This window comes from Pan troglodytes, chromosome 23 (genome assembly GCF_028858775.2).
Source record: "Pan troglodytes isolate AG18354 chromosome 23, NHGRI_mPanTro3-v2.0_pri, whole genome shotgun sequence".
Lineage (NCBI taxonomy): Eukaryota > Metazoa > Chordata > Mammalia > Primates > Hominidae > Pan > Pan troglodytes.
The window spans coordinates 18031757-18103845 of record NC_086016.1 but is presented as its reverse complement, the minus strand read 5'-3'; positions in this window follow the sequence as shown (position 1 = coordinate 18103845).

Sequence of the window (72089 nt, the reverse complement as noted above, 5' to 3'; positions counted from 1 at the left end):
TACACACTGCAGGTTTGAAACTGTCTTTTTCTGGAATTTGGAATTTGAGATTTCAAGCGATTTGAGGCCAATGTTAGAAAAGGAAATATCTTCGTTTAGAAACTAGACAGAATCATTCTCAGAAACTACTTTGTGATGTGTGCATTCAGCTCACAGAGTTTAAACTTTCTGTTCATAGAGCAATTTGGAAACACTCTGTTTGTAAAGTCTGCAAGGGGATATTTGGACCTTTTTGAGGACTTCGTTGGAAACGGGATTTCTTTATATAATGCTAGACAGAAGAATTTTGAGTAACTTCTTTGTGTTGTGTGTATTCAGCTCACAGAGTTGAACCTTTCTTTGGACAGAGCAGATTTGAAACTCTCTTTTTGTGGAAATTGCAATTGGAGATTTCAAGCGATTTGAGGCCAATGTTAGAAAAGGAAATATCTTGGTATAAAAACTAGACAGAATGATTCTCAGAAACTACTATGTGATGTGTGCATTCAGCTCACAGAGTTTAACCTTTCTGTTCGTACAGCAGTTTGGAAACACTCTGTTTGTAAAGTCTGCAAGGGGATATTTGGACCTGTTTGAGGACTTCGTTGGAAACGGGATTTCTTCATATAATGCTAGACAGAAGAATTTTGAGTAACTTCTTTGTGTTGTGTGTATTCAGCTCACAGAGTTGAACCTTTCTTTGGACAGAGCAGATTTGAAACTCTCTTTTTGTGGAAATTGCAATTGGAGATTTCAAGCGATTTTAGGCCAATGTTAGAAAAGGAAATATCTTCGTATAAAAACTAGACAGAATCATTCTCAGAAACTACTATGTGATGTGTGCATTCAGCTCACAGAGTTTAACCTTTCTGTTCATACAGCAGTTTGGAAACACTCTGTTTGTAAAGTCTGCAAGTGGATAGTTGGAAATCTTTGAGGACTTCGTTGGAAACGGGATATCTTCATATAATGCTAGACAGAAGAATTTTCAGTAACTTCTTTGTGTTGTGTGTATTCAGCTCACAGAGTTGAATCTTTCTTTGGACAGAGCAGATTTGAAACTCTCTTTTTGTGGAAATTGCAATTGGAGATTTCAAGCGATTTTAGGCCGATGTTAGAAAACGAAATATCTTGGTATAAAAACTAGACAGAATCATTCTCAGAAACGACTTTGTGATGTGTGCGTTCAGCTCACAGAGTTTAACTTTTCTGTTCATAGAGCAGTTTGGAAACACTCTGTTTCTAAAGTCTACAAGTGGATATTTGCTCCACTTTGAGGCCCTCGTTGGAAACGGGATTTCTTCATATAATGCTAGACAGAAGAATTCTCAGTAACTTCTTTGTGTTGTGTGTATTCAACTCACAGATTTGAACCTTTCCTTACACACTGCAGGTTTGAAACTGTCTTTTTCTGGAATTTGGAATTTGAGATTTCAAGCGATTTGTGGCCAATGTTAGAAAAGGAAATATCTTCGTATAGAAACTAGACAGAATCATTCTCAGAAACTACTATGTGATGTGTGCATTGAGCTCACAGAGTTTAACCTTTCTGTTCATAGAGCAGTTTGGAAACACTCTGTTTGTAAAGTCTGCAAGTGGATATTTGGACCTCTTTGAGGACTTCGTTGGAAACAGGATTTCTTTATATAATGCTAGACAGAAGAATTTTGAGTAACTTCTTTGTGTTGTGTGTATTCAGCTCACAGAGTTGAACCTTTCTTTGGACAGAGCAGATTTGAAACTCTCTTTTTGTGGAAATTGCAAGTGGAGATTTCAAGCGATTTTAGGCCAATGTTAGAAAAGGAAATATCTTCGTATAAAAACTAGACAGAATCATTCTCAGAAACTACTATGTGATGTGTGCATTCAGCTCACAGAGTTTAAACTTTCTGTTCGTACAGCAGTTTGGAAACACTCTGTTTGTAAAGTCTGCAAGGGGATATTTGGACCTGTTTGAGGACTTCGTTGGAAACGGGATTTCTTCATATAATGCTAGACAGAAGAATTTTGAGTAACTTCTTTGTGTTGTGTGTATTCAGCTCACAGAGTTGAACCTTTCTTTGGACAGAGCAGATTTGAAACTCTCTTTTTGGGGAAATTGCAATTGGAGATTTCAAGCGATTTTAGGCCAATGTTAGAAAAGGAAATATCTTCGTATAGAAACTAGACAGAATCATTCTCAGAAACTACTATGTGATGTGTGCATTCAGCTCACAGAGTTTAACCTTTCTGTTCATACAGCAGTTTGGAAACACTCTGTTTGTAAAGTCTGCAAGTGGATAGTTGGAACTCTTTGAGGACTTCGTTGGAAACGGGATATCTTCATATAATGCTAGACAGAAGAATTTTCAGTAACTTCTTTGTGTTGTGTGTATTCAGCTCACAGAGTTGAATCTTTCTTTGGACAGAGCAGATTTGAAACTCTCTTTTTGTGGAAATTGCAATTGGAGATATCAAGCGATTTTAGGCCGATGTTAGAAAACGAAATATCTTGGTATAAAAACTAGACAGAATCATTCTCAGAAACGACTTTGTGATGTGTGCGTTCAGCTCACAGAGTTTAACTTTTCTGTTCATAGAGCAGTTTGGAAACACTCTGTTTCTAAAGTCTACAAGTGGATATTTGCTCCACTTTGAGGCCTTCGTTGGAAACGGGATTTCTTCATATAATGCTAGACAGAAGAATTCTCAGTAACTTCTTTGTGTTGTGTGTATTCAACTCACAGATTTGAACCTTTCCTTACACACTGCAGGTTTGAAACTGTCTTTTTCTGGAATTTGGAATTTGACATTTCAAGGGATTTGAGGACAATGTTAGAAAAGGAAATATCTTCGTATAGAAACTAGACAGAATCATTCTCAGAAACTACTATGTGATGTGTGCATTGAGCTCACAGAGTTTAACCTTTCTGTTCATAGAGCAGTTTGGAAACACTCTGTTTGTAAAGTCTGCAAGGGGATATTTGGACCTCTTTGAGGATTTCGTTGGAAACGGGATTTCTTTATATAATGCTAGACAGAAGAATTTTGAGTAACTTCTTTGTGTTGTGTGTATTCAGCTCACAGAGTTGAACCTTTCTTTGGACAGAGCAGATTTGAAACTCTGTTTTTGTGGAAATTGCAATTGGAGATTTCAAGCGATTTGAGGCCAATGTGAGAAAAGGAAATATCTTGGTATAAAAACTAGACAGAATCATTCTCAGAAACTACCATGTGATGTGTGCATTCAGCTCACAGGGTTTAACCTTTCTGTTCATACAGCAGTTTGGAAACACTCTGTTTGTAAAGTCTGCAAGTGGATATTTGGAACTCTTTGAGGACTTCGTTGGAAACGGGATTTCTTTATATAATGCTAGACAGAAGAATTTTGAGTAACTTCTTTGTGTTGTGTGTATTCAGCTCACAGAGTTGAACCTTTCTTTGGACAGAGCAGATTTGAAACTCTCTTTTTGTGGAAATTGCAATTGGAGATTTCAAGCGATTTGAGGCCAATGTGAGAAAAGGAAATATCTTGGTATAAAAACTAGACAGAATCATTCTCAGAAACTACCATGTGATGTGTGCATTCAGCTCACAGGGTTTAACCTTTCTGTTCATACAGCAGTTTGGAAACACTCTGTTTGTAAAGTCTGCAAGTGGATATTTGGAACTCTTTGAGGCCTTCGTTTGAAACGGGATTTCTTCATATAATGCTAGACAGAAGAATTTTCAGTAACTTCTTTGTGTTGTGTGTATTCAGCTCACAGAGTTGAACTTTTCTTTGGACAGAGCAGATTTGAAACTCTCTTTTTGTGGAAATTGCAATTGGAGATTTCAAGCGATTTTAGGCCAATGTTAAAAAACGAAATATCTTGGTATAAAAACTAGACAGAATCATTCTCAGAAACAACTTTGTGATGTGTGCGTTCAGCTCACAGAGTTTAACTTTTATGTTCATAGAGCAGTTTGGAAACACTCTGTTTCTAAAGTCTACAAGTGGATATTTGCACCACTTTGAGGCCTTCGTTGGAAACGGGATTTCTTCATATAATGCTAGACAGAAGAATTCTCAGTAACTTCTTTGTGTTGTGTGTATTCAACTCACAGATTTGAACCGTTCCTTACACACTGCAGGTTTGAAACTCTCTTTTTCTGGAATTTGGAATTTGAGATTTCAAGCGATTTGAGGCCAATATTAGAAAAGGAAATATCTTCGTATAGAAACTAGACAGAATCATTCTCAGAAACTACTTTGTGATGTGTGCATTCAGCTCACAGAGTTTAACCTTTCTGTTCATAGAGCAGTTTGGAAACAATCTGTTTGTAAAGTCTGCAAGTGGATATTTGGACCTCTTTGAGGACTTCGTTGGAAACAGGATTTCTTTATATAATGCTAGACAGAAGAATTTTGAGTAACTCCTTTGTGTTGTGTGTATTCAGCTCACAGAGTTGAACCTTTCTTTGGACAGAGCAGATTTGAAACTCTCTTTTTGTGGAAATTGCAATTGGAGATTTCAAGCGATTTTAGGCCAATGTTAGAAAAGGAAATATCTTCGTATAGAAACTAGACAGAATCATTCTCAGAAACTACTATGTGATGTGTGCATTCAGCTCACAGAGTTTAACCTTTCTGTTCATACAGCAGTTTGGAAACACTCTGTTTGTAAAGTCTGCAAGGGGATATTTGGACCTCTTTGAGGATTTCGTTGGAAACGGGATTTCTTTATATAATGCTAGACAGAAGAATTTTGAGTAACTTCTTTGTGTTGTGTGTATTCAGCTCACAGAGTTGAACCTTTCTTTGGACAGAGCAGATTTGAAACTCTCTTTTTGTGGAAATTGCAATTGGAGATTTCAAGCGATTTGAGGCCAATGTGAGAAAAGGAAATATCTTGGTATAAAAACTAGACAGAATGATTCTCAGAAACTACTATGTGATGTGTGCATTCAGCTCACAGAGTTTAACCTTTCTGTTCGTACAGCAGTTTGGAAACACTCTGTTTGTAAAGTCTGCAAGTGGATATTTGGAACTCTCTGAGGCTTTCGTTGGAAACGGGATTTCTTCATATAATGCTAGACAGAAGAATTTTCAGTAACTTCTTTGTGTTGTGTGTATTCAGCTCACAGAGTTGAACCTTTCTTTGGACAGAGCAGATTTGAAACTCTCTTTTTGTGGAAATTGCAATTGGAGATTTCAAGCGATTTTAGGCCAATGTTAGAAAAGGAAATATCTTGGTATAAAAACTAGACAGAATCATTCTCAGAAACAACTTTGTGATGTGTGCGTTCAGCTCACAGAGTTTAACTTTTCTGTTCATAGAGCAGTTTGGAAACACTCTGTTTCTAAAGTCTACAAGTGGATATTTGCACCACTTTGAGGCCTTCGTTGGAAACGGGATTTCTTCATATAATGCTAGACAGAAGAATTCTCAGTAACTTCTTTGTGTTGTGTCTATTCAACTCACAGATTTGAACCTTTCCTTACACACTGCAGGTTTGAAACTGTCTTTTTCTGGAATTTGGAATTTGAGATTTCAAGCGATTTGAGGCCAATGTTAGAAAAGGAAATATCTTCGTATAGAAACTAGATAGAATCATTCTCAGAAACTACTATGTGATGTGTGCATTCAGCTCACAGAGTTTAACCTTTCTGTTCATACAGCAGTTTGGAAACACTCTGTTTGTCAAGTCTGCAAGTGGATATTTGGACCTCTTTGAGGACTTCGTTGGAAACGGGATTTCTTTATATAATGCTAGACAGAAGAATTTTGAGTAACTTCTTTGTGTTGTGTGTATTCAGCTCACAGAGTTGAACCTTTCTTTCGACAGAGCAGATTTGAAACTCTGTTTTTGTGGAAATTGCAATTGGAGATTTCAAGCGATTTGAGGCCAATGTGAGAAAAGGAAATATCTTGGTATAAAAACTAGACAGAATCATTCTCAGAAACTACCATGTGATGTGTGCATTCAGCTCACAGGGTTTAACCTTTCTGTTCATACAGCAGTTTGGAAACACTCTGTTTTTAAAGTCTGCAAGTGGATATTTGGAACTCTTTGAGGCCTTCGTTGGAAACGGGATTTCTTCATATAATGCTAGACAGAAGAATTTTCAGTAACTTCTTTGTGTTGTGTGTATTCAGCTCACAGAGTTGAACTTTTCTTTGGACAGAGCAGATTTGAAACTCTCTTTTTGTGGAAATTGCAATTGGAGATTTCAAGAGATTTTAGGCCAATGTTAGAAAACGAAATATCTTGGTATAAAAACTAGACGGAATCATTCTCAGAAACAACTTTGTGATGTGTGCGTTCAGCTCACAGAGTTTAACTTTTCTGTTCATAGAGCAGTTTGGAAACACTCGGTTTCTAAAGTCTACAAGTGGATATTTGCTCCACTTTGAGGCCTTCGTTTGAAACGGGATTTCTTCATATAATGCTAGACAGAAGAATTCTCAGTAACTTCTTTGTGTTGTGTGTATTCAACTCACAGATTTGAACCTTTCCTTACACACTGCAGGTTTGAAACTGTCTTTTTCTGGAATTTGGAATTTGAGATTTCAAGCGATTTGAGGCCAATGTTGGAAAAGGAAATATCTTCGTTTAGAAACTAGACAGAATCATTCTCAGAAACTACTTTGTGATGTGTGCATTCAGCTCACAGAGTTTAAACTTTCTGTTCATAGAGCAATTTGGAAACACTCTGTTTGTAAAGTCTGCAAGGGGATATTTGGACCTTTTTGAGGACTTCGTTGGAAACGGGATTTCTTTATATAATGCTAGACAGAAGAATTTTGAGTAACTTCTTTGTGTTGTGTGTATTCAGCTCACAGAGTTGAACCTTTCTTTGGACAGAGCAGATTTGAAACTCTCTTTTTGTGGAAATTGCAATTGGAGATTTCAAGCGATTTGAGGCCAATGTTAGAAAAGGAAATATCTTGGTATAAAAACTAGACAGAATGATTCTCAGAAACTACTATGTGATGTGTGCATTCAGCTCACAGAGTTTAACCTTTCTGTTCGTACAGCAGTTTGGAAACACTCTGTTTGTAAAGTCTGCAAGGGGATATTTGGACCTGTTTGAGGACTTCGTTGGAAACGGGATTTCTTCATATAATGCTAGACAGAAGAATTTTGAGTAACTTCTTTGTGTTGTGTGTATTCAGCTCACAGAGTTGAACCTTTCTTTGGACAGAGCAGATTTGAAACTCTCTTTTTGTGGAAATTGCAATTGGAGATTTCAAGCGATTTTAGGCCAATGTTAGAAAAGGAAATATCTTCGTATAAAAACTAGACAGAATCATTCTCAGAAACTACTATGTGATGTGTGCATTCAGCTCACAGAGTTTAACCTTTCTGTTCATACAGCAGTTTGGAAACACTCTGTTTGTAAAGTCTGCAAGTGGATAGTTGGAAATCTTTGAGGACTTCGTTGGAAACGGGATATCTTCATATAATGCTAGACAGAAGAATTTTCAGTAACTTCTTTGTGTTGTGTGTATTCAGCTCACAGAGTTGAATCTTTCTTTGGACAGAGCAGATTTGAAACTCTCTTTTTGTGGAAATTGCAATTGGAGATTTCAAGCGATTTTAGGCCGATGTTAGAAAACGAAATATCTTGGTATAAAAACTAGACAGAATCATTCTCAGAAACGACTTTGTGATGTGTGCGTTCAGGTCACAGAGTTTAACTTTTCTGTTCATAGAGCAGTTTGGAAACACTCTGTTTCTAAAGTCTACAAGTGGATATTTGCTCCACTTTGAGGCCCTCGTTGGAAACGGGATTTCTTCATATAATGCTAGACAGAAGAATTCTCAGTAACTTCTTTGTGTTGTGTGTATTCAACTCACAGATTTGAACCTTTCCTTACACACTGCAGGTTTGAAACTGTCTTTTTCTGGAATTTGGAATTTGAGATTTCAAGCGATTTGTGGCCAATGTTAGAAAAGGAAATATCTTCGTATAGAAACTAGACAGAATCATTCTCAGAAACTACTATGTGATGTGTGCATTGAGCTCACAGAGTTTAACCTTTCTGTTCATAGAGCAGTTTGGAAACACTCTGTTTGTAAAGTCTGCAAGTGGATATTTGGACCTCTTTGAGGACTTCGTTGGAAACAGGATTTCTTTATATAATGCTAGACAGAAGAATTTTGAGTAACTTCTTTGTGTTGTGTGTATTCAGCTCACAGAGTTGAACCTTTCTTTGGACAGAGCAGATTTGAAACTCTCTTTTTGTGGAAATTGCAATTGGAGATTTCAAGCGATTTGAGGCCAATGTTAGAAAAGGAAATATCTTGGTATAAAAACTAGACAGAATGATTCTGAGAAACTACTATGTGATGTGTGCATTCAGCTCACAGAGTTTAACCTTTCTGTTCGTACAGCAGTTTGGAAACACTCTGTTTGTAAAGTCTGCAAGGGGATATTTGGACCTGTTTGAGGACTTCGTTGGAAACGGGATTTCTTCATATAATGCTAGACAGAAGAATTTTGAGTAACTTCTTTGTGTTGTGTGTATTCAGCTCACAGAGTTGAACCTTTCTTTGGACAGAGCAGATTTGAAACTCTCTTTTTGGGGAAATTGCAATTGGAGATTTCAAGCGATTTTAGGCCAATGTTAGAAAAGGAAATATCTTCGTATAGAAACTAGACAGAATCATTCTCAGAAACTACTATGTGATGTGTGCATTCAGCTCACAGAGTTTAACCTTTCTGTTCATACAGCAGTTTGGAAACACTCTGTTTGTAAAGTCTGCAAGTGGATAGTTGGAACTCTTTGAGGACTTCGTTGGAAACGGGATATCTTCATATAATGCTAGACAGAAGAATTTTCAGTAACTTCTTTGTGTTGTGTGTATTCAGCTCACAGAGTTGAATCTTTCTTTGGACAGAGCAGATTTGAAACTCTCTTTTTGTGGAAATTGCAATTGGAGATATCAAGCGATTTTAGGCCGATGTTAGAAAACGAAATATCTTGGTATAAAAACTAGACAGAATCATTCTCAGAAACGACTTTGTGATGTGTGCGTTCAGCTCACAGAGTTTAACTTTTCTGTTCATAGAGCAGTTTGGAAACACTCTGTTTCTAAAGTCTACAAGTGGATATTTGCTCCACTTTGAGGCCTTCGTTGGAAACGGGATTTCTTCATATAATGCTAGACAGAAGAATTCTCAGTAACTTCTTTGTGTTGTGTGTATTCAACTCACAGATTTGAACCTTTCCTTACACACTGCAGGTTTGAAACTGTCTTTTTCTGGAATTTGGAATTTGACATTTCAAGGGATTTGAGGACAATGTTAGAAAAGGAAATATCTTCGTATAGAAACTAGACAGAATCATTCTCAGAAACTACTATGTGATGTGTGCATTGAGCTCACAGAGTTTAACCTTTCTGTTCATAGAGCAGTTTGGAAACACTCTGTTTGTAAAGTCTGCAAGGGGATATTTGGACCTCTTTGAGGATTTCGTTGGAAACGGGATTTCTTTATATAATGCTAGACAGAAGAATTTTGAGTAACTTCTTTGTGTTGTGTGTATTCAGCTCACAGAGTTGAACCTTTCTTTGGACAGAGCAGATTTGAAACTCTGTTTTTGTGGAAATTGCAATTGGAGATTTCAAGCGATTTGAGGCCAATGTGAGAAAAGGAAATATCTTGGTATAAAAACTAGACAGAATCATTCTCAGAAACTACCATGTGATGTGTGCATTCAGCTCACAGGGTTTAACCTTTCTGTTCATACAGCAGTTTGGAAACACTCTGTTTGTAAAGTCTGCAAGTGGATATTTGGAACTCTTTGAGGCCTTCGTTGGAAACGGGATTTCTTCATATAATGCTAGACAGAAGAATTTTCAGTAACTTCTTTGTGTTGTGTGTATTCAGCTCACAGAGTTGAACTTTTCTTTGGACAGAGCAGATTTGAAACTCTCTTTTTGTGGAAATTGCAATTGGAGATTTCAAGCGATTTTAGGCCAATGTTAGAAAACGAAATATCTTGGTATAAAAACTAGACAGAATCATTCTCAGAAACTACTTTGTAATGTGTGCGTTCAGCTCACAGAGTTTAACCTTTCTGTTCATAGAGCAGTTTGGAAACACACTGTTTGTAAAGTCTGCAAGTGGATATTTGCACCACTTTGAGGCCTTCGTTGGAAACGGGATTTCTTCATATAATGCTAGACAGAAGAATTCTCAGTAACTTCTTTGTGTTGTGTGTATTCAACTCACAGATTTGAACCTTTCCTTACACACTGCAGGTTTGAAACTGTCTTTTTCTGGAATTTGGAATTTGAGATTTCAAGCGATTTGAGGCCAATGTTAGAAAAGGAAATATCTTCGTATAGAAACTAGATAGAATCATTCTCAGAAACTACTATGTGATGTGTGCATTCAGCTCACAGAGTTTAACCTTTCTGTTCATACAGCAGTTTGGAAACACTCTGTTTGTAAAGTCTGCAAGTGGATATTTGGACCTCTTTGAGGACTTCGTTGGAAACGGGATTTCTTTATATAATGCTAGACAGAAGAATTTTGAGTAACTTCTTTGTGTTGTGTGTATTCAGCTCACAGAGTTGAACCTTTCTTTGGACAGAGCAGATTTGAAACTCTCTTTTTGTGGAAATTGCAATTGGAGATTTCAAGCGATTTGAGGCCAATGTGAGAAAAGGAAATATCTTGGTATAAAAACTAGACAGAATCATTCTCAGAAACTACCATGTGATGTGTGCATTCAGCTCACAGGGTTTAACCTTTCTGTTCATACAGCAGTTTGGAAACACTCTGTTTGTAAAGTCTGCAAGTGGATATTTGGAACTCTTTGAGGCCTTCGTTTGAAACGGGATTTCTTCATATAATGCTAGACAGAAGAATTTTCAGTAACTTCTTTGTGTTGTGTGTATTCAGCTCACAGAGTTGAACTTTTCTTTGGACAGAGCAGATTTGAAACTCTCTTTTTGTGGAAATTGCAATTGGAGATTTCAAGCGATTTTAGGCCAATGTTAAAAAACGAAATATCTTGGTATAAAAACTAGACAGAATCATTCTCAGAAACAACTTTGTGATGTGTGCGTTCAGCTCACAGAGTTTAACTTTTCTGTTCATAGAGCAGTTTGGAAACACTCTGTTTCTAAAGTCTACAAGTGGATATTTGCACCACTTTGAGGCCTTCGTTGGAAACGGGATTTCTTCATATAATGCTAGACAGAAGAATTCTCAGTAACTTCTTTGTGTTGTGTGTATTCAACTCACAGATTTGAACCGTTCCTTACACACTGCAGGTTTGAAACTCTCTTTTTCTGGAATTTGGAATTTGAGATTTCAAGCGATTTGAGGCCAATATTAGAAAAGGAAATATCTTCGTATAGAAACTAGACAGAATCATTCTCAGAAACTACTTTGTGATGTGTGCATTCAGCTCACAGAGTTTAACCTTTCTGTTCATAGAGCAGTTTGGAAACACTCTGTTTGTAAAGTCTGCAAGTGGATATTTGGACCTCTTTGAGGACTTCGTTGGAAACAGGATTTCTTTATATAATGCTAGACAGAAGAATTTTGAGTAACTCCTTTGTGTTGTGTGTATTCAGCTCACAGAGTTGAACCTTTCTTTGGACAGAGCAGATTTGAAACTCTCTTTTTGTGGAAATTGCAATTGGAGATTTCAAGCGATTTTAGGCCAATGTTAGAAAAGGAAATATCTTCGTATAGAAACTAGACAGAATCATTCTCAGAAACTACTATGTGATGTGTGCATTCAGCTCACAGAGTTTAACCTTTCTGTTCATACAGCAGTTTGGAAACACTCTGTTTGTAAAGTCTGCAAGGGGATATTTGGACCTCTTTGAGGATTTCGTTGGAAACGGGATTTCTTTATATAATGCTAGACAGAAGAATTTTGAGTAACTTCTTTGTGTTGTGTGTATTCAGCTCACAGAGTTGAACCTTTCTTTGGACAGAGCAGATTTGAAACTCTCTTTTTGTGGAAATTGCAATTGGAGATTTCAAGCGATTTGAGGCCAATGTGAGAAAAGGAAATATCTTGGTATAAAAACTAGACAGAATGATTCTCAGAAACTACTATGTGATGTGTGCATTCAGCTCACAGAGTTTAACCTTTCTGTTCGTACAGCAGTTTGGAAACACTCTGTTTGTAAAGTCTGCAAGTGGATATTTGGAACTCTCTGAGGCTTTCGTTGGAAACGGGATTTCTTCATATAATGCTAGACAGAAGAATTTTCAGTAACTTCTTTGTGTTGTGTGTATTCAGCTCACAGAGTTGAACCTTTCTTTGGACAGAGCAGATTTGAAACTCTCTTTTTGTGGAAATTGCAATTGGAGATTTCAAGCGATTTCAGGCCAATGTTAGAAAAGGAAATATCTTGGTATAAAAACTAGACAGAATGATTCTCAGAAACTACTATGTGATGTGTGCATTCAGCTCGCAGAGTTTAACCTTTCTGTTCGTACAGCAGTTTGGAAACACTCTGTTTGTAAAGTCTGCAAGGGGATATTTGGACCTGTTTGAGGACTTCGTTGGAAACGGGATTTCTTCATATAATGCTAGACAGAAGAATTTTGAGTAACTTCTTTGTGTTGTGTGTATTCAGCTCACAGAGTTGAACCTTTCTTTGGACAGAGCAGATTTGAAACTCTGTTTTTGTGGAAATTGCAATTGGAGATTTCAAGCGATTTGAGGCCAATGTGAGAAAAGGAAATATCTGGGTATAAAAACTAGACAGAATCATTCTCAGAAACTACTATGTGATGTGTGCATTCAGCTCACAGGGTTTAACCTTTCTGTTCATACAGCAGTTTGGAAACACTCTGTAAAGTCTGCAAGTGGATATTTGAAACTCTTTGAGGCCTTCGTTGGAAACGGGATTTCTTCATATAATGCTAGACAGAAGAATTTTCAGTAACTTCTTTGTGTTGTGTGTATTCAGCTCACAGAGTTGAACTTTTCTTTGGACAGAGCAGATTTGAAACTCTCTTTTTGTGGAAATTGCAATTGGAGATTTCAAGCGATTTTAGGCCAATGTTAGAAAACGAAATATCTTGGTATAAAAAGTAGACAGAATCATTCTCAGAAACTACTTTGTGATGTGTGCGTTCAGCTCACAGAGTTTAACCTTTCTGTTCATAGAGCAGTTTGGAAACACTCTGTTTCTAAAGTCTGCAAGTGGATATTTGCACCACTTTGAGGCCTTCGTTGGAAACGGGATTTCTTCATATAATGCTAGACAGAAGAATTCTCAGTAACTTCTTTGTGTTGTGTGTATTCAACTCACAGATTTGAACCTTTCCTTACACACTGCAGGTTTGAAACTGTCTTTTTCTGGAATTTGGAATTTGAGATTTCAAGCGATTTGAGGCCAATGTTAGAAAAGGAAATATCTTCGTTTAGAAACTAGACAGAATCATTCTCAGAAACTACTATGTGATGTGTGCATTGAGCTCACAGAGTTTAACCTTTCTGTTCATAGAGCAGTTTGGAAACACTCTGTTTGTAAAGTCTGCAAGGGGATATTTGGACCTCTTTGAGGACTTCGTTGGAAACGGGATTTCTTTATATAATGCTAGACAGAAGAATTTTGAGTAACTTCTTTGTGTTGTGTGTATTCAGCTCACAGAGTTGAACCTTTCTTTGGACAGAGCAGATTTGAAACTCTCTTTTTGGGGAAATTGCAATTGGAGATTTCAAGCGATTTTAGGCCAATGTTAGAAAAGGAAGTATCTTCGTATAAAAACTAGACAGAATCATTCTCAGAAACAACTTTGTGATGTGTGCGTTCAGCTCACAGAGTTTAACTTTTCTGTTCATAGAGCAGTTTGGAAACACTCTGTTTCTAAAGTCTACAAGTGGATATTTGCACCACTTTGAGGCCTTCGTTGGAAACGGGATTTCTTCATATAATGCTAGACAGAAGAATTCTCAGTAACTTCTTTGTGTTGTGTGTATTCAACTCACAGATTTGAACCTTTCCTTACACACTGCAGGTTTGAAACTCTCTTTTTCTGGAATTTGGAATTTGAGATTTCAAGCGATTTGAGGCCAATATTAGAAAAGGAAATATCTTCGTATAGAAACTAGACAGAATCATTCTCAGAAACTACTTTGTGATGTGTGCATTCAGCTCACAGAGTTTAACCTTTCTGTTCATAGGGCAGTTTGGAAACACTCTGTTTGTAAAGTCTGCAAGTGGATATTTGGACCTCTTTGAGGACTTCGTTGGAAACGGGATTTCTTTATATAATGCTAGACAGAATAATTTTGAGTAACTTCTTTGTGTTGTGTGTATTCAGCTCACAGAGTTGAACCTTTCTTTGGACAGAGCAGATTTGAAACTCTCTTTTTGTGGAAATTGCAATTGGAGATTTCAAGCGATTTGAGGCCAATGTGAGAAAAGGAAATATCTTGGCATAAAAACTAGACAGAATCATTCTCAGAAACTACTATGTGATGTGTGCATTCAGCTCACAGAGTTTAACCTTTCTGTTCATACAGCAGTTTGGAAAAACTCTGTTTGTAAAGTCTGCAAGTGGATATTTGGAACTCTTTGAGGCCTTCGTTGGAAACGGGATTTCTTCATATAATGCTAGACAGAAGAATTTTCAGTAACTTCTTTGTGTTGTGTGTATTCAGCTCACAGAGTTGAATCTTTCTTTGGACAGAGCAGATTTGAAACTCTCTTTTTGTGGAAATTGCAATTCGAGATTTCAAGCGATTTTAGGCCAATGTTAGAAAACGAAATATCTTGGTATAAAAACTAGACAGAATCATTCTCAGAAACAACTTTGTGATGTGTGCGTTCAGCTCACAGAGTATAACTTTTCTGTTCATAGAGCAGTTTGGAAACACTCTGTTTCTAAAGTCTACAAGTGGATATTTGCACCACTTTGAGGCCTTCGTTGGAAAAGGCATTTCTTCATATAATGCTAGACAGAAGAATTCTCAGTAACTTCTTTGTGTTGTGTGTATTCAACTCACAGATTTGAACCTTTCCTTACACACTGCAGGTTTGAAACTGTCTTTTTCTGGAATTTGGAATTTGAGATTTCAAGCGATTTGAGGCCAATGTTAGAAAAGGAAATATCTTCGTATAGAAACTAGATAGAATCATTCTCAGAAACTACTATGTGATGTGTGCATTCACCTCACAGAGTTTAACCTTTCTGTTCGTACAGCAGTTTGGAAACACTGTTTGTAAAGTCTGCAAGTGGATATTTGGAACTCTTTGAGGCCTTCGTTGGAAACGGGATTTCTTCATATACTGCTAGACAGAAGAATTTTCAGTAACTTCTTTGTGTTGTGTGTATTCAGCTCACAGAGTTGAACCTTTTTTGCACAGAGCAGATTTGAAACTCTCTTTTTCTGGAATTTGAAATTGGAGATTTCAAGCGATTTCAGGACAATGTTAGAAAAGGAAATATCTTGGTATAAAAACTAGACAGAATCATTCTCAGAAACCACTATGTGATGTGTGCATTCAGCTCACAGAGTTTAACCTTTCTGTTCATAGAGCAGTTTGGAAACACTCTGTTTGTAAAGTCTGCAAGTGGATATTTGGACCTCTTTGAGGACTTCGTTGGAAACGGGATATCTTCATATAATGCTAGACAGAAGAATTTTCAGTAACTTCTTTGTGTTGTGTGTATTCAGCTCACAGAGTTGAATCTTTCTTTGGACAGAGCAGATTTGAAACTCTCTTTTTGTGGAAATTGCAATTGGAGATTTCAAGCGATTTTAGGCCAATGTTAGAAAACGAAATATCTTGGTATAAAAACTAGACAGAATCATTCTCAGAAACAACTTTGTGATGTGTGCGTTCAACTCACAGAGTTTAACTTTTCTGTTCATAGAGCAGTTTGGAAACACTCTGTTTCTAAAGTCTACAAGTGGATATTTGCACCACTTTGAGGCCTTCGTTGGAAACTGGATTTCTTCATATAATGCTAGACAGAAGAATTCTCAGTAACTTCTTTGTGTTGTGTGTATTCAACTCACAGATTTGAACCTTTCCTTACACACTGCAGGGTTGAAACTGTCTTTTTCTGGAATTTGGAATTTGAGATTTCAAGCGATTTGAGGCCAATGTTAGAAAAGGAAATATCTTCGTATAGAAACTAGACAGAATCATTCTCAGAAACTACTTTGTGATGTGTGCATTCAGCTCACAGAGTTTAACCTTTCTGTTCATAGAGCAGTTTGGAAACACTCTGTTTGTAAAGTCTGCAAGTGGATATTTGGACCTCTTTGAGGACTTCGTTGGAAACGGGATTTCTTTATATAATGCTAGACAGAAGAATTTTGAGTAACTTCTTTGTGTTGTGTGTATTCAGCTCACAGAGTTGAACCTTTCTTTGGACAGAGCAGATTTGAAACTCTCTTTTTGTGGAAATTGCAATTGGTGATTTCAAGCGATTTGAGGCCAATGTTAGAAAAGGAAATATCTTGCTATAAAAACTAGACAGAATGATTCTCAGAAACTACTATGTGATGTGTGCATTCAGCTCACAGAGTTTAACCTTTCTGTTCGTACAGCAGTTTGGAAACACTGTTTGTAAAGTCTGCAAGTGGATATTTGGAACTCTTTGAGGCCTTCGTTGGAGACGGTATTTCTTCATATAATGGTACACAGAAGAATTCTCAGAAACTTCTTTGTGTTGTGTGTATTCAACTCACAGATTTGAACCTTTCCTTACACACTGCAGGTTTGAAACTGTCTTTTTCTGGAATTTGGAATTTGAGATTTCAAGCGATTTGAGGACAATTTTAGAAAAGGAAATATCTTCGTATAGAAACTAGACAGAATCATTCTCAGAAACTACTATGTGATGTGTGCATTCAGCTCACAGAGTTTAACCTTTCTGTTCATAGAGCAGTTTGGAAACACTCTGTTTGTAAAGTCTGCAAGGGGATATTTGGAACTCTTTGAGGCCTTCGTTGGAAACGGGATTTCTTTATATAATGCCAGACAGAAGAATTTTGAGTAACTTCTTTGTGTTGTGTGTATTCAGCTCACAGAGTTGAACCTTTCTTTGGACATAGCAGATTTGAAACTCTCTTTTTCTGGAAATTGCAATTGGAGATTTCAAGCGATTTGAGGCCAATGTGAGAAAAGGAAATATCTTGGTATAAAAACTAGACAGAATCATTCTCAGAAACTACTATGTGATGTGTGCATTCAGCTCACAGAGTTTAACCTTTCTGTTCATACAGCAGTTTGGAAACACTCTGTTTGTAAAGTCTGCAAGTGGATATTTGGAACTCTTTGAGGCCTTCGTTGGAAACGGGATTTCTTCATATAATGCTAGACAGAAGAATTTTCAGTAACTTCTTTGTGTTGTGTGTATTCAGCTCACTGAGTTGAACTTTTCTTTGGACAGAGCAGATTTGAAACTCTCTTTTTGTGGAAATTGAAATTGGAGATTTCAAGCGATTTTAGGCCAATGTTAGAAAACGAAATATCTTGGTATAAAAACTAGACAGAATCATTCTCAGAAACTACTTTGTGATGTGTGCGTTCAGCTCACAGAGTTTAACTTTTCTGTTCATAGAGCAGTTTGGAAACACTCTGTTTCTAAAGTCTACAAGTGGATATTTGCACCACTTTGAGGCCTTCGTTGGAAAAGGGATTTCTTCATATAATGCTAGACAGAAGAATTCTCAGTAACTTCTTTGTGTTGTGTGTATTCAACTCACAGATTTGAACCTTTCCTTACACACTGCAGGTTTGAAACTGTCTTTTTCTGGAATTTGGAATTTGAGATTTCAAGCGATTTGAGGCCAATGTTAGAAAAGGAAATATCTTCGTATAGAAACTAGACAGAATCATTCTCAGAAACTACTATGTGATGTGTGCATTCAGCTCACAGAGTTTAACCTTTCTGTTCATAGAGCAGTTTGGAAACACTCTGTTTGTAAAGTCTGCAAGTGGATAGTTGGATCTCTTTGAGGACTTCTTTGGAAACGGGATATCTTCATATAATGCTAGACAGAAGAATTTTCAGTAACTTCTTTGTGTTGTGTGTATTCAGCTCACAGAGTTGAATCTTTCTTTGGACAGAGCAGATTTGAAACTCTCTTTTTGTGGAAATTGCAATTGGAGATTTCAAGCGATTTTAGGCCAATGTTAGAAAACGAAATATCTTGGTATAAAAACTAGACAGAATCATTCTCAGAAACAACTTTGTGATGTGTGCGTTCAACTCACAGAGTTTAACTTTTCTGTTCATAGAGCAGTTTGGAAACACTCTGTTTCTAAAGTCTACAAGTGGATATTTGCACCACTTTGAGGCCTTCGTTGGAAACTGGATTTCTTCATATAATGCTAGACAGAAGAATTCTCAGTAACTTCTTTGTGTTGTGTGTATTCAACTCACAGATTTGAACCTTTACTTACACACTGCAGGGTTGAAACTGTCTTTTTCTGGAATTTGGAATTTGAGATTTCAAGCGATTTGAGGCCAATGTTAGAAAAGGAAATATCTTCGTATAGAAACTAGACAGAATCATTCTCAGAAACTACTTTGTGATGTGTGCATTCAGCTCACAGAGTTTAACCTTTCTGTTCATACAGCAGTTTGGAAACACTCTGTTTGTAAAGTCTGCAAGGGGATATTTGGACCTGTTTGAGGACTTCGTTGGAAACGGGATTTCTTCATATAATGCTAGACAGAAGAATTTTGAGTAACTTCTTTGTGTTGTGTGTATTCAGCTCACAGAGTTGAACCTTTCTTTGGACAGAGCAGATTTGAAACTCTCTTTTTGGGGAAATTGCAATTGGAGATTTCAAGCGATTTTAGGCCAATGTTAGAAAAGGAAATATCTTCGTATAAAAACTAGACAGAATCATTCTCAGAAACTACTATGTGATGTGTGCATTCAGCTCACAGAGTTTAACCTTTCTGTTCGTACAGCAGTTTGGAAACACTGTTTGTAAAGTCTGCAAGTGGATATTTGGAACTCTTTGAGGCCTTCGTTGGAGACGGTATTTCTTCATATAATGGTACACAGAAGAATTCTCAGAAACTTCTTTGTGTTGTGTATATTCAACTCACAGATTTGAACCTTTCCTTACACACTGCAGGTTTGAAACTGTCTTTTTCTGGAATTTGGAATTTGAGATTTCAAGCGATTTGAGGACAATTTTAGAAAAGGAAATATCTTCGTATAGAAACTAGACAGAATCATTCTCAGAAACTACTATGTGATGTGTGCATTCAGCTCACAGAGTTTAACCTTTCTGTTCATAGAGCAGTTTGGAAACACTCTGTTTGTAAAGTCTGCAAGTGGATATTTGGAACTCTTTGAGGCCTTCGTTGGAAACGGGTTTTCTTCATATAAGGCTAGACAGAAGAATTTTGAGTAACTTCTTTGTGTTGTGTGTATTCAGCTCACAGAGTTGAACCTTTCTTTGGACAGAGCAGATTTGAAACTCTCTTTTTGTGGAAATTGCAATTGGAGATTTCAAGCGATTTTAGGCCAATGTTAGAAAAGGAAGTATCTTCGTATAAAAACTAGACAGAATCATTCTCAGAAACTACTATGTGATGTGTGCGTTCAGCTCACAGAGTTTAACCTTTCTGTTCATACAGCAGTTTCGAAACACTCTGTTTGTAAAGTCTGCAAGTGGATATTTGGACCTCTTTGAGGACTTCGTTGGAAACGGGATTTCTTCATATAATGCTAGACAGAAGAATTTTGAGTAACTTCTTTGTGTTGTGCGTATTCAGCTCACAGAGTTGAAACTTTCTTTGGACAGAGCAGATTTGAAACTCTCTTTTTGTGGAAATTGCAATTGGAGATTTCAAGCGATTTTAGGCCAATGTTAGAAAACGAAATATCTTGGTATAAAAACTAGATAGAATCATTCTCAGAAACAACTTTGTGATGTGTGCGTTCAGCTCACAGAGTTTAACTTTTCTGTTCATAGAGCAGTTTGGAAACACTCTGTTTCTAAAGTCTACAAGTGGATATTTGCTCCACTTTGAGGCCTTCGTTGGAAACGGGATTTCTTCATATAATGCTAGACAGAAGAATTCTCAGTAACTTCTTTGTGTTGTGTGTATTCAACTCACAGATTTGAACCTTTCCTTACACACTGCAGGTTTGAAACTGTCTTTTTCTGGAGTTTGGAATTTGAGATTTCAAGGGATTTGAGGCCAATGTTAGAAAAGGAAATATCTTCGTATAGAAACTAGACAGAATGATTCTCAGAAACTACTATGTGATGTGTGCATTCAGCTCACAGAGTTTAACCTTTGTGTTCATACAGCAGTTTTGAAACACTCTGTTTGTAAAGTCTGCAAGTGGATATTTGGACCTCTTTGAGGACTTCGTTGGAAACGGGATTTCTTCATATAATGCTAGACAGAAGAATTTTCAGTAACTTCTTTGTGTTGTGTGTATTCAACTCACAGATTTGATCCTTTACTTACACACTGCAGGGTTGAAACTGTCTTTTTCTGGAATTTGGAATTTGAGATTTCAAGCGATTTGAGGCCAATGTTAGAAAAGGAAATATCTTCGTATAGAAACTAGACAGAATCATTCTCAGAAACTACTTTGTGATGTGTGCATTCAGCTCACAGAGTTTAACCTTTCTGTTCATACAGCAGTTTGGAAACACTCTGTTTGTAAAGTCTGCAAGGGGATATTTGGACCTGTTTGAGGACTTCGTTGGAAACGGGATTTCTTCATATAATGCTAGACAGAAGAATTTTGAGTAACTTCTTTGTGTTGTGTGTATTCAGCTCACAGAGTTGAACCTTTCTTTGGACAGAGCAGATTTGAAACTCTCTTTTTGGGGAAATTGCAATTGGAGATTTCAAGCGATTTTAGGCCAATGTTAGAAAAGGAAATATCTTCGTATAAAAACTAGACAGAATCATTCTCAGAAACTACTATGTGATGTGTGCATTCAGCTCACAGAGTTTAACCTTTCTGTTCATACAGCAGTTTGGAAACACTCTGTTTGTAAAGTCTGCAAGTGGATAGTTGGATCTCTTTGAGGACTTCTTTGGAAACGGGATATCTTCATATAATGCTAGAGAGAAGAATTTTCAGTAACTTCTTTGTGTTGTGTGTATTCAGCTCACAGAGTTGAATCTTTCTTTGGACAGAGCAGATTTGAAACTCTCTTTTTGTGGAAATTGCAATTGGAGATTCCAAGCGATTTTAGGCCAATGTTAGAAAACGAAATATCTTGGTATAAAAACTAGATAGAATCATTCTCAGAAACAACTTTGTGATGTGTGCGTTCAGCTCACAGAGTTTAACTTTTCTGTTCATAGAGCAGTTTGGAAACACTCTGTTTCTAAAGTCTACAAGTGGATATTTGCTCCACTTTGAGGCCTTCGTTGGAAACGGGATTTCTTCATATAATGCTAGACAGAAGAATTCTCAGTAACTTCTTTGTGTTGTGTGTATTCAACTCACAGATTTGAACCTTTCCTTACACACTGCAGGTTTGAAACTGTCTTTTTCTGGAGTTTGGAATTTGAGATTTCAAGGGATTTGAGGCCAATGTTAGAAAAGGAAATATCTTCGTATAGAAACTAGACAGAATGATACTCAGAAACTACTATGTGATGTGTGCATTCAGCTCACAGAGTTTAACCTTTGTGTTCATACAGCAGTTTTGAAACACTCTGTTTGTAAAGTCTGCAAGTGGATATTTGGACCTCTTTGAGGACTTCGTTGGAAACGGGATTTCTTCATATAATGCTAGACAGAAGAATTTTCAGTAACTTCTTTGTGTTGTGTGTATTCAACTCACAGATTTGATCCTTTCCTTACACACTGCAGGGTTGAAACTGTCTTTTTCTGGAATTTGGAATTTGAGATTTCAAGCGATTTGAGGCCAATGTTAGAAAAGGAAATATCTTCGTATAGAAACTAGATAGAATCATTCTCAGAAACTACTATGTGATGTGTGCATTCAGCTCACAGAGTTTAACCTTTCTGTTCATACAGCAGTTTGGAAACACTCTGTTTGTAAAGTCTGCAAGTGGATATTTGGACCTCTTTGAGGACTTCGTTGGAAACGGGATTTCTTCATATAATGCTAGACAGAAGAATTTTGAGTAACTTCTTTGTGTTGTGTGTATTCAGCTCACAGAGTTGAACCTTTCTTTGGACAGATCAGATTTGAAACTCTCTTTTTGTGGAAATTGCAATTGGAGATTTCAAGCGATTTTAGGCCAATGTTAGAAAAGGAAGTATCTTCGTATAAAAACTAGACAGAATCATTCTCAGAAACTACTATGTGATGTGTGCATTCAGCTCACAGAGTTTAACCTTTCTGTTCATACAGCAGTTTCGAAACACTCTGTTTGTAATGTCTGCAAGTGGATATTTGGACCTCTTTGAGGACTTCGTTGGAAACGGGATTTCTTCATATAATGCTAGACAGAAGAATTTTCAGTAACTTCTTTGTGTTGTGTGTATTCAGCTCACAGAGTTGAACCTTTCTTTGGACAGAGCAGATTTGAAACTCTCTTTTTGTGGAAATTGCAATTGGAGATTTCAAGCGATTTTAGGCCAATGTTAGAAAAGGAAGTATCTTCGTATAAAAACTAGACAGAATCATTCTCAGAAACAACTTTGTGATGTGTGCGTTCAGCTCACAGAGTTTAACTTTTCTGTTCATAGAGCAGTTTGGAAACACTCTGTTTCTAAAGTCTACAAGTGGATATTTGCACTACTTTGAGGCCTTCGTTGGAAACGGTATTTCTTCATATAATGCTAGACAGAAGAATTCTCAGTAACTTCTTTGTGTTGTGTGTATTCAACTCACAGATTTGAACCTTTCCTTACACACTGCAGGTTTGAAACTGTCTTTTTCTGGAATTTGGAATTTGAGATTTCAAGCGATTTGTGGCCAATATTAGAAAAGGAAATATCTTCGTATAGAAACTAGACAGAATCATTCTCAGAAACTACTTTGTGATGTGTGCATTCAGCTCACAGAGTTTAACCTTTCTGTTCATAGAGCAGTTTGGAAACACTCTGTTTGTAAAGTCTGCAAGTGGATATTTGGACCTCTTTGAGGACTTCGTTGGAAACGGGATTTCTTTATATAATGCTAGACAGAAGAATTTTGAGTAACTTCTTTGTGTTGTGTGTATTCAGCTCACAGAGTTGAACCTTTCTTTGGACAGAGCAGATTTGAAACTCTGTTTTTTTGGAAATTGCAATCGGAGATTTCAAGCGATTTGTGGCCAATGTTAGAAAAGGAAATATCTTGGTATAAAAACTAGACAGAATGATTCTCAGAAACTACTATGTGATGTGTGCATTCAGCTCACAGAGTTTAACCTTTCTGTTCGTTCAGCAGTTTGGAAACACTCTGTTTGTAAAGTCTGCAAGGGGATATTTGGACCTGTTTGAGGACTTCGTTGGAAACGGGATTTCTTCATATAATGCTAGACAGAAGAATTTTCAGTAACTTCTTTGTGTTGTGTGTATTCAGCTCACAGAGTTGAATCTTTCTTTGGACAGAGCAGATTTGAAACTCTCTTTTTGTGGAAATTGCAATTGGAGATTTCAAGCGATTTTAGGCCAATGTTAGAAAACGAAATATCTTGGTATAAAAACTAGACAGAATCATGCTCAGAAACAACTTTGTGATGTGTGCGTTCAACTCACAGAGTTTAACTTTTCTGTTCATAGAGCAGTTTGGAAACACTCTGTTTCTAACGTCTACAAGTGGATATTTGCACCACTTTGAGGCCTTCGTTGGAAACGGGATTTCTTCATATAATGCTAGACAGAAGAATTCTCAGTAACTTCTTTGTGTTGTGTGTATTCAACTCACAGATTTGAACCTTTCCTTACACACTGCAGGGTTGAAACTGTCTTTTTCTGGAATTTGGAATTTGAGATTTCAAGCGATTTGAGGCCAATGTTAGAAAAGGAAATATCTTCGTATAGAAACTAGACAGAATCATTCTCAGAAACGACTTTGTGATGTGTGCATTCAACTCACAGAGTTTAACCTTTCTGTTCATAGAGCAGTTTGGAAACACTCTGTTTGTAAAGTCTACAAGTGGATATTTGGACCTCTTTGAGGACTTCGTTGGAAACGGGATTTCTTTATATAATGGTAGACAGAAGAATTTTGAGTAACTTCTTTGTGTTGTGTGTATTCAGCTCACAGAGTTGAACCTTTCTTTGGACAGAGCAGATTTGAAACTCTCTTTTTGTGGAAATTGCAATTGGAGATTTCAAGCGATTTGAGACCAATGTTAGAAAAGGAAATATCTTGCTATAAAAACTAGACAGAATGATTCTCAGAAACTACTATGTGATGTGTGCATTCAGCTCACAGAGTTTAACTTTCTGTTCGTACAGCTGTTTGGAAACACTGTTTGTAAAGTCTGCAAGTGGATATTTGGAACTCTTTGAGGCCTTCGTTGGAAACGGGATTTCTTCATATAATGCTAGACAGAAGAATTCTCAGTAACTTCTTTGTGTTGTGTGTATTCAACTCACAGATTTGAACCTTTCCTTACACACTGCAGGTTTGAAACTGTCTTTTTCTGGAATTTGGAATTTGAGATTTCAAGCGATTTGAGGCCAATGTTAGAAAAGGAAATATCTTCGTATAGAAACTAGACAGAATCATTCTCAGAAACTACTATGTGATGTGTGCATTCAGCTCACAGAGTTTAACCTTTCTGTTCATAGAGCACTTTGGAAACACTCTGTTTGTAAAGTCTGCAAGTGGATAGTTGGATCTCTTTGAGGACTTCTTTGGAAACGGGATATCTTCATATAATGCTAGACAGAAGAATTTTCAGTAACTTCTTTGTGTTGTGTGTATTCAGCTCACAGAGTTGAATCTTTCTTCGGACAGAGCAGATTTGAAACTCTCTTTTTGTGGAAATTGCAATTGGAGATTTCAAGCGATTTTAGGCCAATGTTAGAAAACGAAATATCTTGGTATAAAAACTAGACAGAATCATTCTCAGAAACAACTTTGTGATGTGTGCGTTCAACTCACAGAGTTTAACTTTTCTGTTCATAGAGCAGTTTGGAAACACTCTGTTTCTAAAGTCTACAAGTGGATATTTGCACCACTTTGAGGCCTTCGTTGTAAACTGGATTTCTTCATATAATGCTAGACAGAAGAATTCTCAGTAACTTCTTTGTGTTGTGTGTATTCAACTCACAGATTTGAACCTTTACTTACACACTGCAGGGTTGAAACTGTCTTTTTCTGGAATTTGGAATTTGAGATTTCAAGCGATTTGAGGCCAATGTTAGAAAAGGAAATATCTTCGTATAGAAACTAGACAGAATCATTCTCAGAAACTACTTTGTGATGTGTGCATTCAGCTCACAGAGTTTAACCTTTCTGTTCATACAGCAGTTTGGAAACACTCTGTTTGTAAAGTCTGCAAGGGGATATTTGGACCTGTTTGAGGACTTCGTTGGAAACGGGATTTCTTCATATAATGCTAGACAGAAGAATTTTGAGTAACTTCTTTGTGTTGTGTGTATTCAGCTCACAGAGTTGAACCTTTCATTGGACAGAGCAGATTTGAAACTCTCTTTTTGGGGAAATTGCAATTGGAGATTTCAAGCGATTTTAGGCCAATGTTAGAAAAGGAAATATCTTCGTATAAAAACTAGACAGAATCATTCTCAGAAACTACTATGTGATGTGTGCATTCAGCTCACAGAGTTTAACCTTTCTGTTCGTACAGCAGTTTGGAAACACTGTTTGTAAAGTCTGCAAGTGGATATTTGGAACTCTTTGAGGCCTTCGTTGGAGACGGTATTTCTTCATATAATGGTACACAGAAGAATTCTCAGAAACTTCTTTGTGTTGTGTGTATTCAACTCACAGATTTGAACCTTTCCTTACACACTGCAGGTTTGAAACTGTCTTTTTCTGGAATTTGGAATTTGAGATTTCAAGCGATTTGAGGACAATTTTAGAAAAGGAAATATCTTCGTATAGAAACTAGACAGAATCATTCTCAGAAACTACTATGTGATGTGTGCATTCAGCTCACAGAGTTTAACCTTTCTGTTCATAGAGCAGTTTGGAAACACTCTGTTTGTAAAGTCTGCAAGTGGATATTTGGAACTCTTTGAGGCCTTCGTTGGAAACGGGTTTTCTTCATATAAGGCTAGACAGAAGAATTTTGAGTAACTTCTTTGTGTTGTGTGTATTCAGCTCACAGAGTTGAACCTTTCTTTGGACAGAGCAGATTTGAAACTCTCTTTTTGTGGAAATTGCAATTGGAGATTTCAAGCGATTTTAGGCCAATGTTAGAAAAGGAAGTATCTTCGTATAAAAACTAGACAGAATCATTCTCAGAAACTACTATGTGATGTGTGCGTTCAGCTCACAGAGTTTAACCTTTCTGTTCATACAGCAGTTTCGAAACACTCTGTTTGTAAAGTCTGCAAGTGGATATTTGGACCTCTTTGAGGACTTCGTTGGAAACGGGATTTCTTCATATAATGCTAGACAGAAGAATTTTGAGTAACTTCTTTGTGTTGTGCGTATTCAGCTCACAGAGTTGAAACTTTCTTTGGACAGAGCAGATTTGAAACTCTCTTTTTGTGGAAATTGCAATTGGAGATTTCAAGCGATTTTAGGCCAATGTTAGAAAACGAAATATCTTGGTATAAAAACTAGATAGAATCATTCTCAGAAACAACTTTGTGATGTGTGCGTTCAGCTCACAGAGTTTAACTTTTCTGTTCATAGAGCAGTTTGGAAACACTCTGTTTCTAAAGTCTACAAGTGGATATTTGCACCACTTTGAGGCCTTCGTTGGAAACGGGATTTCTTCATATAATGCTAGACAGAAGAATTCTCAGTAACTTCTTTGTGTTGTGTGTATTCAACTCACAGATTTGAACCTTTCCTTACACACTGCAGGTTTGAAACTGTCTTTTTCTGGAGTTTGGAATTTGAGATTTCAAGGGATTTGAGGCCAATGTTAGAGAAGGAAATATCTTCGTATAGAAACTAGACAGAATGATTCTCAGAAACTACTATGTGATGTGTGCATTCAGCTCACAGAGTTTAACCTTTGTGTTCATACAGCAGTTTTGAAACACTCTGTTTGTAAAGTCTGCAAGTGGATATTTGGACCTCTTTGAGGACTTCGTTGGAAACGGGATTTCTTCATATAATGCTAGACAGAAGAATTTTCAGTAACTTCTTTGTGTTGTGTGTATTCAACTCACAGATTTGATCCTTTACTTACACACTGCAGGGTTGAAACTGTCTTTTTCTGGAATTTGGAATTTGAGATTTCAAGCGATTTGAGGCCAATGTTAGAAAAGGAAATATCTTCGTATAGAAACTAGACAGAATCATTCTCAGAAACTACTTTGTGATGTGTGCATTCAGCTCACAGAGTTTAACCTTTCTGTTCATACAGCAGTTTGGAAACACTCTGTTTGTAAAGTCTGCAAGGGGATATTTGGACCTGTTTGAGGACTTCGTTGGAAACGGGATTTCTTCATATAATGCTAGACAGAAGAATTTTGAGTAACTTCTTTGTGTTGTGTGTATTCAGCTCACAGAGTTGAACCTTTCTTTGGACAGAGCAGATTTGAAACTCTCTTTTTGGGGAAATTGCAATTGGAGATTTCAAGCGATTTTAGGCCAATGTTAGAAAAGGAAATATCTTCGTATAAAAACTAGACAGAATCATTCTCAGAAACTACTATGTGATGTGTGCATTCAGCTCACAGAGTTTAACCTTTCTGTTCATACAGCAGTTTGGAAACACTCTGTTTGTAAAGTCTGCAAGTGGATAGTTGGATCTCTTTGAGGACTTCTTTGGAAACGGGATATCTTCATATAATGCTAGACAGAAGAATTTTCAGTAACTTCTTTGTGTTGTGTGTATTCAGCTCACAGAGTTGAATCTTTCTTTGGACAGAGCAGATTTGAAACTCTCTTTTTGTGGAAATTGCAATTGGAGATTCCAAGCGATTTTAGGCCAATGTTAGAAAACGAAATATCTTGGTATAAAAACTAGATAGAATCATTCTCAGAAACAACTTTGTGATGTGTGCGTTCAGCTCACAGAGTTTAACTTTTCTGTTCATAGAGCAGTTTGGAAACACTCTGTTTCTAAAGTCTACAAGTGGATATTTGCTCCACTTTGAGGCCTTCGTTGGAAACGGGATTTCTTCATATAATGCTAGACAGAAGAATTCTCAGTAACTTCTTTGTGTTGTGTGTATTCAACTCACAGATTTGAACCTTTCCTTACACACTGCAGGTTTGAAACTGTCTTTTTCTGGAGTTTGGAATTTGAGATTTCAAGGGATTTGAGGCCAATGTTAGAAAAGGAAATATCTTCGTATAGAAACTAGACAGAATGATTCTCAGAAACTACTATGTGATGTGTGCATTCAGCTCACAGAGTTTAACCTTTGTGTTCATACAGCAGTTTTGAAACACTCTGTTTGTAAAGTCTGCAAGTGGATATTTGGACCTCTTTGAGGACTTCGTTGGAAACGGGATTTCTTCATATAATGCTAGACAGAAGAATTTTCAGTAACTTCTTTGTGTTGTGTGTATTCAACTCACAGATTTGATCCTTTCCTTACACACTGCAGGTTTGAAACTGTCTTTTTCTGGAATTTGGAATTTGAGATTTCAAGCGATTTGAGGCCAATGTTAGAAAAGGAAATATCTTCGTATAGAAACTAGACAGAATCATTCTCAGAAACTACTATGTGATGTGTGCATTCAGCTCACAGAGTTTAACCTTTCTGTTCATACAGCAGTTTGGAAACACTCTGTTTGTAAAGTCTGCAAGTGGATATTTGGACCTCTTTGAGGACTTCGTTGGAAACGGGATTTCTTCATATAATGCTAGACAGAAGAATTTTGAGTAACTTCTTTGTGTTGTGTGTATTCAGCTCACAGAGTTGAACCTTTCTTTGGACAGATCAGATTTGAAACTCTCTTTTTGTGGAAATTGCAATTGGAGATTTCAAGCGATTTTAGGCCAATGTTAGAAAAGGAAGTATCTTCGTATAAAAACTAGACAGAATCATTCTCAGAAACTACTATGTGATGTGTGCATTCAGCTACCTTTCTGTTCATACAGCAGTTTCGAAACACTCTGTTTGTAAAGTCTGCAAGTGGATATTTGACCTCTTTGAGGACTTCGTTGGAAAAGGGATTTCTTCATATAATGCTAGACAGAAGAATTTTCAGTAACTTCTTTGTGTTGTGTGTATTCAGCTCACAGAGTTGAACCTTTCTTTGGACAGAGCAGATTTGAAACTCTCTTTTTGTGGAAATTGCAATTGGAGATTTCAAGCGATTTGAGGCCAATGTTAGAAAACGAAATATCTTGGTATAAAAACTAGACAGAATCATTCTCAGAAACAACTTTGTGATGTGTGCGTTCAGCTCACAGAGTTTAACTTTTCTGTTCATAGAGCAGTTTGGAAACACTCTGTTTCTAAAGTCTACAAGTGGATATTTGCTCCACTTTGAGGCCTTCGTTGGAAACGGGATTTCTTCATATAATGCTAGACAGAAGAATTCTCAGTAACTTCTTTGTGTTGTGTGTATTCAACTCACAGATTTGAACCTTTCCTTACACACTGCAGGTTTGAAACTGTCTTTTTCTGGAGTTTGGAATTTGAGATTTCAAGGGATTTGAGGCCAATGTTAGAAAAGGAAATATCTTCGTATAGAAACTAGACAGAATGATTCTCAGAAACTACTATGTGATGTGTGCATTCAGCTCACAGAGTTTAACCTTTGTGTTCATACAGCAGTTTTGAAACACTCTGTTTGTAAAGTCTGCAAGTGGATATTTGGACCTCTTTGAGGACTTCGTTGGAAACGGGATTTCTTCATATAATGCTAGACAGAAGAATTTTCAGTAACTTCTTTGTGTTGTGTGTATTCAGCTCACAGAGTTGAACCTTTTTTGGACAGAGCAGATTTGAAACTCTCTTTTTGTGGAAATTGCAATTGGAGATTTCAAGTGATTTTAGGCCAATGTTAGAAAAGGAAATATCTTCGTATAAAAACTAGACAGAATCATTCTCAGAAACTACTATGTGATGTGTGCATTCAGCTCACAGAGTTTAACCTTTCTGTTCATAGAGCAGTTTGGAAACACACTGTTTGTTAAGTCTGCAAGTGGATATTTGGACCTCTTTGAGGACTTCGTTGGAAACGGGATTTCTTCATATAATGCTAGACAGAAGAATTTTCAGTAACTTCTTTCTGTTGTGTGTATTCAGCTCACAGAGTTGAACCTTTCTTTGGACAGAGCAGATTTGAAACTCTCTTTTTGGGGAAATTGCAATTGGAGATTTCAAGCGATTTTAGGCCAATGTTAGAAAAGGAAGTATCTTCGTATAAAAACTAGACAGAATCATTCTCAGAAACAACTTTGTGATGTGTGCGTTCAGCTCACAGAGTTTAACTTTTCTGTTCATAGAGCAGTTTGGAAACACTCTGTTTCTAAAGTCTACAAGTGGATATTTGCACTACTTTGAGGCCTTCGTTGGAAACGGTATTTCTTCATATAATGCTAGACAGAAGAATTCTCAGTAACTTCTTTGTGTTGTGTGTATTCAACTCACAGATTTGAACCTTTCCTTACACACTGCAGGTTTGAAACTCTCTTTTTCTGGAATTTGGAATTTGAGATTTCAAGCGATTTGTGGCCAATATTAGAAAAGGAAATATCTTCGTATAGAAACTAGACAGAATCATTCTCAGAAACTACTTTGTGATGTGTGCATTCAGCTCACAGAGTTTAACCTTTCTGTTCATAGAGCAGTTTGGAAACACTCTGTTTGTAAAGTCTGCAAGTGGATATTTGGACCTCTTTGAGGACTTCGTTGGAAACGGGATTTCTTTATATAATGCTAGACAGAAGAATTTTGAGTAACTTCTTTGTGTTGTGTGTATTCAGCTCACAGAGTTGAACCTTTCTTTGGACAGAGCAGATTTGAAACTCTGTTTTTTTGGAAATTGCAATCGGAGATTTCAAGCGATTTGTGGCCAATGTTAGAAAAGGAAATATCTTGGTATAAAAACTAGACAGAATGATTCTCAGAAACTACTATGTGATGTGTGCATTCAGCTCACAGAGTTTAACCTTTCTGTTCGTTCAGCAGTTTGGAAACACTCTGTTTGTAAAGTCTGCAAGGGGATATTTGGACCTGTTTGAGGACTTCGTTGGAAACGGGATTTCTTCATATAATGCTAGACAGAAGAATTTTCAGTAACTTCTTTGTGTTGTGTGTATTCAGCTCACAGAGTTGAATCTTTCTTTGGACAGAGCAGATTTGAAACTCTCTTTTTGTGGAAATTGCAATTGGAGATTTCAAGCGATTTTAGGCCAATGTGAGAAAAGGAAATATCTTGGTATAAAAACTAGACAGAATCATTCTCAGAAACTACTATGTGATGTGTGCATTCAGCTCACAGAGTTTGACCTTTCTGTTCATACAGCAGTTTGGAAGCACTCTGTTTGTAAAGTCTGCAAGTGGATATTTGGAACTCTTTGAGGCCGTCGTTGGAAACGGGATTTCTTCATGTAATGCTAGACAGAAGAATTTTCAGTAACTTCTTTGTGTTGTGTGTATTCAGCTCACAGACTTGAATCTTTCTTTGGACAGAGCAGATTTGAAACTCTCTTTTTCTGGAAATTGCAATTGGAGATTTCAAGCGATTTTAGGCCAATGTTAGAAAACGAAATATCTTGGTATAAAAACTAGACAGAATCATTCTCAGAAACAACTTTGTGATGTGTGCGTTCAACTCACAGAGTTTAACTTTTCTGTTCATAGAGCAGTTTGGAAACACTCTGTTTCTAACGTCTACAAGTGGATATTTGCACCACTTTGAGGCCTTCGTTGGAAACGGGATTTCTTCATATAATGCTAGACAGAAGAATTCTCAGTAACTTCTTTGTGTTGTGTGTATTCAACTCACAGATTTGAACTTTTCCTTACACACTGCAGGGTTGAAACTGTCTTTTTCTGGAATTTGGAATTTGAGATTTCAAGCGATTTGAGGCCAATGTTAGAAAAGGAAATATCTTCGTATAGAAACTAGACAGAATCATTCTCAGAAACTACTATGTGATGTGTGCATTGAGCTCACAGAGTTTAACCTTTCTGTTCATAGAGCAGTTTGGAAACACTCTGTTTGTAAAGTCTGCAAGGGGATATTTGGACCTCTTTGAGGATTTCGTTGGAAACGGGATTTCTTTATATAATGCCAGACAGAAGAATTTTGAGTAACTTCTTGTGTTGTGTGTATTCAGCTCACAGAGTTGAACCTTTCTTTGGACATAGCAGATTTGAAACTCTCTTTTTGTGGAAATTGCAATTGGAGATTTCAAGCGATTTGAGGCCAATGTGAGAAAAGGAAATATCTTGGTATAAAAACTAGACAGAATCATTCTCAGAAACTACTGTGTGATGTGTGCATTCAGCTCACAGGGTTTAACCTTTCTGTTCATACAGCAGTTTGGAAACACTCTGTTTGTAAAGTCTGCAAGTGGATATTTGGAACTCTTTGAGGCCTTCGTTGGAAACGGGATTTCTTCATATAATGCTAGACAGAAGAATTTTCAGTAACTTCTTTGTGTTGTGTGTATTCAGCTCACAGAGTTGAACTTTTCTTTGGACAGAGCAGATTTGATACTCTCTTTTTGTGGAAATTGCAATTGGTGATTTCAAGCGATTTGAGGCCAATGTTAGAAAAGGAAATATCTTGCTATAAAAACTAGACAGAATGATTCTCAGAAACTACTATGTGATGTGTGCATTCAGCTCACAGAGTTTAACCTTTCTGTTCGTACAGCAGTTTGGAAACACTGTTTGTAAAGTCTGCAAGTGGATATTTGGAACTCTTTGAGGCCTTCGTTGGAAACGGGATTTCTTCATATAATGCTAGACAGAAGAATTTTCAGTAACTTCTTTGTGTTGTGTGTATTCAGCTCACAGAGTTGAACCTTTCTTTGGACAGAGCAGATTTGAAACTCTCTTTTTGTGGAAATTGCAATTGGAGATTTCAAGCGATTTTAGGCCAATGTTAGAAAACGAAATATCTTGGTATAAAAACTAGACAGAATCATTCTCAGAAACAACTTTGTGATGTGTGCGTTTAGCTCAAAGAGTTTAACTTTTCTGTTCATAGAGCAGTTTGGAAACACTCTGTTTCTAAAGTCTACAAGTGGATATTTGCTCCACTTTGAGGCCTTCGTTAGAAACTGGATTTCTTCATATAATGCTAGACAGAAGAATTCTCAGTAACTTCTTTGTGTTGTGTGTATTCAACTCACAAATTTGAACCTTTCCTTACACACTGCAGGTTTGAAAGTGTCTTTTTCTGGAGTTTGGAATTTGAGATTTCAAGGGATTTGAGGACAATGTTAGAAAAGGAAATATCTTCGTATAGAAACTAGACAGAATCATTCTCAGAAACTACTATGTGATGTGTGCATTGAGCTCACAGAGTTTAAACTTTCTGTTCATAGAGCAGTTTGGAAACACTCTGTTTGTAAAGTCTGCAAGTGGATATTTGGACCTCTTTGAGGACTTCGTTGGAAACGGGATTTCTTTATATAATGCTAGACAGAAGAATTTTCAGTAACTTCTTTGTGTTGTGTGTATTCAGCTCACAGAGTTGAACCTTTCTTTGGACAGAGCAGATTTGAAACTCTCTTTTTGTGGAAATTGCAATTGGAGATTTCAAGCGATTTGAGGCCAATGTGAGAAAAGGAAATATCTTGGTATAAAAACTAGACAGAATCATTCTCAGAAACTTCTATGTGATGTGTGCATTCAGCTCACAGGGTTCAAACTTTCTGTTCATACAGCAGTTTGGAAACACTCTGTTTGTAAAGTCTGCAAGTGGATATTTGGAACTCTTTGAGGCCTTCGTTGGAAACGGGATTTCTTCATATAATGCTAGACAGAAGAATTTTCAGTAACTTCTTTGTGTTGTGTGTATTCAGCTCACAGAGTTGAACTTTTCTTTGGACAGAGCAGATTTGAAACTCTCTTTTTGTGGAAATTGCAATTGAAGATTTCAAGCGATTTTAGGCCAATGTTAGAAAACGAAATATCTTGGTATAAAAACTAGACAGAATCATTCTCAGAAACAACTTTGTGATGTGTGCGTTCAGCTCACAGAGTTTAACTTTTCTGTTCATAGAGCAGTTTGGAAACCCTCTCTTTCTAAAGTCTACAAGTGGATATTTGCAGCACTTTGAGGCCTTCGTTGGAAACGGGATTTCTTCATATAATGATAGACAGAAGAATTCTCAGTAACTTCTTTGTGTTGTGTGTATTCAACTCACAGATTTGAACCTTTCCTTACACACTGCAGGGTTGAAACTGTCTTTTTCTGGAATTTGGAATTTGAGATTTCAAGCGATTTGAGGCCAATGTTAGAAAAGGAAATATCTTCGTATAGAAACTAGACAGAATCATTCTCAGAAACTACTTTGTGATGTGTGCATTCAGCTCACAGAGTTTAACCTTTCTGTTCATAGAGCAGTTTGGAAACACTCTGTTTGTAAAGTCTGCAAGGGGATATTTGGACCTCTTTGAGGACTTCGTTGGAAACGGGATTTCTTTATATAATGCTAGACAGAATAATTTTGAGTAACTTCTTTGTGTTGTGTGTATTCAGCTCACAGAGTTGAACCTTTCTTTGGACAGAGCAGATTTGAAACTCTCTTTTTGTGGAAATTGCAATTGGTGATTTCAAGCGATTTGAGGCCAATGTTAGAAAAGGAAATATCTTGCTATAAAAACTAGACAGAATGATTCTCAGAAACTACTATGTGATGTGTGCATTCAGCTCACAGAGTTTAACCTTTCTGTTCGTACAGCAGTTTGGAAACACTGTTTGTAAAGTCTGCAAGTGGATATTTGGAACTCTTTGAGGCCTTCGTTGGAGACGGTATTTCTTCATATAATGGTACACAGAAGAATTCTCAGTAACTTCTTTGTGTTGTGTGTATTCAACTCACAGATTTGAACCTTTCCTTACACACTGCAGGTTTGAAACTGTCTTTTTCTGGAATTTGGAATTTGAGATTTCAAGCGATTTGAGGACAATTTTAGAAAAGGAAATATCTTCGTATAGAAAGTAGACAGAATCATTCTCAGAAACTACTTTGTGATGTGTGCATTCAGCTCACAGAGTTTAACCTTTCTGTTCATAGAGCAGTTTGGAAACACTCTGTTTCTAAAGTCTGCAAGGGGATATTTGGACCTCTTTGAGGATTTCGTTGGAAACGGGATTTCTTTATATAATGCTAGACAGAAGAATTTTGAGTAACTTCTTTGTGTTGTGTGTATTCAGCTCACAGAGTTGAACCTTTCTTTGGACAGAGCAGATTTGAAACTCTCTTTTTGTGGAAATTGCAATTGGAGATTTCAAGCGATTTGAGGCCAATGAGAGAAAAGGAAATATCTTGGTATAAAAACTAGACAGAATCATTCTCAGAAACTACTATGTGATGTGTGCATTCAGCTCACAGAGTTTGACCTTTCTGTTCATACAGCAGTTTGGAAACACTCTGTTTGTAAAGTCTGCAAGTGGATATTTGGAACTCTTTGAGGCCTTCGTTGGAAACGGGATTTCTTCATATAAGGCTAGACAGAAGAATTTTCAGTAACTTCTTTGTGTTGTGTGTATTCAGCTCACAGAGTTGAACCTTTCTTTGGACAGAGCAGATTTGAAACTCTCTTTTTGTGGAAATTGCAATTGGAGATTTCAAGCGATTTTAGGCCAATGTTAGAAAAGGAAATATCTTGGTATAAAAACTAGACAGAATCATTCTCAGAAACAACTTTGTGATGTTTGCGTTCAGCTCACAGAGTTTAACTTTTCTGTTCATAGAGCAGTTTGGAAACACTCTGTTTCTAAAGTCTACAAGTGGATATTTGCACCACTTTGAGGCCTTCGTTGGAAAAGGGATTTCTTCATATAATACTAGACAGAAGAATTCTCAGTAACTTCTTTGTGTTGTGTGTATTCAACTCACAGATTTGAACCTTTCCTTACACACTGCAGGTTTGAAACTGTCTTTTTCTGGAATTTTGAATTTGAGATTTCAAGCGATTTGAGGCCAATGTTAGAAAAGGAAATATCTTCGTATAGAAACTAGATAGAATCATTCTCAGAAACTACTATGTGATCTGTTCATTCAGCTCACAGAGTTTAACCTTTCTGTTCATAGAGCAGTTTGGAAACACTCTGTTTGTAAAGTCTGCAAGTGGATATTTGGACCTCTTTGAGGACTTCGTTTGAAACGGGATTTCTTCATATAATGCTAGACAGAAGAATTTTCAGTAACTTCTTTGTGTTGTGTGTATTCAGCTCACAGAGTTGAACCTTTCTTTGGACAGATCAGATTTGAAACTCTCTTTTTGTGGAAATTGCAATTGGAGATTTCAAGCGATTTTAGGCCAATGTTAGAAAAGGAAGTATCTTCGTATAAAAACTAGACAGAATCATTCTCAGAAACTACTATGTGATGTGTGCATTCAGCTCACAGAGTTTAACCTTTCTGTTCATACAGCCGTTTCGAAACACTCTGTTTGTAAAGTCTGCAAGTGGATATTTGGACCTCTTTGAGGACTTCGTTGGAAACGGGATTTCTTCATATAATGCTAGACAGAAGAATTTTCAGTAACTTCTTTGTGTTGTGTGTATTCAGCTCACAGAGTTGAACCTTTCTTTGGACAGAGCAGATTTGAAACTCTCTTTTTGTGGAAATTGCAATTGGAGATTTCAAGCGATTTTAGGCCAATGTTAGAAAACGAAATATCTTGGTATAAAAGCTAGACAGAATCATTCTCAGAAACAACTTTGTGATGTGTGCGTTCAGCTCACAGAGTTTAACTTTTCTGTTCATAGAGCAGTTTGGAAACACTCTGTTTCTAAAGTCTACAAGTGGATATTTGCTCCACTTTGAGGCCTTCGTTGGAAACGGGATTTCTTCATATAATGCTAGACAGAAGAATTCTCAGTAACTTCTTTGTGTTGTGTGTATTCAACTCACAGATTTGAACCTTTCCTTACACACTGCAGGTTTGAAACTGTCTTTTTCTGGAGTTTGGAATTTGAGATTTCAAGGGATTTGAGGACAATGTTAGAAAAGGAAATATCTTCGTATAGAAACTAGACAGAATCATTCTCAGAAACTACTATGTGATGTGTGCATTCAGCTCACAGAGTTTAACCTTTCTGTTCATAGAGCAGTTTGGAAACACTCTGTTTGTAAAGTCTGCAAGTGGATATTTGGATCTCTTTGAGGACTTCGTTGGAAACGGGATTTCTTTATATAATGCTAAACAGAAGAATTTTGAGTAACTTCTTTGTGTTGTGTGTATTCAGCTCACAGAGTTGAACCTTTCTTTGGACAGAGCAGATTTGAAACTCTCTTTTTGGGGAAATTGCAATTGGAGATTTCAAGCGATTTGAGGCCAATGTTAGAAAAGGAAATATCTTCGTATAGAAACTAGACAGAATCATTCTCAGAAACTACTATGTCATGTGTGCATTCAGCTCACAGAGTTTAACCTTTCTGTTCATAGAGCAGTTTGGAAACACTCTGTTTGTAAAGTCTGCAAGTGGATATTTGGACCTCTTTGAGGACTTCGTTGGAAAAGGGATTTCTTTATATAACGCTAGACAGAAGAATTTTCAGTAACTTCTTTGTGTTGTGTGTATTCAGCTCACAGAGTTGAACCTTTCTTTGGACAGAGCAGATTTGAAACTCTCTTTTTGTGGAAATTGCAATTGGAGATTTCAAGCGATTTGAGGCCAATGTGAGAAAAGGAAATATCTTGGTATAAAAACTAGACAGAATCATTCTCAGAAACTACAATGTGATGTGTGCATTCAGCTCACAGGGTTTAACCATTCTGTTCATACAGCAGTTTGGAAACACTCTGTTTGTAAAGTCTGCAAGTGGATATTTGGAACTCTTTGAGGCCTTCGTTGGAAACGGGATTTCTTCATATAATGCTAGACAGAAGAATTTTCAGTAACTTCTTTGTGTTGTGTGTATTCAGCTCACAGAGTTGAACTTTTCTTTGGACAGAGCAGATTCGAAACTCTCTTTTTGTGGAAATTGCAATTGGTGATTTCAAGCGATTTGAGGCCAATGTTAGAAAAGGAAATATCTTGCTATAAAAACTAGACAGAATGATTCTCAGAAACTGCTATGTGATGTGTGCATTCAGCTCACAGAGTTTAACCTTTCTGTTCGTACAGCAGTTTGGAAACACTGTTTGTAAAGTCTGCAAGTGGATATTTGGAACTCTTTGAGGCCTTCTTTGGAAACGGGATTTCTTCATATAATGCTAGACAGAAGAATTTTCAGTAACTTCTTTGTGTTGTGTGTATTCAGCTCACAGAGTTGAACCTTTCTTTGCACAGAGCAGATTTGAAACTCTCTTTTTCTGGAATTTGAAATTGGAGATTTCAAGCGATTTCAGGACAATGTTAGAAAAGGAAATATCTTGGTATAAAAACTAGACAGAATCATTCTCAGAAACCACTATGTGATGTGTGCATTCAGCTCACAGAGTTTAACCTTTCTGTTCATAGAGCAGTTTGGAAACACTCTGTTTGTAAAGTCTGCAAGTGGATATTTGGACCTCTTTGAGGACTTCGTTGGTAACGGGATTTCTTCATATAATGCTAGACAGAAGAATTTTGATTAACTTCTTTGTGTTGTGTGTATTCAGCTCACAGAGTTGAACCTTTCTTTGGACAGAGCAGATTTGAAACTCTCTTTTTGTGGAAATTGCAGTTGGGGATTTCAAGCGATTTGAGGCCAATGTGAGAAAAGGAAATAACTTGGTATAAAAACTAGACAGAATCATTCTCAGAAACTACTATGTGATGTGTGCATTCAGGTCACAGGGTTCAAACTTTCTGTTCATACAGCAGTTTGGAAACACTCTGTTTGTAAAGTCTGCAAGTGGATATTTGGAACTCTTTGAGGCCTTCGTTGGAAACGGGATTTCTTCATATAATGCTAGACAGAAGAATTTTCAGTAACTTCTTTGTGTTGTGTGTATTCAGCTCACAGAGTTGAACTTTTCTTTGGACAGAGCAGATTTGAAACTCTCTTTTTGTGGAAATTGCAATTGGAGATTTCAAGCGATTTTAGGCCAATGTTAGAAAACGAAATATCTTGGTATAAAAACTAGACAGAATCATTCTCAGAAACAACTTTGTGATGTGTGCGTTCAGCTCACACAGTTTAACTTTTCTGTTCATAGAGCAGTTTGGAAATACTCCGTTTCTAAAGTCTACAAGTGGATATTTGCACCACTTTGAGGCCTTCGTTGTAAACGGGATTTCTTCATATAATGATAGACAGTAGAATTCTCAGTAACTTCTTTGTGTTGTGTGTATTCAACTCACAGATTTGAACCTTTCCTTACACAGTGCAGGTTTGAAACTGTCTTTTTCTGGAATTTGGAATTTGAGATTTCAAGCGATTTCAGGCCAATGTTAGAAAAGGAAATATCTTCGTATAGAAACTAGACAGAATCATTCTCAGAAACTACTTTGTGATGTGTGCATTCAGCTCACAGAGTTTAACCTTTCTGTTCATAGAGCAGTTTGGAAACACTCTGTTTGTAAAGTCTGCAAGTGGATATTTGGACCTCTTTGAGGATTTCGTTGGAAACGGGATTTCTTTATATAATGCTAGACAGAAGAATTTTGAGTAACTTCTTTGTGTTGTGTGTATTCAGCTCACAGAGTTGAACTTTTCTTTGGACAGAGCAGATTTGAAACTCTGTTTTTGTGGAAATTGCAATTGGAGATTTCAAGCGATTTGAGGCCAATGTTGGAAAAGGAAATATCTTGGTATAGAAACTAGACAGAATGATTCTCAGAAACTACTATGTGATGTGTGCATTGAGCTCACAGAGTTTAACCTTTCTGTTCATAGAGCAGTTTGGAAACACTCTGCTTGTAAAGTCTGCAAGGGGATATTTGGACCTCTTTGAGGATTTCGTTGGAAACGGGATTTCTTTATATAATGCCAGACAGAAGAATTTTGAGTAACTTCTTTGTGTTGTGTGTATTCAGCTCACAGAGTTGAACCTTTCTTTGGACAGAGCAGATTTGAAACTCTCTTTTTGTGGAAATTGCAATTGGAGATTTCAAGCGATTTGAGGCCAATGTGAGAAAAGGAAATATCTTGGTATAAAAACTAGACAGAATCATTCTCAGAAACTACTATGTGATGTGTGCATTCAGCTCACAGAGTTTAACCTTTCTGTTCATACAGCAGTTTGGAAACACTCTGTTTGTAAAGTCTGCAAGTGGATATTTGGAACTCTTTGAGGCCTTCGTTGGAAACGGGATTTCTTCATATAATGCTAGACAGAAGAATTTTCACTAACTTCTTTGTGTTGTGTGTATTCAGCTCACAGAGTTGAACTTTTCTTTGGACAGAGCAGATTTGAAACTCTCTTTTTGTGGAAATAGAAATTGGAGATTTCAAGCGATTTTAGGCCAATGTTAGAAAACGAAATATCTTGGTATAAAAACTAGACAGAATCATTCTCAGAAACTACTTTGTGATGTGTGCGTTCAGCTCACAGAGTTTAACTTTTCTGTTCATAGAGCAGTTTGGAAACACTCTGTTTCTAAAGTCTACAAGTGGATATTTGCACCACTTTGAAGCCTTCGTTGGAAAAGGGATTTCTTCATATAATGCTAGACAGAAGAATTCTCAGTAACTTCTTTCTGTTGTGTGTATTCAACTCACAGATTTGAACCTTTCCTTACACACTGCAGGTTTGAAACTGTCTTTTTCTGGAATTTGGAATTTGAGATTTCAAGAGATTTGAGGCCAATGTTAGAAAAGGAAATATCTTCGTATAGAAACTAGACAGAATCATTCTCAGAAACTACTATGTGATGTGTGCATTCAGCTCACAGAGTTTAACCTTTCTGTTCATAGAGCAGTTTGGAAACACTCTGTTTGTAAAGTCTGCAAGTGGATATTTGGACCTCTTTGAGGACTTCGTTGGAAACGGGATTTCTTTATATAATGCTAGACAGAAGAATTTTGAGTAACTTCTTTGTGTTGTGTGTATTCAGCTCACAGAGTTGAACCTTTCTTTGGACAGAGCAGATTTGAAACTCTCTTTTTGGGGAAATTGCAATTGGAGATTTCAAGCGATTTGAGGCCAATGTTAGAAAAGGAAATATCTTCGTATAGAAACCAGACAGAATCATTCTCAGAAACTACTTTGTGATGTGTGCGTTCAGCTCACAGAGTTTAACTTTTCTGTTCATAGAGCAGTTTGGAAACACTCTGTTTCTAAAGTCTACAAGTGGATATTTGCACCACTTTGAGGCCTTCGTTGGAAACGGGATTTCTTCATATAATGCTAGACAGAAGAATTCTCAGTAACTTCTTTGTGTTGTGTGTATTCAACTCACAGATTTGAACCTTTCCTTACACACTGCAGGTTTGAAACTGTCTTTTTCTGGAATTTGGAATTTGAGATTTCAAGCGATTTGAGGCCAATGTTAGAAAAGGAAATATCTTCGTATAGAAACTAGACAGAATCATTCTCAGAAACTACTATGTGATGTGTGCATTCAGCTCACAGAGTTTAACCTTTCTGTTCATAGAGCAGTTTGGAAACACTCTGTTTGTAAAGTCTGCAAGTGGATATTTGGACCTCTTTGAGGACTTCGTTGGAAACGGGATTTCTTTATATAATGCTAGACAGAAGAATTTTGAGTAACTTCTTTGTGTTGTGTGTATTCAGCTCACAGAGTTGAACCTTTCTTTGGACAGAGCAGATTTGAAAGTCTCTTTTTGGGGAAATTGCAATTGGAGATTACAAGCGATTTGAGGCCAATGTTAGAAAAGGAAATATCTTCGTATAGAAACTAGACAGAATCATTCTCAGAAACTACTATGTGATGTGTGCATTCAGCTCACAGAGTTTAACCTTTCTGTTCATAGAGCAGTTTGGAAACACTCTGTTTGTAAAGTCTGCAAGTGGATATTTGGACCTCTTTGAGGATTTCGTTGGAAACGGGATTTCTTTATATAATGCTAGACAGAAGAATTTTCAGTAACTTCTTTGTGTTGTGTGTATTCAGCTCACAGAGTTGAACCTTTCTTTGGACAGAGCAGATTTGAAACTCTCTTTTTGTGGAAATTGCAATTGGAGATTTCAAGCGATTTGAGGCCAATGTGAGAAAAGGAAATAACTTGGTATAAAAACTAGACAGAATCATTCTCAGAAACTACTATGTGATGTGTGCATTCAGCTCACAGGGTTCAAACTTCCTGTTCATACAGCAGTTTGGAAACACTCTGTTTGTAAAGTCTGCAAGTGGATATTTGGAACTCTTTGAGGCCTTCGTTGGAAACGGGATTTCTTCATATAATGCTAGACAGAAGAATTTTCAGTAACTTCTTTGTGTTGTGTGTATTCAGCTCACAGAGTTGAACTTTTCTTTGGACAGAGCAGATTTGAAACTCTCTTTTTGTGGAAATTGCAATTGGAGATTTCAAGCGATTTTAGGCCAATGTTAGAAAACGAAATATCTTGGTATAAAAACTAGACAGAATCATTCTCAGAATCAACTTTGTGATGTGTGCGTTCAGCTCACAGAGTTTAACTTTTCTGTTCATAGAGCAGTTTGGAAACACTCCGTTTCTAAAGTCTACAAGTGGATATTTGCACCACTTTGAGGCCTTCGTTGTAAACGGGATTTCTTCATATAATGATAGACAGAAGAATTCTCAGTAACTTCTTTGTGTTGTGTGTATTCAACTCACAGATTTGAACCTTTCCTTACACAGTGCAGGTTTGAAACTGTCTTTTTCTGGAATTTGGAATTTGAGATTTCAAGCGATTTCAGGCCAATGTTAGAAAAGGAAATATCTTCGTATAGAAACTAGACAGAATCATTCTCAGAAACTACTTTGTGATGTGTGCATTCAGCTCACAGAGTTTAACCTTTCTGTTCATAGAGCAGTTTGGAAACACTCTGTTTGTAAAGTCTGCAAGTGGATATTTGGACCTCTTTGAGGATTTCGTTGGAAACGGGATTTCTTTATATAATGCTAGACAGAAGAATTTTGAGTAACTTCTTTGTGTTGTGTGTATTCAGCTCACAGAGTTGAACTTTTCTTTGGACAGAGCAGATTTGAAACTCTGTTTTTGTGGAAATTGCTATTGGAGATTTCAAGCGATTTGAGGCCAATGTTGGAAAAGGAAATATCTTGGTATAAAAACTAGACAGAATGATTATCAGAAACTACTATGTGATGTGTGCATTCAGCTCACAGAGTTTAACCTTTCTGTTCATACAGCAGTTTGGAAACACTCTGTAAAGTCTGCAAGGGGATATTTGGACCTGTTTGAGGACTTTGTTGGAAACGGGATTTCTTCATATAATGCTAGACAGAAGAATTTTGAGTAACTTCTTTGTGTTGTGTGTATTCAGCTCACAGAGTTGAACCTTTCTTTGGACAGAGCAGATTTGAAACTCTCTTTTTGGGGAAATTGCAATTGGAGATTTCAAGCGATTTTAGGCCAATGTTAGAAAAAGAAATATCTTCGTATAAAAACTAGACAGAATCATTCTCAGAAACTACTATGTGATGTGTGCATTCAGCTCACAGAGTTTAACCTTTCTGTTCATACAGCAGTTTGGAAACACTCTGTTTGTAAAGTCTGCAAGTGGATAGTTGGATCTCTTTGAGGACTTCTTTGGAAACGGGATTTCTTCATATAATGCTAGACAGAAGAATTTTCAGTAACTTCTTTGTGTTGTGTGTATTCAGCTCACAGAGTTGAATCTTTCTTTGGACAGAGCAGATTTGAAACTCTCTTTTTGTGGAAATTGCAATTTTAGATTTCAAGCGATTTTAGGCCAATGTTAGAAAACGAAATATCTTGGTATAAAAACTAGACAGAATCATTCTCAGAAACAACTTTGTGATGTGTGCGTTCAACTCACAGAGTTTAACTTTTCTGTTCATAGAGCAGTTTGGAAACACTCTGTTTCTAAAGTCTACAAGTGGATATTTGCACCACTTTGAGGCCTTCGTTGGAAACTGGATTTCTTCATATAATGCTAGACAGAAGAATTCTCAGTAACTTCTTTGTGTTGTGTGTATTCAACTCACAGATTTGAACCTTTCCTTACACACTGCAGGTTTGAAACTGTCTTTTTCTGGAATTTGGCATTTGAGATTTCAAGCGATTTGAGGCCAATGTTAGAAAAGGAAATATCTTCGTATAGAAACTAGACAGAATCATTCTCAGAAACTACTTTGTGATGTGTGCATTCAGCTCACAGAGTTTAACCTTTCTGTTCATAGAGCAGTTTGGAAACACTCTGTTTGTAAAGTCTGCAAGTGGATATTTGGACCTCTTTGAGGACTTCGTTGGAAACGGGATTTCTTTATATAATGCTAGACAGAAGAATTTTGAGTAACTTCTTTGTGTTGTGTGTATTCAGCTCACAGAGTTGAACCTTTCTTTGGACAGAGCAGATTTGAAACTCTCTTTTTGTGGAAATTGCAATTGGTGATTTCAAGCGATTTGAGGCCAATGTTAGAAAAGGAAATATCTTGCTATAAAAACTAGACAGAATGATTCTCAGAAACTACTATGTGATGTGTGCATTCAGCTCACAGAGTTTATCCTTTCTGTTCGTACAGCAGTTTGGAAACACTGTTTGTAAAGTCTGCAAGTGGATATTTGGAACTCTTTGAGGCCTTCGTTGGAGACGGTATTTCTTCATATGATGGTACACAGAAGAATTCTCAGTAACTTCTTTGTGTTGTGTGTATTCAACTCACAGATTTGAACCTTTCCTTACACACTGCAGGTTTGAAACTGTCTTTTTCTGGAGTTTGGAATTTGAGATTTCAAGCGATTTGAGGACAATTTTAGAAAAGGAAATATCTTCGTATACAAACTAGACAGAATCATTCTCAGAAACTACTATGTGATGTGTGCATTGAGCTGACAGAGTTTAACCTTTCTGTTCATAGAGCAGTTTGGAAACACTCTGTTTGTAAAGTCTGCAAGGGGATATTTGGACCTCTTTGAGGATTTCGTTGGAAACGTGATTTCTTTATATAATGCCAGACAGAAGAATTTTGAGTAACTTCTTTGTGTTGTGTGTATTCAGCTCACAGAGTTGAACCTTTCTTTGGACATAGCAGATTTGAAACTCTCTTTTTGTGGAAATTGCAATTGGAGATTTCAAGCGATTTGAGGCCAATGTGAGAAAAGGAAATATCTTGGTATAAAAACTAGACAGAATCATTCTCAGAAACTACTATGTGATGTGTGCATTCAGCTCACAGAGTTTAACCTTTCTGTTCATACAGCAGTTTGGAAACACTCTGTTTGTAAAGTCTGCAAGTGGATATTTGGAACTCTTTGAGGCCTTCGTTGGAAACGGGATTTCTTCATATAATGCTAGACAGAAGAATTTTCAGTAACTTCTTTGTGTTGTGTGTATTCAGCTCACAGAGTTGAACTTTTCTTTGGACAGAGCAGATTTGAAACTCTCTTTCTGTGGAAATTGAAATTGGAGATTTCAAGCGATTTTAGGCCAATGTTAGAAAACGAAATATGTTGGTATAAAAACTAGACAGAATCATTCTCAGAAACTACTTTGTGATGTGTGCGTTCAGCTCACAGAGTTTAACTTTTCTGTTCATAGAGCAGTTTGGAAACACTCTGTTTCTAAAGTCTACAAGTGGATATTTGCACCACTTTGAGGCCTTCGTTGGAAAAGGGATTTCTTCATATAATGCTAGACAGAAGAATTCTCAGTAACTTCTTTGTGTTGTGTGTATTCAACTCACAGATTTGAACCTTTCCTTACACACTGCAGTTTTGAAACTGTCTTTTTCTGGAATTTGGAATTTGAGATTTCAAGCGATTTCAGGACAATGTTAGAAAAGGAAATATCTTCGTATAGAAACTAGACAGAATCATTCTCAGAAACTACTATGTGATGTGTGCATTCAGCTCACAGAGTTTAACCTTTCTGTTCATAGAGCAGTTTGGAAACACTCTGTTTGTAAAGTCTGCAAGTGGATATTTGGTCCTCTTTGAGGACTTCGTTGGAAACGGGATTCCTTTATATAATGCTAGACAGAAGAATTTTGAGTAACTTCTTTGTGTTGTGTGTATTCAGCTCACAGAGTTGAACCTTTCTTTTGACAGAGCAGATTTGAAACTCTCTTTTTGGGGAAATTGCAATTGGAGATTTCAAGCGATTTGAGGCCAATGTTAGAAAAGGAATTATCTTCGTATAGAAACTAGACAGAATCATTCTCAGAAACTACTATGTGATGTGTGCATTCAGCTCACAGAGTTTAACCTTTCTGTTCATAGAGCAGTTTGGAAACACTCTGTTTGTAAAGTCTGCAAGTGGATATTTGGACCTCTTTAAGGACTTCGTTGGAAAAGGGATTTCTTTATATAATGCTAGACAGAAGAATTTTCAGTAACTTCTTTGTGTTGTGTGTATTCAGCTCACAGAGTTGAACCTTTCTTTGGACAGAGCAGATTTGAAACTCTCTTTTTGTGGAAATTGCAATTGGAGATTTCAAGCGATTTGAGGCCAATGTGAGAAAAGGCAATATCTTCGTATAAAAACTAGACAGAATCATTCTCAGAAACTACTATGTGATGTGTGCATTCAGCTCACAGGGTTTAACCTTTCTGTTCATACAGCAGTTTGGAAACACTCTGTTTGTAAAGTCTGCAAGTGGATATTTGGAACTCTTTGAGGCCTTCGTTGGAAACGGGATTTCTTCATATAATGCTAGACAGAAGAATTTTCAGTAACTTCTTTGTGTTGTGTGTATTCAGCTCACAGAGTTGAAGTTTTCTTTGGACAGAGCAGATTTGAAACTCTCTTTTTGTGGAAATTGCAATTGGTGATTTCAAGCGATTTGAGGCCAATGTTAGAAAAGGAAATATCTTGCTATAAAAACTAGACAGAATGATTCTCAGAAACTACTATGTGATGTGTGCATTCAGCTCACAGAGTTTAACCTTTCTGTTCATACAGCAGTTTGGAAACACTCTTTGTAAAGTCTGCAAGTGGATATTTGGAACTCTTTGAGGCCTTCGTTGGAAACGGGATTTCTTCATATAATGCTAGACAGAAGAATTTTCAGTAACTTCTTTGTGTTGTGTGTATTCAGCTCACAGAGTGGAACCTTTCTTTGCACAGAGCAGATTTGAAACTCTCTTTTTCTGGAATTTGAAATTGGAGATTTCAAGCGATTTCTGGACAATGTTAGAAAAGGAAATATCTTGGTATAAAAACTAGACAGAATCATTCTCAGAAACCACTATGTGATGTGTGCATTCAGCTCACAGAGTTTAACCTTTCTGTTCATAGAGCAGTTTGGAAACACTCTGTTTGTAAAGTCTGCAAGTGGATATTTGGACCTCTTTGAGGACTTCGTTGGAAACGGGATTTCTTCATATAATGCTAGACAGAAGAATTTTCAGTAACTTCTTTGTGTTGTGTGTATTCAGCTCACAGAGTTGAACCTTTCTTTGGACAGAGCAGATTTGAAACTCTCTTTTTGTGGAAATTGCAATTGGAGATTTCAAGCGATTTTAGGCCAATGTTAGAAAACGAAATATCTTGGTATAAAAACTAGACAGAATCATTCTCAGAAACAACTTTGTGATGTGTGAGTTCAGCTCACAGAGTTTAACTTTTCTGTTCATAGAGCAGTTTGGAAACACTCTGTTTCTAAAGTCTACAAGTGGATATTTGCTCCACTTTGAGGCCTTCGTTGGAAACGGGATTTCTTCATATAATGCTAGACAGAAGAATTCTCAGTAACTTCTTTGTGTTGTGTGTATTCAACTCACAGATTTGAACCTTTCCTTCCACACTGCAGGTTTGAAACTGTCTTTTTCTGGAGTTTGGAATTTGAGATTTCAAGGGATTTGAGGACAATGTTAGAAAAGGAAATATCTTCGTATAGAAACTAGACAGAATCATTCTCAGAAACTACTATGTGATGTGTGCATTGAGCTCACAGAGTTTAACCTTTCTGTTCATAGAGCAGTTTGGAAACACTCTGTTTGTAAAGTCTGCAAGGGGATATTTGGACCTCTTTGAGGATTTCGTTGGAAACGGGATTTCTTTATATAATGCCAGACAGAAGAATTTTGAGTAACTTCTTTGTGTTGTGTGTATTCAGCTCACAGAGTTGAACCTTTCTTTGGACATAGCAGATTTGAAACTCTCTTTTTGTGGAAATTGCAAATGGAGATTTCAAGCGATTTGAGGCCAATGTGAGAAAAGGAAATATCTTGGTATAAAAACTAGACAGAATCATTCTCAGAAACTACTATGTGATGTGTGCATTCAGCTCACAGAGTTTAACCTTTCTGTTCATAAAGCAGTTTGGAAACACTCTGTTTGTAAAGTCTGCAAGTGGATATTTGGAACTCTTTGAGGCCTTCGTTGGAAACGGGATTTCTTCATATAATGCTAGACAGAAGAATTTTCAGTAACTTCTTTGTGTTGTGTGTATTCAGCTCACAGAGTTGAACTTTTCTTTGTGCAGAGCAGATTTGAAACTCTCTTTTTGTGGAAATTGAAATTGGAGATTTCAAGCGATTTTAGGCTAATGTTAGAAAACGAAATATCTTGGTATAAAAACTAGACAGAATCATTCTCAGAAAGTACTTTGTGATGTGTGCGTTCAACTCACAGAGTTTAACTTTTCTGTTCATAGAGCAGTTTGGAAACACTCTGTTTCTAAAGTCTACAAGTGGATATTTGCACCACTTTGAGGCCTTCGTTGGAAAAGGGATTTCTTCATATAATGCTAGACAGAAGAATTCTCAGTAACTTCTTTGTGTTGTGTGTATTCAACTCACAGATTTGAACCTTTCCTTACACACTGCAGTTTTGAAACTGTCTTTTTCTGGAATTTGGAATTTGAGATTTCAAGCGATTTCAGGACAATGTTAGAAAAGGAAATATCTTCGTATAGAAACTAGACAGAATCATTCTCAGAAACTACTATGTGATGTGTGCATTCAGCTCACAGAGTTTAACCTTTCTGTTCATAGAGCAGTTTGGAAACACTCTGTTTGTAAAGTCTGCAAGTGGATATTTGGTCCTCTTTGAGGACTTCGTTGGAAACGGGATTCCTTTATATAATGCTAGACAGAAGAATTTTGAGTAACTTCTTTGTGTTGTGTGTATTCAGCTCACAGAGTTGAACCTTTCTTTTGACAGAGCAGATTTGAAACTCTCTTTTTGGGGAAATTGCAATTGGAGATTTCAAGCGATTTGAGGCCAATGTTAGAAAAGGAATTATCTTCGTATAGAAACTAGACAGAATCATTCTCAGAAACTACTATGTGATGTGTGCATTCAGCTCACAGAGTTTAACCTTTCTGTTCATAGAGCAGTTTGGAAACACTCTGTTTGTAAAGTCTGCAAGTGGATATTTGGACCTCTTTGAGGACTTCGTTGGAAAAGGGATTTCTTTATATAATGCTAGACAGAAGAATTTTCAGTAACTTCTTTGTGTTGTGTGTATTCAGCTCACAGAGTTGAACCTTTCTTTGGACAGAGCAGATTTGAAACTCTCTTTTTGTGGAAATTGCAATTGGAGATTTCAAGCGATTTGAGGCCAATGTGAGAAAAGGCAATATCTTCGTATAAAAACTAGACAGAATCATTCTCAGAAACTACTATGTGATGTGTGCATTCAGCTCACAGGGTTTAACCTTTCTGTTCATACAGCAGTTTGGAAACACTCTGTTTGTAAAGTCTGCAAGTGGATATTTGGAACTCTTTGAGGCCTTCGTTGGAAACGGGATTTCTTCATATAATGCTAGACAGAAGAATTTTCAGTAACTTCTTTGTGTTGTGTGTATTCAGCTCACAGAGTTGAAGTTTTCTTTGGACAGAGCAGATTTGAAACTCTCTTTTTGTGGAAATTGCAATTGGTGATTTCAAGCGATTTGAGGCCAATGTTAGAAAAGGAAATATCTTGCTATAAAAACTAGACAGAATGATTCTCAGAAACTACTATGTGATGTGTGCATTCAGCTCACAGAGTTTAACCTTTCTGTTCATACAGCAGTTTGGAAACACTGTTTGTAAAGTCTGCAAGTGGATATTTGGAACTCTTTGAGGCCTTCGTTGGAAACGGGATTTCTTCATATAATGCTAGACAGAAGAATTTTCAGTAACTTCTTTGTGTTGTGTGTATTCAGCTCACAGAGTGGAACCTTTCTTTGCACAGAGCAGATTTGAAACTCTCTTTTTCTGGAATTTGAAATTGGAGATTTCAAGCGATTTCTGGACAATGTTAGAAAAGGAAATATCTTGGTATAAAAACTAGACAGAATCATTCTCAGAAACCACTATGTGATGTGTGCATTCAGCTCACAGAGTTTAACCTTTCTGTTCATAGAGCAGTTTGGAAACACTCTGTTTGTAAAGTCTGCAAGTGGATATTTGGACCTCTTTGAGGACTTCGTTGGAAACGGGATTTCTTCATATAATGCTAGACAGAAGAATTTTCAGTAACTTCTTTGTGTTGTGTGTATTCAGCTCACAGAGTTGAACCTTTCTTTGGACAGAGCAGATTTGAAACTCTCTTTTTGTGGAAATTGCAATTGGAGATTTCAAGCGATTTTAGGCCAATGTTAGAAAACGAAATATCTTGGTATAAAAACTAGACAGAATCATTCTCAGAAACAACTTTGTGATGTGTGAGTTCAGCTCACAGAGTTTAACTTTTCTGTTCATAGAGCAGTTTGGAAACACTCTGTTTCTAAAGTCTACAAGTGGATATTTGCTCCACTTTGAGGCCTTCGTTGGAAACGGGATTTCTTCATATAATGCTAGACAGAAGAATTCTCAGTAACTTCTTTGTGTTGTGTGTATTCAACTCACAGATTTGAACCTTTCCTTCCACACTGCAGGTTTGAAACTGTCTTTTTCTGGAGTTTGGAATTTGAGATTTCAAGGGATTTGAGGACAATGTTAGAAAAGGAAATATCTTCGTATAGAAACTAGACAGAATCATTCTCAGAAACTACTATGTGATGTGTGCATTGAGCTCACAGAGTTTAACCTTTCTGTTCATAGAGCAGTTTGGAAACACTCTGTTTGTAAAGTCTGCAAGGGGATATTTGGACCTCTTTGAGGATTTCGTTGGAAACGGGATTTCTTTATATAATGCCAGACAGAAGAATTTTGAGTAACTTCTTTGTGTTGTGTGTATTCAGCTCACAGAGTTGAACCTTTCTTTGGACATAGCAGATTTGAAACTCTCTTTTTGTGGAAATTGCAAATGGAGATTTCAAGCGATTTGAGGCCAATGTGAGAAAAGGAAATATCTTGGTATAAAAACTAGACAGAATCATTCTCAGAAACTACTATGTGATGTGTGCATTCAGCTCACAGAGTTTAACCTTTCTGTTCATACAGCAGTTTGGAAACACTCTGTTTGTAAAGTCTGCAAGTGGATATTTGGAACTCTTTGAGGCCTTCGTTGGAAACGGGATTTCTTCATATAATGCTAGACAGAAGAATTTTCAGTAACTTCTTTGTGTTGTGTGTATTCAGCTCACAGAGTTGAACTTTTCTTTGTGCAGAGCAGATTTGAAACTCTCTTTTTGTGGAAATTGAAATTGGAGATTTCAAGCGATTTTAGGCTAATGTTAGAAAACGAAATATCTTGGTATAAAAACTAGACAGAATCATTCTCAGAAAGTACTTTGTGATGTGTGCGTTCAACTCACAGAGTTTAACTTTTCTGTTCATAGAGCAGTTTGGAAACACTCTGTTTCTAAAGTCTACAAGTGGATATTTGCACCACTTTGAGGCCTTCGTTGGAAAAGGGATTTCTTCATATAATGCTAGACAGAAGAATTCTCAGTAACTTCTTTGTGTTGTGTGTATTCAACTCACAGATTTGAACCTTTCCTTACACACTGCAGGTTTGAAACTGTCTTTTTCTGGAATTTGGAATTTGAGATTTCAAGCGATTTGAGGCCAATGTTAGAAAAGGAAATATCTTCGTATAGAAACTAGACAGAATCATTCTCAGAAACTACTATGTGATGTGTGCATTCAGCTCACAGAGTTTAACCTTTCTGTTCACAGAGCAGTTTGGAAACACTCTGTTTGTAAAGTCTGCAAGTGGATATTTGGACCTCTTTGAGGACTTCGTTGGAAACGGGATTTCTTTATATAATGCTAGACAGAAGAATTTTGAGTAACTTCTTTGTGTTGTGTGTATTCAGCTCACAGAGTTGAACCTTTCTTTGGACAGAGCAGATTTGAAACTCTCTTTTTGGGGAAATTGCAATTGGAGATTACAAGCGATTTGAGGCCAATGTTAGAAAAGGAAATATCTTCGTATAGAAACTAGACAGAATCATTCTCAGAAACTACTATGTGATGTGTGCATTCAGCTCACAGAGTTTAACCTTTCTGTTCATAGAGCAGTTTGGAAACACTCTGTTTGTAAAGTCTGCAAGTGGATATTTGGACCTCTTGGAGGATTTCGTTGGAAACGGGATTTCTTTATATAATGCTAGACAGAAGAATTTTCAGTAACTTCTTTGTGTTGTGTGTATTCAGCTCACAGAGTTGAATCTTTCTTTGGACAGAGCAGATTTGAAACTCTCTTTTTGTGGAAATTGCAATTGGAGATTTCAAGCGATTTGAGGCCAATGTGAGAAAAGGAAATAACTTGGTATAAAAACTAGACAGAATCATTCTCAGAAACAACTTTGTGATGTGTGCGTTCAGCTCACAGAGTTTAACTTTTCTGTTCATAGAGCAGTTTGGAAACACTCCGTTTCTAAAGTCTACAAGTGGATATTTGCACCACTTTGAGGCCTTCGTTGTAAACGGGATTTCTTCATATAATGATAGACAGAAGAATTCTCAGTAACTTCTTTGTGTTGTGTGTATTCAACTCACAGATTTGAACCTTTCCTTACACAGTGCAGGTTTGAAACTGTCTTTTTCTGGAATTTGGAATTTGAGATTTCAAGCGATTTCAGGCCAATGTTAGAAAAGGAAATATCTTCGTATAGAAACTAGACAGAATCATTCTCAGAAACTACTTTGTGATGTGTGCATTCAGCTCACAGAGTTTAACCTTTCTGTTCATAGAGCAGTTTGGAAACACTCTGTTTGTAAAGTCTGCAAGTGGATATTTGGACCTCTTTGAGGATTTCGTTGGAAACGGGATTTCTTTATATAATGCTAGACAGAAGAATTTTGAGTAACTTCTTTGTGTTGTGTGTATTCAGCTCACAGAGTTGAACTTTTCTTTGGACAGAGCAGATTTGAAACTCTGTTTTTGTGGAAATTGCAATTGGAGATTTCAAGCGATTTGAGGCCAATGTTGGAAAAGGAAATATCTTGGTATAAAAACTAGACAGAATCATTCTCAGAAACTACATTGTGATGTGTGCGTTCAGCTCACAGAGTTTAACTTTTCTGTTCATAGAGCAGTTTGGAAACACTCTGTTTCTAAAGTCTACAAGTGGATATTTGCACCACTTTGAGGACTTCGTTGGAAAAGGGATTTCTTCATATAATGCTAGACAGAAGAATTCTCAGTAACTTCTTTGTGTTGTGTGTATTCAACTCACAGATTTGAACCTTTCCTTACACACTGCAGGTTTGAAACTGTCTTTTTCTGGAATTTGGAATTTGAGATTTCAAGCGATTTCAGGACAATGTTAGAAAAGGAAATATCTTCGTATAGAAACTAGACAGAATCATTCTCAGAAACTACTATGTGATGTGTGCATTCAGCTCACAGAGTTTAACCTTTCTGTTCATAGAGCAGTTTGGAAACACTCTGTTTGTAAAGTCTGCAAGGGGATATTTGGACCTGTTTGAGGACTTCGTTGGAAACGGGATTTCTTCATATAATGCTAGACAGAAGAATTTTCAGTAACTTCTTTGTGTTGTGTGTATTCAGCTCACAGAGTTGAACCTTTCTTTGGACAGAGCAGATTTGAAACTCTCTTTTTGGGGAAATTGCAATTGGAGATTTCAAGCGATTTTAGGCCAATGTTAGAAAAAGAAATATCTTCGTATAAAAACTAGACAGAATCATTCTCAGAAACTACTATGTGATGTGTGCATTCAGCTCACAGAGTTTAACCTTTCTGTTCATACAGCAGTTTGGAAACTCTCTGTTTGTAAAGTCTGCAAGTGGATAGTTGGATCTCTTTGAGGACTTCTTTGGAAACGGGATTTCTTCATATAATGATAGACAGAAGAATTCTCAGTAACTTCTTTGTGTTGTGTGTATTCAACTCACAGATTTGAACCTTTCCTTACACACTGCAGGGTTGAAACTGTCTTTTTCTGGAATTTGGAATTTGAGATTTCAAGCGATTTGAGGCCAATGTTAGAAAAGGAAATATCTTCGTATAGAAACTAGACAGAATCATTCTCAGAAACTACTTTGTGATGTGTGCATTCAGCTCACAGAGTTTAACCTTTCTGTTCATAGAGCAGTTTGGAAACACTCTGTTTGTAAAGTCTGCAAGTGGATATTTGGACCTCTTTGAGGACTTCGTTGGAAACGGGATTTCTTTATATAATGCTAGACAGAATAATTTTGAGTAACTTCTTTGTGTTGTGTGTATTCAGCTCACAGAGTTGAACCTTTCTTTGGACAGAGCAGATTTGAAACTCTCTTTTTGTGGAAATTGCAATTGGTGATTTCAAGCGATTTGAGGCCAATGTTAGAAAAGGAAATATCTTGCTATAAAAACTAGACAGAATGATTCTCAGAAACTACTATGTGATGTGTGCATTCAGCTCACAGAGTTTAACCTTTCTGTTCGTACAGCAGTTTGGAAACACTGTTTGTAAAGTCTGCAAGTGGATATTTGGAACTCTTTGAGGCCTTCGTTGGAGACGGTATTTCTTCATATAATGGTACACAGAAGAATTCTCAGTAACTTCTTTGTGTTGTGTGTATTCAACTCACAGATTTGAACCTTTCCTTACACACTGCAGGTTTGAAACTGTCTTTTTCTGGAATTTGGAATTTGAGATTTCAAGCGATTTGAGGACAATTTTAGAAAAGGAAATATCTTCGTATAGAAAGTAGACAGAATCATTCTCAGAAACTACTTTGTGATGTGTGCATTCAGCTCACAGAGTTTAACCTTTCTGTTCATAGAGCAGTTTGGAAACACTCTGTTTCTAAAGTCTGCAAGGGGATATTTGGACCTCTTTGAGGATTTCGTTGGAAACGGGATTTCTTTATATAATGCTAGACAGAAGAATTTTGAGTAACTTCTTTGTGTTGTGTGTATTCAGCTCACAGAGTTGAACCTTTCTTTGGACAGAGCAGATTTGAAACTCTCTTTTTGTGGAAATTGCAATTGGAGATTTCAAGCGATTTGAGGCCAATGAGAGAAAAGGAAATATCTTGGTATAAAAACTAGACAGAATCATTCTCAGAAACTACTATGTGATGTGTGCATTCAGCTCACAGAGTTTGACCTTTCTGTTCATACAGCAGTTTGGAAACACTCTGTTTGTAAAGTCTGCAAGTGGATATTTGGAACTCTTTGAGGCCTTCGTTGGAAACGGGATTTCTTCATATAAGGCTAGACAGAAGAATTTTCAGTAACTTCTTTGTGTTGTGTGTATTCAGCTCACAGAGTTGAACCTTTCTTTGGACAGAGCAGATTTGAAACTCTCTTTTTGTGGAAATTGCAATTGGAGATTTCAAGCGATTTTAGGCCAATGTTAGAAAAGGAAATATCTTGGTATAAAAACTAGACAGAATCATTCTCAGAAACAACTTTGTGATGTTTGCGTTCAGCTCACAGAGTTTAACTTTTCTGTTCATAGAGCAGTTTGGAAACACTCTGTTTCTAAAGTCTACAAGTGGATATTTGCACCACTTTGAGGCCTTCGTTGGAAAAGGGATTTCTTCATATAATACTAGACAGAAGAATTCTCAGTAACTTCTTTGTGTTGTGTGTATTCAACTCACAGATTTGAACCTTTCCTTACACACTGCAGGTTTGAAACTGTCTTTTTCTGGAATTTTGAATTTGAGATTTCAAGCGATTTGAGGCCAATGTTAGAAAAGGAAATATCTTCGTATAGAAACTAGATAGAATCATTCTCAGAAACTACTATGTGATGTGTTCATTCAGCTCACAGAGTTTAACCTTTCTGTTCATAGAGCAGTTTGGAAACACTCTGTTTGTAAAGTCTGCAAGTGGATATTTGGACCTCTTTGAGGACTTCGTTTGAAACGGGATTTCTTCATATAATGCTAGACAGAAGAATTTTCAGTAACTTCTTTGTGTTGTGTGTATTCAGCTCACAGAGTTGAACCTTTCTTTGGACAGATCAGATTTGAAACTCTCTTTTTGTGGAAATTGCAATTGGAGATTTCAAGCGATTTTAGGCCAATGTTAGAAAAGGAAGTATCTTCGTATAAAAACTAGACAGAATCATTCTCAGAAACTACTATGTGATGTGTGCATTCAGCTCACAGAGTTTAACCTTTCTGTTCATACAGCAGTTTCGAAACACTCTGTTTGTAAAGTCTGCAAGTGGATATTTGGACCTCTTTGAGGACTTCGTTGGAAACGGGATTTCTTCATATAATGCTAGACAGAAGAATTTTCAGTAACTTCTTTGTGTTGTGTGTATTCAGCTCACAGAGTTGAACCTTTCTTTGGACAGAGCAGATTTGAAACTCTCTTTTTGTGGAAATTGCAATTGGAGATTTCAAGCGATTTTAGGCCAATGTTAGAAAACGAAATATCTTGGTATAAAAACTAGACAGAATCATTCTCAGAAACAACTTTGTGATGTGTGCGTTCAGCTCACAGAGTTTAACTTTTCTGTTCATAGAGCAGTTTGGAAACACTCTGTTTCTAAAGTCTACAAGTGGATATTTGCTCCACTTTGAGGCCTTCGTTGGAAACGGGATTTCTTCATATAATGCTAGACAGAAGAATTCTCAGTAACTTCTTTGTGTTGTGTGTATTCAACTCACAGATTTGAACCTTTCCTTACACACTGCAGGTTTGAAACTGTCTTTTTCTGGAGTTTGGAATTTGAGATTTCAAGGGATTTGAGGACAATGTTAGAAAAGGAAATATCTTCGTATAGAAACTAGACAGAATCATTCTCAGAAACTACTATGTGATGTGTGCATTCAGCTCACAGAGTTTAACCTTTCTGTTCATAGAGCAGTTTGGAAACACTCTGTTTGTAAAGTCTGCAAGTGGATATTTGGACCTCTTTGAGGACTTCGTTGGAAACGGGATTTCTTTATATAATGCTAAACAGAAGAATTTTGAGTAACTTCTTTGTGTTGTGTGTATTCAGCTCACAGAGTTGAACCTTTCTTTGGACAGAGCAGATTTGAAACTCTCTTTTTGGGGAAATTGCAATTGGAGATTTCAAGCGATTTGAGGCCAATGTTAGAAAAGGAAATATCTTCGTATAGAAACTAGACAGAATCATTCTCAGAAACTACTATGTGATGTGTGCATTCAGCTCACAGAGTTTAACCTTTCTGTTCATAGAGCAGTTTGGAAACACTCTGTTTGTAAAGTCTGCAAGTGGATATTTGGACCTCTTTGAGGACTTCGTTGGAAAAGGGATTTCTTTATATAATGCTAGACAGAAGAATTTTCAGTAACTTCTTTGTGTTGTGTGTATTCAGCTCACAGAGTTGAACCTTTCTTTGGACAGAGCAGATTTGAAACTCTCTTTTTGTGGAAATTGCAATTGGAGATTTCAAGCGATTTGAGGCCAATGTGAGAAAAGGAAATATCTTGGTATAAAAACTAGACAGAATCATTCTCAGAAACTACAATGTGATGTGTGCATTCAGCTCACAGGGTTTAACCATTCTGTTCATACAGCAGTTTGGAAACACTCTGTTTGTAAAGTCTGCAAGTGGATATTTGGAACTCTTTGAGGCCTTCGTTGGAAACGGGATTTCTTCATATAATGCTAGACAGAAGAATTTTCAGTAACTTCTTTGTGTTGTGTGTATTCAGCTCACAGAGTTGAACTTTTCTTTGGACAGAGCAGATTCGAAACTCTCTTTTTGTGGAAATTGCAATTGGTGATTTCAAGCGATTTGAGGCCAATGTTAGAAAAGGAAATATCTTGCTATAAAAACTAGACAGAATGATTCTCAGAAACTGCTATGTGATGTGTGCATTCAGCTCACAGAGTTTAACCTTTCTGTTCGTACAGCAGTTTGGAAACACTGTTTGTAAAGTCTGCAAGTGGATATTTGGAACTCTTTGAGGCCTTCTTTGGAAACGGGATTTCTTCATATAATGCTAGACAGAAGAATTTTCAGTAACTTCTTTGTGTTGTGTGTATTCAGCTCACAGAGTTGAACCTTTCTTTGCACAGAGCAGATTTGAAACTCTCTTTTTCTGGAATTTGAAATTGGAGATTTCAAGCGATTTCAGGACAATGTTAGAAAAGGAAATATCTTGGTATAAAAACTAGACAGAATCATTCTCAGAAACCACTATGTGATGTGTGCATTCAGCTCACAGAGTTTAACCTTTCTGTTCATAGAGCAGTTTGGAAACACTCTGTTTGTAAAGTCTGCAAGTGGATATTTGGACCTCTTTGAGGACTTCGTTGGTAACGGGATTTCTTCATATAATGCTAGACAGAAGAATTTTGAGTAACTTCTTTGTGTTGTGTGTATTCAGCTCACAGAGTTGAACCTTTCTTTGGACAGAGCAGATTTGAAACTCTCTTTTTGTGGAAATTGCAGTTGGGGATTTCAAGCGATTTGAGGCCAATGTGAGAAAAGGAAATAACTTGGTATAAAAACTAGACAGAATCATTCTCAGAAACTACTATGTGATGTGTGCATTCAGGTCACAGGGTTCAAACTTTCTGTTCATACAGCAGTTTGGAAACACTCTGTTTGTAAAGTCTGCAAGTGGATATTTGGAACTCTTTGAGGCCTTCGTTGGAAACGGGATTTCTTCATATAATGCTAGACAGAAGAATTTTCAGTAACTTCTTTGTGTTGTGTGTATTCAGCTCACAGAGTTGAACTTTTCTTTGGACAGAGCAGATTTGAAACTCTCTTTTTGTGGAAATTGCAATTGGAGATTTCAAGCGATTTTAGGCCAATGTTAGAAAACGAAATATCTTGGTATAAAAACTAGACAGAATCATTCTCAGAAACAACTTTGTGATGTGTGCGTTCAGCTCACACAGTTTAACTTTTCTGTTCATAGAGCAGTTTGGAAATACTCCGTTTCTAAAGTCTACAAGTGGATATTTGCACCACTTTGAGGCCTTCGTTGTAAACGGGATTTCTTCATATAATGATAGACAGTAGAATTCTCAGTAACTTCTTTGTGTTGTGTGTATTCAACTCACAGATTTGAACCTTTCCTTACACAGTGCAGGTTTGAAACTGTCTTTTTCTGGAATTTGGAATTTGAGATTTCAAGCGATTTCAGGCCAATGTTAGAAAAGGAAATATCTTCGTATAGAAACTAGACAGAATCATTCTCAGAAACTACTTTGTGATGTGTGCATTCAGCTCACAGAGTTTAACCTTTCTGTTCATAGAGCAGTTTGGAAACACTCTGTTTGTAAAGTCTGCAAGTGGATATTTGGACCTCTTTGAGGATTTCGTTGGAAACGGGATTTCTTTATATAATGCTAGACAGAAGAATTTTGAGTAACTTCTTTGTGTTGTGTGTATTCAGCTCACAGAGTGGAACCTTTCTTTGCACAGAGCAGATTTGAAACTCTCTTTTTCTGGAATTTGAAATTGGAGATTTCAAGCGATTTCTGGACAATGTTAGAAAAGGAAATATCTTGGTATAAAAACTAGACAGAATCATTCTCAGAAACCACTATGTGATGTGTGCATTCAGCTCACAGAGTTTAACCTTTCTGTTCATAGAGCAGTTTGGAAACACTCTGTTTGTAAAGTCTGCAAGTGGATATTTGGACCTCTTTGAGGACTTCGTTGGAAACGGGATTTCTTCATATAATGCTAGACAGAAGAATTTTCAGTAACTTCTTTGTGTTGTGTGTATTCAGCTCACAGAGTTGAACCTTTCTTTGGACAGAGCAGATTTGAAACTCTCTTTTTGTGGAAATTGCAATTGGAGATTTCAAGCGATTTTAGGCCAATGTTAGAAAACGAAATATCTTGGTATAAAAACTAGACAGAATCATTCTCAGAAACAACTTTGTGATGTGTGAGTTCAGCTCACAGAGTTTAACTTTTCTGTTCATAGAGCAGTTTGGAAACACTCTGTTTCTAAAGTCTACAAGTGGATATTTGCTCCACTTTGAGGCCTTCGTTGGAAACGGGATTTCTTCATATAATGCTAGACAGAAGAATTCTCAGTAACTTCTTTGTGTTGTGTGTATTCAACTCACAGATTTGAACCTTTCCTTCCACACTGCAGGTTTGAAACTGTCTTTTTCTGGAGTTTGGAATTTGAGATTTCAAGGGATTTGAGGACAATGTTAGAAAAGGAAATATCTTCGTATAGAAACTAGACAGAATCATTCTCAGAAACTACTATGTGATGTGTGCATTGAGCTCACAGAGTTTAACCTTTCTGTTCATAGAGCAGTTTGGAAACACTCTGTTTGTAAAGTCTGCAAGGGGATATTTGGACCTCTTTGAGGATTTCGTTGGAAACGGGATTTCTTTATATAATGCCAGACAGAAGAATTTTGAGTAACTTCTTTGTGTTGTGTGTATTCAGCTCACAGAGTTGAACCTTTCTTTGGACATAGCAGATTTGAAACTCTCTTTTTGTGGAAATTGCAAATGGAGATTTCAAGCGATTTGAGGCCAATGTGAGAAAAGGAAATATCTTGGTATAAAAACTAGACAGAATCATTCTCAGAAACTACTATGTGATGTGTGCATTCAGCTCACAGAGTTTAACCTTTCTGTTCATACAGCAGTTTGGAAACACTCTGTTTGTAAAGTCTGCAAGTGGATATTTGGAACTCTTTGAGGCCTTCGTTGGAAACGGGATTTCTTCATATAATGCTAGACAGAAGAATTTTCAGTAACTTCTTTGTGTTGTGTGTATTCAGCTCACAGAGTTGAACTTTTCTTTGTGCAGAGCAGATTTGAAACTCTCTTTTTGTGGAAATTGAAATTGGAGATTTCAAGCGATTTTAGGCTAATGTTAGAAAACGAAATATCTTGGTATAAAAACTAGACAGAATCATTCTCAGAAAGTACTTTGTGATGTGTGCGTTCAACTCACAGAGTTTAACTTTTCTGTTCATAGAGCAGTTTGGAAACACTCTGTTTCTAAAGTCTAAAAGTGGATATTTGCACCACTTTGAGGCCTTCGTTGGAAAAGGGATTTCTTCATATAATGCTAGACAGAAGAATTCTCAGTAACTTCTTTGTGTTGTGTGTATTCAACTCACAGATTTGAACCTTTCCTTACACACTGCAGTTTTGAAACTGTCTTTTTCTGGAATTTGGAATTTGAGATTTCAAGCGATTTCAGGACAATGTTAGAAAAGGAAATATCTTCGTATAGAAACTAGACAGAATCATTCTCAGAAACTACTATGTGATGTGTGCATTCAGCTCACAGAGTTTAACCTTTCTGTTCATAGAGCAGTTTGGAAACACTCTGTTTGTAAAGTCTGCAAGTGGATATTTGGTCCTCTTTGAGGACTTCGTTGGAAACGGGATTCCTTTATATAATGCTAGACAGAAGAATTTTGAGTAACTTCTTTGTGTTGTGTGTATTCAGCTCACAGAGTTGAACCTTTCTTTTGACAGAGCAGATTTGAAACTCTCTTTTTGGGGAAATTGCAATTGGAGATTTCAAGCGATTTGAGGCCAATGTTAGAAAAGGAATTATCTTCGTATAGAAACTAGACAGAATCATTCTCAGAAACTACTATGTGATGTGTGCATTCAGCTCACAGAGTTTAACCTTTCTGTTCATAGAGCAGTTTGGAAACACTCTGTTTGTAAAGTCTGCAAGTGGATATTTGGACCTCTTTGAGGACTTCGTTGGAAAAGGGATTTCTTTATATAATGCTAGACAGAAGAATTTTCAGTAACTTCTTTGTGTTGTGTGTATTCAGCTCACAGAGTTGAACCTTTCTTTGGACAGAGCAGATTTGAAACTCTCTTTTTGTGGAAATTGCAATTGGAGATTTCAAGCGATTTGAGGCCAATGTGAGAAAAGGCAATATCTTCGTATAAAAACTAGACAGAATCATTCTCAGAAACTACTATGTGATGTGTGCATTCAGCTCACAGGGTTTAACCTTTCTGTTCATACAGCAGTTTGGCAACACTCTGTTTGTAAAGTCTGCAAGTGGATATTTGGAACTCTTTGAGGCCTTCGTTGGAAACGGGATTTCTTCATATAATGCTAGACAGAAGAATTTTCAGTAACTTCTTTGTGTTGTGTGTATTCAGCTCACAGAGTTGAAGTTTTCTTTGGACAGAGCAGATTTGAAACTCTCTTTTTGTGGAAATTGCAATTGGTGATTTCAAGCGATTTGAGGCCAATGTTAGAAAAGGAAATATCTTGCTATAAAAACTAGACAGAATGATTCTCAGAAACTACTATGTGATGTGTGCATTCAGCTCACAGAGTTTAACCTTTCTGTTCATACAGCAGTTTGGAAACACTGTTTGTAAAGTCTGCAAGTGGATATTTGGAACTCTTTGAGGCCTTCGTTGGAAACGGGATTTCTTCATATAATGCTAGACAGAAGAATTTTCAGTAACTTCTTTGTGTTGTGTGTATTCAGCTCACAGAGTGGAACCTTTCTTTGCACAGAGCAGATTTGAAACTCTCTTTTTCTGGAATTTGAAATTGGAGATTTCAAGCGATTTCTGGACAATGTTAGAAAAGGAAATATCTTGGTATAAAAACTAGACAGAATCATTCTCAGAAACCACTATGTGATGTGTGCATTCAGCTCACAGAGTTTAACCTTTCTGTTCATAGAGCAGTTTGGAAACACTCTGTTTGTAAAGTCTGCAAGTGGATATTTGGACCTCTTTGAGGACTTCGTTGGAAACGGGATTTCTTCATATAATGCTAGACAGAAGAATTTTCAGTAACTTCTTTGTGTTGTGTGTATTCAGCTCACAGAGTTGAACCTTTCTTTGGACAGAGCAGATTTGAAACTCTCTTTTTGTGGAAATTGCAATTGGAGATTTCAAGCGATTTTAGGCCAATGTTAGAAAACGAAATATCTTGGTATAAAAACTAGACAGAATCATTCTCAGAAACAACTTTGTGATGTGTGAGTTCAGCTCACAGAGTTTAACTTTTCTGTTCATAGAGCAGTTTGGAAACACTCTGTTTCTAAAGTCTACAAGTGGATATTTGCTCCACTTTGAGGCCTTCGTTGGAAACGGGATTTCTTCATATAATGCTAGACAGAAGAATTCTCAGTAACTTCTTTGTGTTGTGTGTATTCAACTCACAGATTTGAACCTTTCCTTCCACACTGCAGGTTTGAAACTGTCTTTTTCTGGAGTTTGGAATTTGAGATTTCAAGGGATTTGAGGACAATGTTAGAAAAGGAAATATCTTCGTATAGAAACTAGACAGAATCATTCTCAGAAACTACTATGTGATGTGTGCATTGAGCTCACAGAGTTTAACCTTTCTGTTCATAGAGCAGTTTGGAAACACTCTGTTTGTAAAGTCTGCAAGGGGATATTTGGACCTCTTTGAGGATTTCGTTGGAAACGGGATTTCTTTATATAATGCCAGACAGAAGAATTTTGAGTAACTTCTTTGTGTTGTGTGTATTCAGCTCACAGAGTTGAACCTTTCTTTGGACATAGCAGATTTGAAACTCTCTTTTTGTGGAAATTGCAAATGGAGATTTCAAGCGATTTGAGGCCAATGTGAGAAAAGGAAATATCTTGGTATAAAAACTAGACAGAATCATTCTCAGAAACTACTATGTGATGTGTGCATTCAGCTCACAGAGTTTAACCTTTCTGTTCATACAGCAGTTTGGAAACACTCTGTTTGTAAAGTCTGCAAGTGGATATTTGGAACTCTTTGAGGCCTTCGTTGGAAACGGGATTTCTTCATATAATGCTAGACAGAAGAATTTTCAGTAACTTCTTTGTGTTGTGTGTATTCAGCTCACAGAGTTGAACTTTTCTTTGGACAGAGCAGATTTGAAACTCTCTTTTTGTGGAAATTGAAATTGGAGATTTCAAGCGATTTTAGGCTAATGTTAGAAAACGAAATATCTTGGTATAAAAACTAGACAGAATCATTCTCAGAAAGTACTTTGTGATGTGTGCGTTCAACTCACAGAGTTTAACTTTTCTGTTCATAGAGCAGTTTGGAAACACTCTGTTTCTAAAGTCTACAAGTGGATATTTGCACCACTTTGAGGCCTTCGTTGGAAAAGGGATTTCTTCATATAATGCTAGACAGAAGAATTCTCAGTAACTTCTTTGTGTTGTGTGTATTCAACTCACAGATTTGAACCTTTCCTTACACACTGCAGGTTTGAAACTGTCTTTTTCTGGAATTTGGAATTTGAGATTTCAAGCGATTTGAGGCCAATGTTAGAAAAGGAAATATCTTCGTATAGAAACTAGACAGAATCATTCTCAGAAACTACTATGTGATGTGTGCATTCAGCTCACAGAGTTTAACCTTTCTGTTCACAGAGCAGTTTGGAAACACTCTGTTTGTAAAGTCTGCAAGTGGATATTTGGACCTCTTTGAGGACTTCGTTGGAAACGGGATTTCTTTATATAATGCTAGACAGAAGAATTTTGAGTAACTTCTTTGTGTTGTGTGTATTCAGCTCACAGAGTTGAACCTTTCTTTGGACAGAGCAGATTTGAAACTCTCTTTTTGGGGAAATTGCAATTGGAGATTACAAGCGATTTGAGGCCAATGTTAGAAAAGGAAATATCTTCGTATAGAAACTAGACAGAATCATTCTCAGAAACTACTATGTGATGTGTGCATTCAGCTCACAGAGTTTAACCTTTCTGTTCATAGAGCAGTTTGGAAACACTCTGTTTGTAAAGTCTGCAAGTGGATATTTGGACCTCTTGGAGGATTTCGTTGGAAACGGGATTTCTTTATATAATGCTAGACAGAAGAATTTTCAGTAACTTCTTTGTGTTGTGTGTATTCAGCTCACAGAGTTGAATCTTTCTTTGGACAGAGCAGATTTGAAACTCTCTTTTTGTGGAAATTGCAATTGGAGATTTCAAGCGATTTGAGGCCAATGTGAGAAAAGGAAATAACTTGGTATAAAAACTAGACAGAATCATTCTCAGAAACAACTTTGTGATGTGTGCGTTCAGCTCACAGAGTTTAACTTTTCTGTTCATAGAGCAGTTTGGAAACACTCCGTTTCTAAAGTCTACAAGTGGATATTTGCACCACTTTGAGGCCTTCGTTGTAAACGGGATTTCTTCATATAATGATAGACAGAAGAATTCTCAGTAACTTCTTTGTGTTGTGTGTATTCAACTCACAGATTTGAACCTTTCCTTACACAGTGCAGGTTTGAAACTGTCTTTTTCTGGAATTTGGAATTTGAGATTTCAAGCGATTTCAGGCCAATGTTAGAAAAGGAAATATCTTCGTATAGAAAGTAGACAGAATCATTCTCAGAAACTACTTTGTGATGTGTGCATTCAGCTCACAGAGTTTAACCTTTCTGTTCATAGAGCAGTTTGGAAACACTCTGTTTGTAAAGTCTGCAAGTGGATATTTGGACCTCTTTGAGGATTTCGTTGGAAACGGGATTTCTTTATATAATGCTAGACAGAAGAATTTTGAGTAACTTCTTTGTGTTGTGTGTATTCAGCTCACAGAGTTGAACTTTTCTTTGGACAGAGCAGATTTGAAACTCTGTTTTTGTGGAAATTGCAATTGGAGATTTCAAGCGATTTGAGGCCAATGTTGGAAAAGGAAATATCTTGGTATAAAAACTAGACAGAATCATTCTCAGAAACTACATTGTGATGTGTGCGTTCAGCTCACAGAGTTTAACTTTTCTGTTCATAGAGCAGTTTGGAAACACTCTGTTTCTAAAGTCTACAAGTGGATATTTGCACCACATTGAGGACTTCGTTGGAAAAGGGATTTCTTCATATAATGCTAGACAGAAGAATTCTCAGTAACTTCTTTGTGTTGTGTGTATTCAACTCACAGATTTGAACCTTTCCTTACACACTGCAGGTTTGAAACTGTCTTTTTCTGGAATTTGGAATTTGAGATTTCAAGCGATTTCAGGACAATGTTAGAAAAGGAAATATCTTCGTATAGAAACTAGACAGAATCATTCTCAGAAACTACTATGTGATGTGTGCATTCAGCTCACAGAGTTTAACCTTTCTGTTCATAGAGCAGTTTGGAAACACTCTGTTTGTAAAGTCTGCAAGGGGATATTTGGACCTGTTTGAGGACTTCGTTGGAAACGGGATTTCTTCATATAATGCTAGACAGAAGAATTTTGAGTAACTTCTTTGTGTTGTGTGTATTCAGCTCACAGAGTTGAACCTTTCTTTGGACAGAGCAGATTTGAAACTCTCTTTTTGGGGAAATTGCAATTGGAGATTTCAAGCGATTTTAGGCCAATGTTAGAAAAAGAAATATCTTCGTATAAAAACTAGACAGAATCATTCTCAGAAACTACTATGTGATGTGTGCATTCAGCTCACAGAGTTTAACCTTTCTGTTCATACAGCAGTTTGGAAACTCTCTGTTTGTAAAGTCTGCAAGTGGATAGTTGGATCTCTTTGAGGACTTCTTTGGAAACGGGATATCTTCATATAATGCTAGACAGAAGAATTTTCAGTAACTTCTTTGTGTTGTGTGTATTCAGCTCACAGAGTTGAATCTTTCTTTGGACAGAGCAGATTTGAAACTCTCTTTTTGTGGAAATTGCAATTTTAGATTTCAAGCGATTTTAGGCCAATGTTAGAAAACGAAATATCTTGGTATAAAAACTAGACAGAATCATTCTCAGAAACAACTTTGTGATGTGTGCGTTCAACTCACAGAGTTTAACTTTTCTGTTCATAGAGCAGTTTGGAAACACTCTGTTTCTAAAGTCTACAAGTGGATATTTGCACCACTTTGAGGCCTTCGTTGGAAACTGGATTTCTTCATATAATGCTAGACAGAAGAATTCTCAGTAACTTCTTTGTGTTGTGTGTATTCAACTCACAGATTTGAACCTTTCCTTACACACTGCAGGTTTGAAACTGTCTTTTTCTGGAATTTGGCATTTGAGATTTCAAGCGATTTGAGGCCAATGTTAGAAAAGGAAATATCTTCGTATAGAAACTAGACAGAATCATTCTCAGAAACTACTTTGTGATGTGTGCATTCAGCTCACAGAGTTTAACCTTTCTGTTCATAGAGCAGTTTGGAAACACTCTGTTTGTAAAGTCTGCAAGTGGATATTTGGACCTCTTTGAGGACTTCGTTGGAAACGGGATTTCTTTATATAATGCTAGACAGAAGAATTTTGAGTAACTTCTTTGTGTTGTGTGTATTCAGCTCACAGAGTTGAACCTTTCTTTGGACAGAGCAGATTTGAAACTCTCTTTTTGTGGAAATTGCAATTGGTGATTTCAAGCGATTTGAGGCCAATGTTAGAAAAGGAAATATCTTGCTATAAAAACTAGACAGAATGATTCTCAGAAACTACTATGTGATGTGTGCATTCAGCTCACAGAGTTTATCCTTTCTGTTCGTACAGCAGTTTGGAAACACTGTTTGTAAAGTCTGCAAGTGGATATTTGGAACTCTTTGAGGCCTTCGTTGGAGACGGTATTTCTTCATATGATGGTACACAGAAGAATTCTCAGTAACTTCTTTGTGTTGTGTGTATTCAACTCACAGATTTGAACCTTTCCTTACACACTGCAGGTTTGAAACTGTCTTTTTCTGGATTTTGGAATTTGAGATTTCAAGCGATTTGAGGACAATTTTAGAAAAGGAAATATCTTCGTATAGAAACTAGACAGAATCATTCTCAGAAACTACTATGTGATGTGTGCATTGAGCTGACAGAGTTTAACCTTTCTGTTCATAGAGCAGTTTGGAAACACTCTGTTTGTAAAGTCTGCAAGGGGATATTTGGACCTCTTTGAGGATTTCGTTGGAAACGTGATTTCTTTATATAATGCCAGACAGAAGAATTTTGAGTAACTTCTTTGTGTTGTGTGTATTCAGCTCACAGAGTTGAACCTTTCTTTGGACATAGCAGATTTGAAACTCTCTTTTTGTGGAAATTGCAATTGGAGATTTCAAGCGATTTGAGGCCAATGTGAGAAAAGGAAATATCTTGGTATAAAAACTAGACAGAATCATTCTCAGAAACTACTATGTGATGTGTGCATTCAGCTCACAGAGTTTAACCTTTCTGTTCATACAGCAGTTTGGAAACACTCTGTTTGTAAAGTCTGCAAGTGGATATTTGGAACTCTTTGAGGCCTTCGTTGGAAACGGGATTTCTTCATATAATGCTAGACAGAAGAATTTTCAGTAACTTCTTTGTGTTGTGTGTATTCAGCTCACAGAGTTGAACTTTTCTTTGGACAGAGCAGATTTGAAACTCTCTTTCTGTGGAAATTGAAATTGGAGATTTCAAGCGATTTTAGGCCAATGTTAGAAAACGAAATATGTTGGTATAAAAACTAGACAGAATCATTCTCAGAAACTACTTTGTGATGTGTGCGTTCAGCTCACAGAGTTTAACTTTTCTGTTCATAGAGCAGTTTGGAAACACTCTGTTTCTAAAGTCTACAAGTGGATATTTGCACCACTTTGAGGCCTTCGTTGGAAAAGGGATTTCTTCATATAATGCTAGACAGAAGAATTCTCAGTAACTTCTTTGTGTTGTGTGTATTCAACTCACAGATTTGAACCTTTCCTTACACACTGCAGGTTTGAAACTGTCTTTTTCTGGAATTTGGAATTTGAGATTTCAAGCGATTTCAGGACAATGTTAGAAAAGGAAATATCTTCGTATAGAAACTAGACAGAATCATTCTCAGAAACTACTATGTGATGTGTGCATTCAGCTCACAGAGTTTAACCTTTCTGTTCATAGAGCAGTTTGGAAACACTCTGTTTGTAAAGTCTGCAAGTGGATATTTGGACCTCTTTGAGGACTTCGTTGGAAACGGGATTTCTTTATATAATGCTAGACAGAAGAATTTTGAGTAACTTCTTTGTGTTGTGTGTATTCAGCTCACAGAGTTGAACCTTTCTTTTGACAGAGCAGATTTGAAACTCTCTTTTTGGGGAAATTGCAATTGGAGATTTCAAGCGATTTGAGGCCAATGTTAGAAAAGGAATTATCTTCGTATAGAAACTAGACAGAATCATTCTCAGAAACTACTATGTGATGTGTGCATTCAGCTCACAGAGTTTAACCTTTCTGTTCATAGAGCAGTTTGGAAACACTCTGTTTGTAAAGTCTGCAAGTGGATATTTGGACCTCTTTGAGGACTTCGTTTTAAAAGGGATTTCTTTATATAATGCTAGACAGAAGAATTTTCAGTAACTTCTTTGTGTTGTGTGTATTCAGCTCACAGAGTTGAACCTTTCTTTGGACAGAGCAGATTTGAAACTCTCTTTTTGTGGAAATTGCAATTGGAGATTTCAAGCGATTTGAGGCCAATGTGAGAAAAGGAAATAACTTGGTATAAAAACTAGACAGAATCATTCTCAGAATCTACTTTGTGATGTGTGCGTTCAGCTCACAGAGTTTAACTTTTCTGTTCATAGAGCAGTTTGGAAACACTCCGTTTCTAAAGTCTGCAAGTGGATATTTGCACCACTTTGAGGCCTTCGTTGGAAAAGGGATTTCTTCATATAATGCTAGACAGAAGAATTCTCAGTAACTTCTTTGTGTTGTGTGTATTCAACTCACAGATTTGAACCTTTCCTTACACACTGCAGGTTTGAAACTGTCTTTTTCTGGAATTTGGAATTTGAGATTTCAAGCGATTTGAGGCCAATGTTAGAAAAGGAAATATCTTCGTATAGAAACTAGACAGAATCATTCTCAGAAACTACTATGTGATGTGTGCATTCAGCTCACAGAGTTTAACCTTTCTGTTCACAGAGCAGTTTGGAAACACTCTGTTTGTAAAGTCTGCAAGTGGATATTTGGACCTCTTTGAGGACTTCGTTGGAAACGGGATTTCTTTATATAATGCTAGACAGAAGAATTTTGAGTAACTTCTTTGTGTTGTGTGTATTCAGCTCACAGAGTTGAACCTTTCTTTGGACAGAGCAGATTTGAAACTCTCTTTTTGGGGAAATTGCAATTGGAGATTACAAGCGATTTGAGGCCAATGTTAGAAAAGGAAATATCTTCGTATAGAAACTAGACAGAATCATTCTCAGAAACTACTATGTGATGTGTGCATTCAGCTCACAGAGTTTAACCTTTCTGTTCATAGAGCAGTTTGGAAACACTCTGTTTGTAAAGTCTGCAAGTGGATATTTGGACCTCTTTGAGGATTTCGTTGGAAACGGGATTTCTTTATATAATGCTAGACAGAAGAATTTTCAGTAACTTCTTTGTGTTGTGTGTATTCAGCTCACAGAGTTGAATCTTTCTTTGGACAGAGCAGATTTGAAACTCTCTTTTTGTGGAAATTGCAATTGGAGATTTCAAGCGATTTGAGGCCAATGTGAGAAAAGGAAATAACTTGGTATAAAAACTAGACAGAATCATTCTCAGAAACAACTTTGTGATGTGTGCGTTCAGCTCACAGAGTTTAACTTTTCTGTTCATAGAGCAGTTTGGAAACACTCCGTTTCTAAAGTCTACAAGTGGATATTTGCACCACTTTGAGGCCTTCGTTGTAAACGGGATTTCTTCATATAATGATAGACAGAAGAATTCTCAGTAACTTCTTTGTGTTGTGTGTATTCAACTCACAGATTTGAACCTTTCCTTACACAGTGCAGGTTTGAAACTGTCTTTTTCTGGAATTTGGAATTTGAGATTTCAAGCGATTTCAGGCCAATGTTAGAAAAGGAAATATCTTCGTATAGAAACTAGACAGAATCATTCTCAGAAACTACTTTGTGATGTGTGCATTCAGCTCACAGAGTTTAACCTTTCTGTTCATAGAGCAGTTTGGAAACACTCTGTTTGTAAAGTCTGCAAGTGGATATTTGGACCTCTTTGAGGATTTCGTTGGAAACGGGATTTCTTTATATAATGCTAGACAGAAGAATTTTGAGTAACTTCTTTGTGTTGTGTGTATTCAGCTCACAGAGTTGAACTTTTCTTTGGACAGAGCAGATTTGAAACTCTGTTTTTGTGGAAATTGCAATTGGAGATTTCAAGCGATTTGAGGCCAATGTTGGAAAAGGAAATATCTTGGTATAAAAACTAGACAGAATCATTCTCAGAAACTACATTGTGATGTGTGCGTTCAGCTCACAGAGTTTAACTTTTCTGTTCATAGAGCAGTTTGGAAACACTCTGTTTCTAAAGTCTACAAGTGGATATTTGCACCACTTTGAGGACTTCGTTGGAAAAGGGATTTCTTCATATAATGCTAGACAGAAGAATTCTCAGTAACTTCTTTGTGTTGTGTGTATTCAACTCACAGATTTGAACCTTTCCTTACACACTGCAGGTTTGAAACTGTCTTTTTCTGGAATTTGGAATTTGAGATTTCAAGCGATTTCAGGACAATGTTAGAAAAGGAAATATCTTCGTATAGAAACTAGACAGAATCATTCTCAGAAACTACTATGTGATGTGTGCATTCAGCTCACAGAGTTTAACCTTTCTGTTCATAGAGCAGTTTGGAAACACTCTGTTTGTAAAGTCTGCAAGGGGATATTTGGACCTGTTTGAGGACTTCGTTGGAAACGGGATTTCTTCATATAATGCTAGACAGAAGAATTTTGAGTAACTTCTTTGTGTTGTGTGTATTCAGCTCACAGAGTTGAACCTTTCTTTGGACAGAGCAGATTTGAAACTCTCTTTTTGGGGAAATTGCAATTGGAGATTTCAAGCGATTT